Here is a 72,089-nt window from a genome sequence, read left to right as displayed (position 1 = left end):
AAAATTAATCATACCAGCAATCCCATTATTTTGACTTGCGGTCTAATGAATAACACGTTGTGCATGATCTGTTGTAGACAGATAAGAAACGAACATACAAATGAGCATTTAACCAATAATCCTCATTAAATCAACTCAAAGCCTTGATAGGTCAGAAAACATTTTCAAATATGTCAGAGCATGCTCAAGAATGCGGCACCTGGTTGCAATTCTACGCGGGAGCAGTATTATTATTCACAGTCCGGTTCTGGGGAACAGCTTACCTGCCTACAAAGAGGAGATGTAGGGAGAATAGGGAGCAATAGACAAGAGCTACATGGATAACAGAACATTGCTTTAGATTTGTTTGCTCTTATATTTGAAGATAATACCCAGTTTCTATCAGCTATTTCTAAAAGAAGCCAATGTAGGCCATATCTAGCTACTTTAAGAAAGGAAAATGTGTTTATTTTATACATTTTAGATTTTAGATATACACATTTTAAGAAAGGAAAATGTGTTTATTTATACCTTTATTGCACACCCCTGTAGGAAGCAGTGGTCAAGTGTCCTTTGTGATATAGGTTTCATTTTCATTCATGTGTATTAGAAACAACTTACAGACTCACATCCAGAGAAAACGATGACTATAGAATAGCTACGGTTCTGGCCTTTTTTTTTTTTTTTTTTTTTTTTTAGCTCTAATTTTGGTATTAAGATAATCAAATCTGCACATTAGACACACTTTTTTTTAAAGGGCTATTTGACAAAAAAATATCCAGAAACTTCTAAATTAATAAAGACCTCTTTATACATGCATCATATGGTAGAGATATTGGGTTTCGCAGTAAGTGACTTTTACCAGACATCATAATTCTTAAGGCCTTTCAAGTGTTTAATTTGAGTAGTGCTTACTTTTATGAGTTTAAAATTAACTCATAATTGAACATTTCAATACTTTAACAATAACTATGAAGCTTTGGAGAGAATCTATTTCCATTTTATCCACAGAAGAGTTGAATAAACCAGGCTTTGTATAACTTTAGACTTTGCCTTACAATTCACATATCATGTCAAAATGTTGCAAGTAAAAACTTTAGTTTCAAAAATAGTATATTCAAACTACACTACAGCTTTAACTTAAGAAAAAGCTATAAATATTGATGACATATGGATAGGAAGCAACTGTAAAGCAGATAATTTTATTTAAGCAGTAACACGGGTCAAAATGATTTATACAGATAATATATAGCAGATAACACTAAGCATAACTTTTGTATAAAACAAATGCTTACTGTTGTCACAGCTGGGAAAGTGACCTTTTCAACTTTTTGAGGCTCCACCTTTGTGAATTATTGGCAATTTCCTCACTATTGGGAAGGCATCCCCTTCCTCAGCACCACGCTCTTTCTACCTCTTTCTAGATCTGTGTGCACTGTGACTAAATAAAAACAAGACTATTGGCAAGCTGGATGCTTTTTCTCTGCCAACCACAGTTTTTTCGGCAACTCCTTTTTAACCAAAATCTAGAATCTTTGAGTGACAATTGTAACACCAGAACACCATCTGGGAAGTGCCCTGGAAATGCTCTTGTTACATGGCGCTGGTTGGAGGACCATCTTGGATGGTCCTGAGAAAGGAATCAAGAACAAAGGACATTAAAATGAAACTATTCTGTTTGTGTAATAAATAGCAATCATTACTTTGTTCTTATCATTTTTAGAAATTAACTCTTAAGTGTACTTGGGTGATTTAGTTGAACATTCAATCCTTGATTTCAGCTCAGGTCAACAATCTCAAGGTCGTGAGATCAAGCCCCATATGGGCTCCATGTTCAGCGGGGAGTCTGCTGGAGGTTCTTTCCCTCTGGCCCCCCGCTGCTCTATCTTGTTCTCATGCTCTCTCTCTTTCCCAAAAAGAAAAAAGAAGGAAAAGAAAAGAAAGAAAAGAAAGAAAAGAAAAGAAAAGAAAAGGAAAGAAAAGAAAAGAAAGAAAAGAAAAGAAAAGAAAGAAAAGAAAAGAAAAGAAAAGAAAAGAAAAGAAAAGGAAAGAAGAAAAGAAAGGAAAAGAAAAGAAAAGAAAAGAAAGAAAAAAGAAAAGAAAAAAAGAAAAGAAAAGAAAGAAAAGAAAAGGAAAGGAAAGGAAAGGAAAGGAAAGGAAAGGAAAGGAAAGGAAAGGAAAGGAAAGAAAAGAAAAGAAAGAAAAGAAAAGAAAAGAAAAGAAAAGAAAGAAAAGAAAGGAAAAGAAAAGAAAGAAAAAAGAAAAGAAAGAAAAGAAAAAAAGAAAAGAAAAGAAAAGAAAAAAGAAAAGAAAAAAGAAAAAAGAAAAGAAAAGAAAAGAAAAGAAAAAGAAGAAAAGAAAAGAAAAGAGAAAAAAAAAGAAAAGAAAAGAAAGAGGCGCCCGGATAGCTCACTTGGTTATGTGTCTGCCTTCAACTCAGGTCGTGATCCCACAGTCCTGGGATCGAGCCCCGGGTCAAGCCCTTGCTCAGCGGGGAGCCTGCTTCTCCCTCTCCCTCTGCCTGCGCCTCCCCATGCTTGTGTTCTCTCTTTTTCTATTCTCTCTCTGTCAAATAAATAAATAAAATCTTTTTTTAAAAAAAAAAGAAAGAAAAGAAATTAATTCATAAATCTTAAAAGAAGTTAAAACTTAAACCTCTTAAAACACTCCCAGTTCACCAGAAAGGGCAACCGGACAGCAAGGAGGATTTGAAGCCCTTCAGGCCCCTGGCGAGGAGCCGCTGCGGGGGTGAGTGCCCGAGGTCACCCTGGTGCTGTTCGAAATCCTCAGGCACCAGCACTGGTTTAGTCACGAGAACAATAAAACCAAGGGGAGAAAATAGTCTCGAGGGACCCCCTGAACATTTCTAACAGGTTTGGTATTATTTTACATGTCTGTGGCGCTTTTTTCCTTTCCAAAGTCCTTTAAATCTGTTCTTCTGTTTGCTCCTCGTAGCAAGTGTCTGCTGCAGGTGAAGAAGTCGGGGTGAGCTAAGCTCCACTTGCCTCAATGAGGCGACCCCCGAAAAGGCCCAGCTGGTCTCTGCTTCCCAGCCCACTGTTTGCCATTTGACAGTTTTAAGTCCTAGGGGCTCCCAACTGGTTTCAGGGCATTTTTGCTTCTAATGGGAAGGGAACTTCAGAAAAATAATGGGGCTCCCATACGACTAGACTTATTGAGGGCCTTCCTGATCCTAACGAATTGCCAAGTAACTATCACGTTAAACTCTGAGTCAGTGTTTTCAGGAATTACGTCTCCATTATTTGCCAACCTTGAGGTTCCTCATAAATGTGTCAAGGTGTTCATCCACACCACATGTGAGGGAATCAATTCGTTGAAGAGGTGAATACTATTACTGGGAGGAAAACTTGGTGGGGACCTCCAATTCTAGCAGTACAGAGAATCAGGGTTCCTGAAAACCTTGTCACGAAAAGAACTAAAATTGATAGAATCTTTTAAAATTATTAACAACAAATATGATCCATTTATTTATTAAAAATTATACACCCCATATAAACAAAACTGAAAAATAGGCGGGGAATATAAATTGGGACAAATACCTCTGTATTCATTTCCTATTTCAGCATAGATAATTGTAACTACAAAAATTATAGGATTTCATAGGGAAACAGAAAGAAAAATGTGTTCGTTTTTAAAAACAGCATATATGAGAGGCACTGGCTCTCAGTTGGTAGAGCATCCTACTCTTGATCTCAGGGTCATGAAGTTCCCTGAAGTTCAAGCCCTTCATTGGGTATAGAAATTACTTTTTTTTTTTTATAATGTGATTTTTATTTTTATTTTTTGCAATGTGATTTTTTTTAAGATTTTAATTTATTCATGAGAGACACAGACAGAGAGAGAGGCAGAGAGACACAGGCAGATGGAGAAGCAGGCTCCATGCAGGGAGCCTGAAGTGGGACTCGATCCCGGGTCTCCAGGATCACACCCTGGTCCGAAGGCAGGCACTAAACTGCTGAGCCACCCGGGCTGCCCTAGAAATTACTTTTAAAAGAAATTTTTAAAATGTAAAAACAGCATGTGTTCCTCTGGCTGGATGAGAACTGCTAAAATGAACTTCAGTTGAGATTTAGACAAGAGGGTAATCCCTGAAGCCAGAGGTCAGAGAGAATATGGGGTGAATCTGGGGGTGACGGGTAGGAAGGAACATTATGGTCGAATAATAAATACAGCACAGAGATTTAAAACTTCCAGAGGACTTGTTTTCTGTTCTCTGTTAGCATCTCCACCTCCACCCCCAGCCCACCATCCTTCTTCTACCTTGGTAGACCCAACAGTACAGGACTGACAGGAAAAAAGAAAACATGGTAGAGCGGAGAAGGACCACAAGCTTTGTGGGCTCTCAGAGGTGTGTCCTGGGCACAAGATAGGAGGGCACTGATGGACAAACTATGTGAGTCCTTTGGGGAGAAAACACAATGCTCCCAGGAGCAGGTGAATGCCACTCATGAGGAGCCATACCCAGACTCATCACGGCAAACCACAAAGCACCAAAGACAAAGAGTCTTAAGAGCAAAGGCCAATTACCTACAGAGAAATGATATTTATAGCGGTACCTGTCTCCTCAACAACTACTGAAACCAGAAGGACTGAGAGAAATCAGCTGTCAATCACGTAGTTAAATTACCTTTCAAGGGACCCCTGGGTGGCTCACGGTTGAGCGTTTGCCTTCAGCTAAAGACATGATCCTGGGGTCCCGGGATCAAGTCCCACATCTGGCTCCCTGCATGGAGCCTGCTTCTCCCTCTGCCTGTGTCTCTGCCTCTGTGTGTGTGTGTGTGTGTGTGTGTGTGTGTCTCATGAGTAAATAAATAAAGTCTTTAAAAGAAAAAAAAATTGGATTTCATATCTCTGTAGTCTCCCACTGGCCCTCTCTGATGTTTATGTGAGTCCAGGCCAGGTGTTCTACAGAACATGTCTTGAGCCATCAATAAACCCTAATATCAAGGATTGGTGTATTTCACATTTTGTTATTTGCCACAATCCAATTAAAATCAATTACATGTAAAAATTATTTGTAACAGAAAGAAAGAATAAAGGTTAGCCAATGATCAGATTAAATGATGAAATTTTCATAATTGATCAAAGATATCAGTCTTAAGAGTTGGGATAAACAAGACTTAGAAAAAAGAGGGAAAAGAATTCTGAACACCTTGTGGGCAAAGAAAAATGATAGAAGAATATACATAACATACATTAAAAATAAACAAAAAAATACCAAAACTGAGAAATAATTTCTAATGAAATTGTTGAACCCTTATAGCCTTAAACACTTCCATTAGAAAAGGAGAAAAGTCAAAAATTACTAAAACAATCAATTTATGAGAAAAGGACAGTAGATAAGCCTCAAAACATAAAAGTGAGGAAATAATAAAGATATAAGCAGTAATATAGACCATTAACATACAATGGTGGATCAAGGAAGCCCCAAGTTGGCTCTATTACAAACTTCTAGCAGGATTAATGAAGGAAAAGAAGATAAGACACAAAACAAACAACAAAAGAAATTTTAAAAAGCATGTAACTATAGATACTAAGAGATTAAAGAGAAAACAAGAGGCATATTATGAATACTTTTACACCAATAAATTTAAAACAGTAAATGAAATAGCAAAAAAACTAAAAATTATAAAATCCTAAAGATATTTGATTAACTTAAAAAGAATTAGAAAACCCAAATAAAAAACTCTATAACCAAAAACTGAAGTAATTCCATATACACAAAAAAGCATAAATCCAACTAGTTTTCCAGGTATACACTATCACTCAAAGAAATAATTATCTAAAATTACAGAAAATATTCAAAAACATAGAAAAAATGACAACTAATTCCAAATTCGGTTTTTAAAAGTCTGACCCAAGTTTGTATAAAAGCAAACAAGGACTTTATAATAAAAGTATAGACCATTCTCAGTCATAAAACGTCTATGCAAAAACCTAAACCAAATATTAGCAAACCCAAACTAGGTAGACAAATTGGAAACTTTCCCAGGAATGAAGGTTTTTTTAATATTAGAAAATTGATAACCACATTAACATAGAAGAAGAAGACTCTATAATCATCTCAACAGTTCAGAAAGTGTCCATTAAATTCAAATCTATTCATGGTAAAAAAAAAAAAACATGTTTAGAGATCTCAGACAGAAGGCAACTTTCTGAGCCTTCTGAAGTGTATCAGTGACAAATCTAGCAACCATCGTACTTAATGCAAATCATTAAAATAATTCCTTTGAAAGTCAGAACTCAGTTTAAGAATATCTACCATCACTACTTTAGCCAAATAAAATCATTAAGAAAGAAAAAGAAACAAAGATTTTAAAATACAAAAAAGGAAAACACCAAAGTGATGGGGACTATTTACAAAGAAAATCAAAGAAATATACAGAAAAATAATTAGAATTATTAACAAAGTTTAGCAAGTTTGCATAGGACAAACTTACTATGAAAAATCAATTGTATTTCAATTAACCAACAAACATTAAAAAAAAAAACTTACAAAAGGTACAAAAATTTACTATGAAACACATAATATCTAAGATTAATTTTAATAAAAGATATGCAAATAATTATGAAACTTCTCGAAAGCCTTTAACAACAGATCTAAGTAAATGGAAATATTTGGCATTGAATATGAACATTATTTATGTTATTATTGAGGATTATTAAATATTGCAAATTTCTCAACCCTCTTCAAATTGATCTATAGATTCTATGTAATTATAAGCAGACTTCTGATAAGTTACATTTGAAAATTGATTCCAAAATTCTATGGAAGTAATAGTGAAAGGGATTATGGGGGAAAGGAGAGAAAATGAGTGGGAAAAATCAGAGAGGGAGACAAAACATGAGAGACACCTAACTCTTGGAAACAAACAAGGTTAGTAGAAGGAGAGGTGGGCGGGGGATTGGGGTGACTGGGTGATGGGCACTGAGGGGGGCACTGGATGGGATGAGCACTGGGGGTTATGGTGTATGTTGACAAATCGAACTCCAATAAAAAAATATACAAACAAAATTAAAATAAAATTTTATGGAAGAATAAAACCTCAGTAATCAAGAAACCCCTAAATATGAAGAACAAGCTGAGGAGATTCACCAGATATCAAAACATAATATGCATATTATAAAACTAATTAAGCTAATTAATATTTTTGGTATTGAGACAGGTTAACTCATAAATCTAGTATAAGAAAAACTGTCATGCAGGTAGGTCACTGGGGAAAGGGACAACTTTTTAATAAATGGTGAAGACAAATGATCATACTAATGGGAAAAAAATGAATCACTGCCTTTCATACACAAGATCAATCTCAAGTGGTTTCAAGACCTAACTTAAGAAAATAAATCTATGAAATTTTTTGAAGTGATATAAGAAAATGTTATTATAACATTGGAATAAGAAAGGATTCTTTAAACACAAAAAGCACAAAACTGTTCTTAACAAAATACACCAAAATTAAAGGAAAGGCAACCCATAAATCGGGAAAACATAGTTTTAACGTGTAACTGTAGATGCATTGGTATCTGGATTGTAAAATGAACTCCAAACTAGTTTATAAAGACAACACTATAAAAAAATTGACAGAAACCACAGGAGGATAATAAGAAAGCAGAAGATCTAATCAAAATGGGAACGAAACTGGTGGGAACGCAAGCTGGTACAGCCACTCTGGAAAACAACACGGAGGTTCCTCGAAAAGTTGAAATACAGCTACCTTGCGATCTAACAATTGCACTACTAGATATTTACCTAAAGAACACAAATATAGTGATCCAAAGGGGCACCTGCACCCCAATATTTATAGCGGCAATGTCCACACAGCCAAACCATGGAAAGGGCAGAGATGTCCAGCCACAGATGATGGATAAAGAAGATGTGGTCTATACGTATATATAAAATGAAATACTCCTCAGCCATCAAAAAACGAAATCTTACCATGTGCAACGATGTGGATGGAACTAGAGGGTATTATGTTAAGGAAATAAGTCAATCAGAGAAAGATAATTATCATATGATCTCATTCACATGTGGAATTTAAGAAACGAAACAGGGGATCATAGGGGAAGGGAAGGAAAAATAAAATAAGACGAAATCAGAGAGGAAGACAAACCGTAAGAGACTGAACTATGGGAGACAAACTGAGGGTTGCCAGAGGGGAAGGGTTGGGGGGACAGGGTCACTGGGTGATGGGCACTAAGGAGGGCACTTCATGGACTGAGCATTGGGTGTTGTATGCAACTGATGAGTCACTAGACTCTACCTCTGAAACTAATAATACATTCTATGTTAATTAATTTGTATTAAATGTTTTAAATGTCTAAAAAATGAAAACAAAACAGCCCACGATTTCTAAGTGCAGGCTCCCAAGGTAAGGGGGTGTCTGCATCCCTCATGGACGTTATCCGGTGCTGCTAGTAGCCAATACCAGTGTCCTCTGTGTGTGTTTGTTGTTCACAAAACTTTAAAAGAGATACAGGAGAAATGACTATGTCTCCTGGGATAATCAAAGCGATCAAAATATGGAAAGCAGAGCTTACGAGGAAACATTTTAAAAAATCAAATATTTGAACCTAACACGTAGTGGCGATAAGATTCAGTGTGAATGGTCAGGCTGAAATAGAATCCAGCCTGCCTGCCTCTCTCTCTGCCTTCCTGGCCCTTTCCTCCGGGAGTCTGGTCTTGCTAATCCTCTGTTCTCCTTCCCTCGCGCAGTCCGATGGGAAAACTAGGGCTTATCATCTTTTAGAGATACTTCCCCATCACTGGACTTGAAGCCTGAAAACCAAACAGGTTTGGGATTTCCTTGTTCCTCTGCCTCACCTGGGCACTTTTCTATCTGAGGGAAAATGAAATAGAAAATTAAGTTGCAAAGAAATGAAATTGTCAGAATTCTGTATTTAAACTCCTCAAAAAAATAAAAAAAATAAAAAAAAGGAGAAAATATACTTTTCTATGATCAGCTCAAGTCCTAGATGAGATACCTCCCGTATAGAAAACTACTGGGTTTTTGTGATTTTACAAGGTGGCCTGTGTAATCGGACTATTTAAAAAGTGTTTGCTAGATATTTGATGGAAAAACAAAATAAAAGGTGCCTTTGGAACCACATCATAATTTTGACGGTTTTCTTTTTATTACCATTTTGTGTTGCCATAACGAGTTATATTGAAAAGGATGAAAGAGGATTAACTAAGATTCTGTACTCACTGAGAATAGAGCAGTTTCTGGTGACTCTTTCTGAATCAGTGATTAGTAACCCTGAACCCAAAGTTGCCCTAACAGTGTTCTAGACACGATTGGGTAGTAGATTATTTTCACATTTGGAATTAAGGATTGGGCCTTTGTCATTTGGTCTCATGTTATTCTAGAACATATTCCTGGTGGCATCTAAATTTACTACGTAAAGTCTGTATCTTTAATACCCCTCCGTAGAGCCCTGGTTAAAGGTAGGCTTTCAAGACCAGATGATTTGGGTTTCGGAGGTAGAGTTTAGGTCTGTTTCTTCCGGGCTGGGCAGTGTTGGGCACGTTACTAATTCAAGGCTACTGTGACTCAGCTTTTCAGTGTGAGGTGAGGACACCATGGGAATGATATGTGTAAAGGCCTCAGCACATGGAAATACTAGTTAAACAATTACACTCTGGCGTTCCGCATCAGCCAGGTGCTAGGCCCAAGGAGGAGCTGAGAGGCGGAGAGGATTTACCTTAGAGGAAAGATGCAGACTCTATTTTCTTAGGTCGATTTTTTTATTATTGTCAACTTTTATTAGGATATTAATAATAAAGAAAAACACTGATCACTTATGGTTTTAAAGACCTCGGCAGGGATCAGCAAACTACAACCGGTGACCCAGTCAGCTGTTTTTGTGAATAAAGTCTTACTGGAACACGGTCACGGCCATCTATTTACGTATTGTCTTGGCGGCCTTTGAGCTATACAACACAGTTGAGTAGTTGGACAGAAATGGTATATCCTGTAAGCCTAAAATATATACTATTTTTTCCATTTCAGAAGTTTCTCAACCTGTTTCTTCCCAACTCCCATAATAGCAATTCCTCTTCCTTTGCCTCTGAGATCCACTCAGTCTTCCAGATCAAGCTCAAGGGTCTTCTTAGGAAGCCTACCCAGAGCTAAAACCTCTTCTCTTTTTTGACATTCAGGCTTTCCTGGAAAGGAGGAGGTCTTCTGATCTTTTGGGTAAATAGGTATCACTCACTTCCCTAACATGCTCCCCACCAAAAAGGCTAGATAAAGGGAGAGAATTTTAATAGGATCCCCTGGGCAGAAGGAAGGAGTTTAGAGGCTGTAACATGACTGCAGTGATGAGCAATCGTGGAGGCCAGTGATGACTCACATAGAGCAAGTAGAGGAAAGGGAAATGGAAGCCCTCAAAGAAAAACCCTGCACCACAATTTGCTAATCCTGTGCCTTTACCACATGTCTAACTCATGATGAATTGTGTTAATTCTTTTGTGTTCTCCATGTTGTTGTGTGTTTGTTTGTGGAAGGACTGTATACGAAGATTAGCGACATCTCTAAATACGCATCTGCTGTCATTCTCGTGTATTTCCCATAAGGTCAATGACACTGAAGGAGACGCACTTCCAGGAATTCAAGGGGCATAGAAGGTGATGCGAATGGGGCCCCTGGAATCGTGCCGCAAGGCACTCTTGGTAGTGTGCACACGGAAGGGAACACTAAATACTTGAAATAAATGGAGTGAATCAAAGCTGTAAAGTGGGGGCGCCTGGGTGGTGCAGTAGGTTAAGCATCGGATTCTTGGTTTCTGCTCAGGTCATGATCTCAGGATCATGTCAGGCCTTGGCACTCAGTGTGGAGTCCGCATGAGATTCTCTCTCCCTCTCCCTTGCCCTCCTGCTTGTTTCCTCTCCTCTCTCTCTATCATAAATACATCTTTTTTTAAAAAAGCTGTAAAGTGATAAATGTCGTCTAGATTCAATTCTCGATCTGGTCAGCCCTATTACTTTTGAACATATTCCCACGTGCTTAAAACATGGTGCCTTTCAGGGCTGAATTGTCTGTCATTATAGTAAGTCTTTTAGGGGCATGGATTTTAGTGTCAAACCGATCCACACCGGAAGTGTAGTTACTTTACATAATGTCTACCACGATCATGGATGAACGGTCTCTACTCTCTGAACCCCAGTTCCCTTACCTACCAAATGTTAACCACGGAAGGCTTTCCCCCTCCTCCACCACTGTGGAAAGCTGATTTATGACAATAAACAACAGGTCTTACTTCTCATTACTATTACAATTGTAAAGTATATTATTTAACAGCGCCAAATGTGTATGATAGGATAAAATGTTTCGTGCCATTTCCGTATAGGATATATTCTCAAATGATCGTAACTCTTAGAGCCCTCATCTAAAGTAACATTAAATACTTGAGACTAATCTTACACAAAGGTAATTCCGTTTTGAGAATGTGAAAAAGCCCAAGCATCTTTGAACTATAAAAAATGTTTTCCATCACAATCCTACATTATTTGCTTCAAATAATAGTTTATCTGTGAAATGTCAAGTCGAATATTTCAGTTGTGTGGGATGCTAACAGTTTGCCAAGTCCAAAAAGAATAGGCCTGCGATGTAAATAAGCTAAAAATAAAATTGCCTTTCCCACAATGTTCTGCTATCAACAGTGAGCAAAAAATGGTGACAATGATACACATGTGTACATATGTTTTAAATCCAGACTGTTAGGGAATACAACTGAATCCCTCCCTCAGTGCAGCCTTATGTGCACAGCGATGAATACATTGCACAGTGATTTGTTAGCTGTGCTCTCACAAGCCTAGATGATGATAACACCTAGATTTTTATCTCTATAGTAGCAGCAACTATGAGGAATACATTGTTTACATATGGGCCGCATTTTAGATGCAAGAAGTCACTGTGGGAAAAAATTAATCAAAAGGTTTTCTTATTATTTGTTCCATTTTATTGCAGCGCACAAAACTCTTGGCTAAGCCTAATATTTTCCGAAAGAGTACTATGACCCCAAGCAGATAATTCTCTCCAGAAAAGATACTTTATGAATGCTCCGTCAGGGAAGTAATTACAAAGAGAAAGCTGTGTAATAAGATTATCACAATAGTCTGTACTCCCTCTTTTGCATTTATTTGTATTATCAAATTAAAAGAAGGCAATCAACGGGGATGCCTGGGTGGCTCAGCGGTAGAGCGTCTGCCTTCAGCCCAGGGCATGACACTGGGGTCTGGAATCAAGTCCCACGTCGGGCTCCCCACAGGGAGCCTACTTCTCCCTCCCTCTGCCTGTGTGTCTCTGCCTCTTTCTCTCTGTGTCTCTCATGAATAAATAAATAAAATATTTTAGACAAATAAATAAAGTCCTTAAGAGACAACTGAAATTAAAATTAAATGTACTTAGGAATATTCACTCTGATGGAAATCAAGCTGATGTTTAACATGGTAGCAAATCCAGATTTTTTAAGTAAATCTTACGACGTAAAAAAAAAAAAAAAAGGTGAGTAGGGAAATCCATCGACATTTGAATGCCAGCCTCTTTTTAAAATCTTTTTAAAATAAATAAATAAAAATAAAAGAATCCAATCAAATAGCAAGTTGTGAAAAATAAAAAAGAGCTCAACAAGATAAGAATTGTAATTTTTTTATTCAGAGTATTAAATACACTGAATCCTTCAAAGCTCTTGTGTCTATAATGGGCAATCTTTTCTCTTATGTCTGTCAAACTGCAATTCTGCTCGTTGCTTGTGTAACACAGAACTCTCTACATTTTATTTATTTATTTTTTTAAACTAAAGGAATTAAATATCTTTTTCCCCAAGATTGCTCCAGATCCTTCAGTTGCTCCAAAGGATAGTACTTTTTTTTTCTTTAAAGGTTTATTTTTATTTGTTTTAGAGAGAGAGACAGAGAGACAGAGAGCAAGTAGAGGGGAGTCAGAGAGAGAATTTCCAAGTAGACTCTGCACTGAATACAGAGCCCCACCTGGGGCTAGATCCCAGAATCCATGAGATCATGAGCTGAGCTGAAATCAAGAATCAGATGTTCAACCGACTGAGCCACCCACGTGCCCTCAAAGGACAGTACTTCTAAGTAACAAACGCTAAAGGCCATTTTGGCCAATCATTTTCCAAAGGATGCATCTTCTCAGTAGGATGTGATAAATATCTGACCCTTATATCAAGCAAATCGCCAAAAAACTGACGCATTAAGGAGAATAGATTTTGTGTATTTGAGTTAGAAAGTTGAGTTTTTAACAGTGACCAAAAAAACCAGACCATGTACTGCCAGTCAGAGAAATTGAGGAGATCTTGAACAAGATTAAAGACAGCTGTGGGAACACTTTGTTATTATATAAAAAAAAAAAAAAGACAAAAATTGGAAAGTATAAGAAAGCAGTGTGTGTGTATGTTTGATTTTATGGCCTAACTATGTGCTAAGATCTCAATGCATCAAAGTATTTTAATGAAACCTCGAATATGCTAGCTAAAACTTAGCTAGAAATTTGTTAGATCATTTAGCTTATCTCTAACCTAACGTCCTGGGAAACAAGCACCATCCTGGTAGTCTCACAACACTTTCCCTTCAGAGCTCAGACCATTGTTCAGGAAATATTTGCTGGAAAATCAAATATTAATATATGGATTTGGATTTTATCTTTATCTGCAAGTAAAACATACATTTACTCAGATGAAGTGATCATCAGATGCTTTGTAGCCTAAGCCTTATATGTTTTTGGAGAATATATTTCTATAATAAAAATAATAACTAATAAAAACTCAGCAATTTTTACTAAATATTATATTTTGTCATATGGAAACCTTGTCAGGATCACTCAAACCCTTTCATTTAAGTATTCTTTCACTTGTATTTAGTTCTTTATTTCTATTGGAATCATTATCATGGCTATGGTTTTTGTTCTTGTTGTTATTATTATTACTGAGGGTTTGAGGAAAATATTAAAAAAATATGTAACTTTGAGAAGCTGCTGGTTTTTATACTGGCAAAAATTTCTTTCTGTTGCTGAATGTGGTAAGTGGAGGTTAAACACCGTGGAAGACAGAAAACCATCATTAGGGGCATGACCAATTGTTTCTTCTTAGTTTGAAAGATAGACGTGGTATTGGGGGCATCATCACCCCTGGTTCGAGAAAAGGTTAGACACGAAGATGTCAGGTTGGCTCCTTCCGACTGTCTCAGTACTAAAGAAATCTAAGTGTAGAGGATTCTGACTGAAATGTTAAGTAACCCATTCTTTAGAGACACAATTAGATCTTTGTAGAGATTATTATGAAAGCAGTATTTTCTCCTAACAAAGTGGGAGAGTCTACAACACTGCAACAGGACACAGTGGAGAAGAAAACAACCAACTGTGAACGGCCCTCTTTGGAGCATGGCCCTCAGTGGACTCCGTATACGGTGTCACAGAATCTTTAGTGTTAAGGCTTATCACCTTTTGGGGCTCCTGGGGGGCTCAGTCAGTCAAACATCAGACTCAACGATGGCACAGGTTATGATCTCAGGGTCGTGAGATCCAGCCCCCCAAAGGGTTCCGTGCCAGGTGTGGAGCTTGCCTCAGATTCTCTCTCTCCACCTCTGCTCCTCTACCACCACCCCCATTCCCCCATTCCCTTGCTCTCTCTCTCTCTCAAAAAAAAAGAGAGAACATTGTCTTTGCATTTCAATTCCCCCTCTGTTTTCACCCAAGCATTCAACAACATTTTGTCAAACTCCGTGCCTGTCGTTAGGTGGGATTGGGAAAAAAGGAGAGAGTACTTGTACGCACTTGAAATGATGTGGATCAAGGAGACACACTAAAAAAATGCAAAAGTCAACTTACAAAAAGGCCAAAGGCAGCAGCCGGAAGGCAGAGATAGTAAGAGATAACCCTAGTAATTTGTGGAACATGTGGATCAAAAAAAGTACTGTGAATTGTTTTATAACCTATTTTTTTTTCAACTAACTGGTTTTGTAGAGTTTACGCATCATTAAACATTTTCTGTTGCTTGAAAAAAAAATTGTTTTACCAAGTTAACCCTTATCCAAAAAAGTTTACTGAGGAAAAAAACCGTAGACACTTACATGAAAGCGTAGTTTTTAAATAAAGGTGAAACTGTTAACTCATACATATGTAAAACGAACATATTGATGATTTTGTTTTACTCAATAAGTAATGATGGAACCAGTAAGGTGACGTAATACAGGCATATCCTGTAGACATTGTGGGTTTGGGTCCAGACCTCCACGATAAAGCAAATACTGAGATAGTCAAAGGAACTTTTTGGTTTCCCAGTGCATATAAAAGTTATGTTTATACTCTACTGTAGTCTATTAAGTGTGTAACAGCAAAACAAACAATTTATTTATCTTCATTTATTTTTCATTTATTTAATTTTTTTTTGCTAAAAATTGCAAACCGTTTGCTCTTGCAGTAAATTGTAATCTTTTTGTTAGTGGAAGGTCTCGCACCATGTTGAGGGCTGCTGACTCATCAGGATGGTGCTTGCTAAAAGCTGGGCTGGCTATGGCAACCTCTTCAAATAATACAATGAAATTTGCTACGTTGATTGACACTTTGGTGAACAATTTCTCTGTAGCATGCGATGCGATGCGATGCGATGTGCGATGCTGTAGGATAGCATTTAACTTACAGTAGAACTTCTTTCCAAATTGGAGTCAAACTTCCCAAACCCCACCACTGCGTTGTCAACTGTTTATGTCATATTCTAAATCCCTTGTTGTCATTTCAACAACCTTCACAGCATCTTCACCAGCTGTAGATTCCATCTCAAGAAACCACTTTCTTTGCTCAGCCGTAAGGGGCAATTCTTCACTCAGTCAAGTTTGACCATGAGATTGCGGCAATGCAGTTACACCCCCAAGCTCCCTCCAGTTGTCTTGCTACTCCCACCACAGCGGCAGTGACCTCCTCCACTGGGGCCGTAAATCCCTCAAAGGCATCTGTGAGGGTTGGAATCAACTTCTTCCAAACTCCTGTTATGTCGATATTCTGACTTCTTGTGAATCACAAATGCTCTTAATGGCATCTAGAATGGGGAGTCCCTTCCTGAAGGTTTTCAATGGACTTTGCCCAGATCCATCACAGGAATCCCTTTCTATGGCAGCTACAGCATTAAACAATGCATTTCTTAAGACTTGAGAATATTTTCATACACTTAAAAGCCACTTGTTTTTTCCCTTGTGACCTGGTGGTTTAACATTTCTAGTGTCCTTTATAAAAAATAGAATGATTGGTCTTTTTCCATTCTATTTCCTTAGAAACTTTATACCATAAGGACATCAACCCTATGCTTCCAATGTAATTTGCAAGTATTATTTTTCAGTGTGTCTTTTGTTACTTTATTTTATTTATTTTTTATCATGCACAGATTTTAAAAATAGATATTTCTACATTATTGAACTAATGATGCTTTGGCTCTATTTATTTTATTTATAGCTTTTTATAGCTTTTTTTTTTTTAAGTATGCCCAATGTGGGGCTTGAACGCATGACCCTAAGATCAATAGTTGCATGCTCCTACTGACTGAACAAGCCTGAGCTCATCGCTCATCAAGTTTTATTGCTTTTACATTTTGAGTCGTAGTTGGGAAAGTTTGTCCTAGTCTGACATTATTGACAAATATAACTATGCCTTCTAGTACTTGTGTGTTTTTATTTTTCTATTTGCTTCTCTGATCCACTTGGTGTTTATCCTGATGTATGCCTTAAGGAATTTTGTCATTTTCCACGTGGCTATCCATTTAGTTTAATACTCTCACGTATCGTATTTTATAGATTATTTTATGTGTGCCCCCTTTAAGTTACTAGAGTTTCCTGAAATATCAATTCTTCTTTTTACTGCTTATCTCGTAGGTTGTAATTTGCTTTTACATTCTATTCTCCTTACAACTGTTTGTCATCTATTCGTCTTCATTTCCTTTTCATCCTATTATCTTTCTTTTTCTTTTCCAACTCAGCCTTTCTCATTGTGCAGCATACTCCTATTTCTTTAAGACTGTCTTCTCTTATTTTCTGAGAATGCCTAACACTTGACTGAATATTTTTCTTGATATGTAAAAAATCACATTCAGATAGATGATCTTTCTTTGAGCTTTAGAATGTAATCCGTTTCCCTTTTATTGCCATTTCTCAGACTATAGGTTCTAAGCTGGTTTACTTTTTCCTGTGTGTATCAAGGTTAATTTTAGCCAGGCTAATTGTTCGTCAGTTGTTAGAGAGTGTGAATTATGACTAGATTGTTTGATATCCACGTCTTCAAAGTTTTCGCTAGAGAAATTACCACTATGCGTAGTCCTCAATATAGACATTCATTATTTGGTAATGTGCTATATTTTGCTGCTACAAATCACCCTACAACATGCTTCTCTGACAGTTCAAAGTTGTATATAAAGTGCTGGGGCCCCCAGCTTGCACTCCCAGATTCTTTCAGTCTCCTATGCAACCAAAAATATGCTCCTACTAAAACTAGACTTTTCAAAATACAGGGTGCCCTGGATGGACTTCTCTTCTACTCCTGCCATTTGGTGTTTAGATGCGTTATTGGAGTTGTTGACATTGTATAGATGTGCAAAGCTCCTGGCAGTGGTGTAGGGTGGGAATAGAGTGGGTGGGGTTTGGGTAGACTTTTTTAACTGCCTCAAAATTTAGCACTTCTATGGAGTGAAATGCATAGTAGTTAAAGTGCATCTAAAAACTAAATTACACCATGAATTAAAATTTGGCTATTCTGTGAGGTAAAATCCAGGAAATATTTTGTTAATTAAGCTCTATTTATTGTTCCAGATTATCAATCTAGTTTTTAATGTTGTCCTAAATTCTTCACATTTTTTTTTCTGCTTTACTGGCATTTATGGTTTTGATATTTTCAAGTTGATACAATTTAAAATCAGCATCTCTTTTCTATGGAAAGATCATGTATAATGATGTTTACTTTTTCCACCTAAAAGTGATCAAAACTACAACAAAAACATGACTCCTTTTCCCAATGACAAATGTGTATATCAGGTGAAATGAGAGGTTTTGTACTGTCCTATTGCCAACTGTCTTTTTAGCCAGCACATATGAGAAAATTCCTACTTGGTGCTACTGGTAATGCATTCATGTCAATTTGTACCACAAAAATACTGGTAACTATTCAGAAATGGAATAAACTATATCTCTGTAAGTCTCTACATAGACTCATTTAAACAGTAATGATTGAATTGTAGGTGTAATGTTGAAAAGAAGAATCCTTAGACTTTTTTCAACTTCCTTATTATGTATAGCTTTCAGTTGTACATTAAATGAAAAAGAAAAGGAAGTTCTATTTCTGTGAGTTAATAATGGCTTTTAACCTAATAAATATCCATTTACTCCTAAATATTCATTTCACTATTATGCACTTTTGTGGTTGATGCTGATATTACTACTTCCTATACTGAATCCTCCATGTGGAGAAAAACTCCAGTAATCAAATGACTAAGAAATGTGTTTGGCCTTATTTGAGAAGCTATTAAAACTTCCTTTCCTGAAGGTGAGAAACTATGAAAAGGACAACTAAAAGAGTCGAGTTTCGTAGTAGAGAGGGCAGTGTCTATTTCCAACTCTGGTGCCAGCCTTATGATGTAAGCCTCGTGTTCCTCATCTGCAGAGCAACTCTAACGATGTTGACGGTTGTCGGGGAAAATTCATAGCAAGTGAGTAGCATTTTCTTCAAAACATAGGGCGGACTCAACAAAAAATCGCTCTTTGTGTTATTGGGATGCTGGAGACAGTTTAGAATTAGTATTACCTGAAAATACACTGACAAAAGTAGTCAAATATTGTCTCTTCAATGGACCATTGTTTTCTGAAGCTTGTATGAAGAGTAATGTAGGTTTTCTCTGTTCGTTTACCAGCCATTCTGGTATAATTTGCCGGTTAATTCTGGAGCTGAGGTGGAGAACTGATAAAAAGGCTGAAATAACATGAGAGGAAAAGCATGCAGGGTAGATTATCTAGCATAGTATGAATCACAGTGATGATGCGGATTCAGAAAGCAGCATCTCAGCTTTGTGAGATCACCAGACACACGGCGCCCAGCGCGACAACTGACAAATTATTGCCTGAGTCATTTCAAGGTAACAAAGCTATGTGGCATCTGATGTGATTTGGGTGTTCCCAAATATTTTTCTTTTTCTTGTCATGTAACTATAGAGAGTACCATTCTTGAGCTGCACTTAATTATATCCCCCTGTATTTCCTCAATTAGTCTACTGTAGACTTTGCCATGAATTAAGCACCAAGGTGATTTGTCTGGAGTACCAAACAGCAGCCATCTAGTACTTTCTTTTAAAGTGTTTGGATCATGTCAGTCTTTCGATGGTACAGAGTCCAGTAAGTTAAGCCACACAGCAAAGAATTTGAACTTTGATTTCTAACTTCAACAAGTACTTACCTGGACCTTAAGTTCTTTTGACATTTAAGAACGCAATAGTAAGATCAACAATGTTCAAAGTGTCCCTAAATAGCTGTATAAGTTTAAAGTGTTTGTTGGGAAGGAAAAATTTTGCTCTACTCTTGAGGGTTTATCTGATGGGTCTAAGAATTAAACTAAAACAGGAGACAGATTAACAGGAGAAAATCAAATTTAATTATGTACATATGGGGAATCCACATAAACCTGAGAGACTCCAAAGACAGGCAGGCAACGTGAGGTACAAATGTCATTTTAGACCAAGGAGAAGCAGTAGAGGTCTGGGGCTTCCCAGGGTAGGAAGGCAGTTTATAGAAAGAATGGAAAGAGTCAATGTTTGGTAAACACAAGTGTTTGCTGGGCCATCCAGAAACAATGGGACGTGGGGAGGAATTTTAACAAACAGACTTTGCCAAGTTCCTCTCTGTCTATCACCCCTAATTCATATTATACTGTAGTTACCTGTGCTGGTAGCTAGCTCCTTCCTGGAGCAGATCCTGTGTCTAAGTTTGAGGCACATGGTGGGGGAGGTCAAAGTTTCTTTCTGATCATTCTGTTTCTTAAAAATAAGCAGCCTAAAATGATCCATATGCCAAAAAGACACATTTTGGGGGTGGCAAATTTGCTTCCCCTACATGGCCAATTAATCAGAAGATCAAAGAGATAAAAACAAATTTATGGGGATAAAGAACATGAATGGAATCTGAAGATGAGAGCTTTCTTATTATCTCAACGCCATCACACTCATTTCTGAGATATAAGATACTCAGTACATGAGTTACTGAAATCAAAATGATAAAATATCAAATTATTACTGATACCATTCTTTAAATATTGCTAGCAACTTGATGGTGAGGTGTAAATATTCATGAAACGTAGAACAACAGAATTTTAGAAAGTATTTAAAGCAGCGGTTCCCAAAGTATGTGTCCCAGCATTTTAATAGTACAATGGTTAACGGCCAAATAAGATTCAGAAGCACGGAGTCAAACAACAATGTTGTGTGGTTTCTTGACTGCTGGAATTCTCAGTTTTTCAAATGCAAATTTCTTTTATTCCTAAATTTGTCAAGGAGAGAATACAGTATCTAAATATCTTGAACTTAAAACTAAATAAATAAATAAATAAATAAATAAATAAATATCTTAAACTTACTTGATCATGAAACTCTTTTGATGGTGGATGGTGAGGAGCTAGATCCAAGAAGTTTATTTTAGAAGTGCCGGTAGAAATGGAATCCTTATTTTATGTGATAGAATTAAAGGCTGGAGGAATTAAGTGGCAAAGACATGACTAGAAATTGTAGATCTTATTTTTATCCAGTGACTCTTTTTATTTCTCCTTTTCTAATACTTTATATAATAGCTAACATGTTTTCTTATGATACAATTTTGTGACCACATCTTCCTATTTCACAAATTATTGTTAGTGGTAAAGCTGGAAGCTCATTAAAACTTTTCTACTAGACTAAAATCCACCACCACCACCCCACACATCACATACACACAAAGCACAAAATATTATTTTATAACTCGATTTCACCTCCTTAACTTTTGTTAGCTCTTAAAGGAAAAAAAGAGTTTGTCTGCCTAATGCAAACACTTAGAGCACAATCCATTGCATCATTTTCTATTTTAAAATACATTTGAAATTGCTTCTGAAAAGTCCAAAATGCCCACTGACATGGAAACGGATTGCACACGGCCATGCACATCACCATCTGCGCGGGCACAGTTGCCCTTTCGGTGGAGTTGAGTGGAAAGGTTAGTTTCAACTTAGCTCTGTGTGTGCTTGGGCGGCTCTTAACTGAAAACCCAAAGAGCACAATGGAACATTTATTTTAAAAAGAAAAGCTACATAATTAGTGTGTGTGGCCAATGCGCGCTAGATTAACTTCCTATATGGGTGGGTTCTTCACATGGATAGGTTCAGGTGGCTGGAAGAAAGGTGGGACTCCCTCTTCAGGCTACAGAGGGACCCTTAACAAGACACAACTCATTGCGAATACTCTAGCAAATGTTGGCAAAGGAATAGCCGACAGTTTGTAGTACAAAACCAAGAGACATTACACCTGCTATGGAGGTTCATCCAAACTGGAATCCCAAACTGAAGTAACTGAGAAGAGTCAGTCTACTTATCTTGAGCGTATAGGCTGGAGAAAATTAGCAGGATCTCAGTCTTAAAAAGAGATGTCAGATGGAACAGCGTTGCATATTATGCTATGTATACAGAAAGCCAATCTGCACGCTGTCAGTATCAGAAATTGATCGTGGCTTTGAATAGTTGATTTTCCGACAGCAGAACCACAGCCCGTGCTCCACGTGTGTACATAAAATTCATATGGCATGTGCAAGCCTGCCAGTAAAATATCACTTAAAATGAGAACTGAAGTTCTAACAGTTCTCAGAAAGAGATGAGGATTTCACAGTCTGGCGATAGATATAGAATATAGAATTTCGGCATCTGTTCTCTTGACGGAATTCACTCTTTATTTATTTATCTTTTAGCTCAAGAAAAGGCATGCAATGCATATGTCTCTGGGCACGTTGTCAACAACAAAAAAATATGTGTTGTAATGAAACAAGACAAGATCGGAGCTTTTGATGAATCGACGTGAGAGCTTGATTAAGATAAATTGGGTCTTCCAATGCACCCAGAGTGCATAACCCACAGACTCCAGAGGAAAATGAGGGAGGCTTTTCTAGGAATATCTAACCTCCATGTTCTCCAACTTGTAAAACACATCAGGCAGCACAAGTGTCTGTGATGTAGTCACTCTTCTGGGAAATCAGTGACTAGCTAGCCTTGGGTGCAAAGATATATAGAATACCAAAAATCGCTTATTTCAGGCTACTGGACACGGACAAAGCAAATTAGATGCACATGTCCTGGAATTTATTTACATATAACCTTACAGGGTTTTTTAAATTATGTTATTTATTTCAAGTGTAAAGTGATTGAAAGAGAGATAAACCTATTATAACAGACGACAATAACTTCTTGTGAATTAAGAAACACCAGAGAGAGCTGGGAAAGGACAAGGAAGATCTGAGGTAGCTCAGCGGTGGGGAAAATACCCGACCTTAGTGGTTTCAAGAATTTGGCCTGGCGAGATGTCAAATCTTACATGACTTCCATTACTCTGTCCCTTGTGTGTAGTGAATCTTGTCAATGTATAATTCTGCTGGAAAATCTAGAACATGGCTAGAGACTATATATTTTTGGATGTAGCCAAGGCACACAAGAAAGTCAGTGCAATAGTAATACCTCATCTTGGAAATCACTTCAAAGCAAGACTTGAGATTTTCCAGATATATTTCAATTATTTACAAGGCAGCCTCTTCCTTCTGTATTTTTTTCTGGAAAATTATGTATAATTTTGTATGATTCTAATATGTATATGTTATATACTGTATGTACACACATATATATTTTGCTTACATAGTATAACATGGATATATGTCATATATTTATAACATATATGATATATATGTTTATATATTATGCATAATATGCGCACATAAGACATGTAGCTCATTCAAGATATAGAGCAATTTGAATGTATGTCTTTTATTTTGCATAAATATATTTTGTTTAAACATTTGAACGATTTTAAAAAATTACCAACATGAGATTATTACATCATTTTGACTATGTAGCAGTCCTATTAAATGGAATCTAAAATCCATAAAGCAAAAAGTCCAGGATATTTTCCAGTTGAGTTTAATATACTCAGTTTTTCATTTATCATCTTTTCATTCATCCATTTGAAAATATTTCTTAAGTACCTACTTTCTGCCTGACTTTGTGATAGCCATTGCCTACTCTGTATAAACTAAGAGCGGTATACTAAATAGTCACTTAGCAAATATGCAATCCAGGCTTAACGTTGCCAGTGAAGGGAGTATTACACAATGTCCGAAGTTTTTTATCGCTAGGCTTTTTAATTTTTTTAAACTAATGATAACTCAGCTTTCCAAAAAGTCTTTACAATAATAAAGGAGGACTTCATGTTGGACGCAGATAAAAACAACCAGAACATTGTAGATTTTGTTTTATGACAATTGGTTTAAAATGATGTTTGTCTCACAAAGGTGACATTCTGTTAGAGAATGGGGGAAAAACATGAAGGGACAAATAAACATCCTTAAATGTCCTACCCAGCTTCTTGAACATCGTACAATTCTTATTTAGTGAAAACGTTGATGAGTTAATTATAAATGAATCAGAAACATATGGATTAAATTCCTTCTGAAGCGTACGTGGGTTTAAAATTAAATGGAAAAAGTCCTTGGCAAAATGCATTTTATATTTTATTTTACCGAAAATGTTTGAATAATAGTTCAAGATGTTCAATGAAACCAAAACACAGCTGGGTTCCTCCATCCTTAGTAATTATATAATTATTGGGCATGAGATGAAGCCGTATCTTTAGCAGGCATTCATCAAATAACCAATGAGAATACAAATAGTCAGATAATAACTAGATTAAGCAGTTTTTAGTGAAAATTGCATTCCTTTCATGCTTGAAGTACCATGAAATCAAATTAATTTCAAAATATCAATGACACAAAATATTCAGGGAACTTATTAGCTGAAGTGTTTCATATTTATGCAATCACATATTTAAAAGGACTCACTGTTTATAAAATTTTATAGCAACTGATGCTTTTGTGAAATTCTACTAATTTCCATGAGGTCTTGAGAAAATGAAGTCCTTGTAGCCTCCCTTCCATGAAATCCTGCTGAAAGTTTTAAAACAAACATTTCAAAGTCCTGAAAGGAGGCTTTTCCATCGTTGCTTCAAATATCTTCCTTATTCTGAAGGTTTTCATTTACCATCATTAATTACGCATAAATCAATATGATAGAGTCACAGCAAAGAAGATTTTATTTATTTATTTTTTATTTTTTTTTAGCAAAGAAGATTTTAGGTAAGATTGCTTACCTACCAAGTGTCTATACTCCTAGTGGATAGGACCTGGTCCTTTCTTTTTGTATCCCTCACACCTCAACCCCTTGGGCATAGAGAGGTTGTTTAGATGACATAATTGCTTAGACAAGCACCGTCCAACAGGAACAGAATGTGAGCCACTATGTAATTTTAAATATTCTAGCGTCTGCATTTCAAATAACACTCGAGCAGATGAAATTATTTTTAATAATATATTTTAATCTAATACATCCAAAATATTATCATTTCAACTTGTAATCAAGATGAAAACTAATGAGGCATTTTTACCTTTTCTTTGGTGAAAATCTTTGAAATCCAATATCCATCTTAGACTTAGAGCACATCGCAGCACTAATCACATTTCAAGGTCTCAACAGGTACCGTGACTGTACTACTCAGTTCAGAGTAGGATTCAAGTCTCTACCCCACTTACCCGTCAGATACTGATCCGTTTCCCTTTGAGCTGGAAGGTTTCTTACAATGGAATTTTTTCTCTCAGGTTTGCTGTCAGTTTGAGATAATTTTCTCACCAATTGCTATTTCCACTTACTCTCCACCGCTTCAATTTAATCCAATTAGTCATTTACTTCTATTGTTCAACCAAAGCTGCTTGGGTCAAGGTCACCAGTAGTTTCACCAACATTGTCAAATCAATGGTCACGTCTCTGTTTTCCACATATTTGTCTTCTCTGTAGCATGAAACACAAATAGTGAAATCTTTCTCCTTTACATACTCTCTTCACTTGGATTGAAGGATGCTCTCTCTCCTGCCTCACTGGATCCACATTTTCTATCTCCTTGCCTGATTCCTCCACTTTTTTCTTACCTCTCAACATAAGTCTCCAAAGACTTAGGTCTTCACTTTTCCTGTGTACTCACTCCTTTGGTGCTCTTGTCCATAAAAACCATCTATATATAGAAGACTGGAAAATAGAGAGCTTTCTCCTGAACTCCAGGCTCATATATTTAAAATTTCCCTTGAGTTTCTAGTACGCATGACACGAACATAGTCCAAACCGAAATTCTGATCATTTTCCCAAATGTTACTCACCTGCAGTCCCTCATCTTAGTTAATAGCAAATCCATCTTTTCAGTTTCTCAAGTCCTCCTGACTCCTTCTCAGATGTGACTCTTCTCTTTCTATCACCAGCTGCATCCAATCAGGAAATGTTGGCTAGACCTTGAGAATGCATCCATGGCAAACACACTTCTCACCAGCTCCTCCCCTATCAACCTATTCAGTCTATTGTCCTCCCTGGCCTGGATGATGACATGAGCCTCTAGCTGATTTCCTGCTAGATGCCAGCCTTGTCCTTTTATAATCTATTTTCAACAGAACCCTCAGGGTCCAGTCAAATAAAAACTGGAATAAGTTACCCTCAAGGGAGCTGCACTAAAGAAGCTTCTTTAAAAAAAAAATGCATTTAAAGTAAAAAAGAAAAAAAAAAAGAAAGAAAGAAATCCTAACAATATTTTCTGTGTCAAAAAAAGATGGTGTTTAATTTGTGGGGTTACAAAAAAAAAAAAAAGAGCACACTGAGGGGTGCCTGGATGGCTCAACTGCTTAAGTCTCTGACTCATGATTTTGGCTCTGGTCATGGTTTCAGGGTCGTAACATAGAGGCCCATGTCAGGCTGTGCCTGGGCAGGAACCCTGCTCAAAATTCTCCCTCCCTCTGCCGCTCGCCTCTCACTCAAAAAAAAAAAAAAAAAAAAAAAAGCACACTGAGACACTTAACCTAAAAATCTCTGAAATATCTTGTTGTTTATGCAATTGAGTCTTTCTCATTTTATTTATTTTGGATTTTAGATTTTGCCCAATTAAAGTTCTTGGTAAAATTTCAAAAGTAACCACACACACAAAGAAGGAATAGAAACGGAGTTATACACTTCCAAGCAAGTACAATAACAACAACAGTGACAATGAGAAAGAGGACAACAACAAAAAAATCAATCATTCTTTATAATGGAAGAAAAAGAGAAACACAATAATCTGGAGAAATGGAAATCAGAAACAAGCATATAGAAAAAAGTTCAAATGCACTCATGAAGTAAGACAGAATTTTTCAGATTTGATTCTTAAAAGTCCAATTCTATGTTGGATTTCTCATCCATTTCAAGAAGTAAACATTATGTATATGCATAAAAAATTGAAAAAAACAAAACAAAAAAAATATGTATCTGGCAACTACCAGGGGAAAAAAATCAGAGCGTATTTATTTTACTTCTGAGCAAAATTGAACTTAAGTCAAAAAAAAATCCTTCAGAAACTCTTTAAGTATGTTTACTGTATAATGCTAGAAATGCAATTGACTAAGAAAATGCAATTCTAAAGGCTCCTGGGTGGCTCAGGGGTTGAGTGTCTGCCTTTGGTTCAGGGCATGACCCCAGGGTCCCGGGATCGAGTCCCACGTCAGGCTCCCCGCATGGAGCCTGCTTCTCCCTCTGCCTGTGTCTCTGCCTCTCTCTCTCTCTGTGTCTCTCATGAATAAATAAATAACATCTTTAAAATAAACAAATAAATTTGCACCAAAAGAGTGGGGGTGTGGTAAGCTCCCCAGGGGCCTTAGATAAGGGGCGCAGAAACATCAGGTGCTGGGAGGCAGGGGAGACTGTTGACGGATAGCAAGGGCTGTTGAGGAAGTCATATTAGGAATTTACATTTGCTTTGTGGCTCTGTGGCTTCCAGAACCTAGTGGCAATTCAAGGCCCCTGCAAGACACGTAGCTAAACAAAATGGGTGGATGCCCCAGCAATGCCATGGAGTAGCTTAGTTAAACTCTGGACCGAAGATATAAATAAATAAGATTGTGGTTAAAAGAAAAATATGAAGATACAGGAGATTTAAAAGGTAATGTTAAAATATAATCAATGACTTGTTAAATAAATTTGAAAGCTTAGATGAAATAAATTTATAGAAAAATATGACATTAAAATCTGATTGAAAAATAAATAGAAAACTTGCATAGTTATATAATTATTAATAAATTTGAGACACTAATTAAAATCCTTCTATAAAGAAAATGCCAGGATCAAACCATTTCATAGGATACATTTACTACTTTCAAGTAATAGATTATTCTAGTCTTGGGCAAACTCTCTAAAAAACAAACTGGGAATATATCTGCATGTATTCAATGAAGTGAGAACTAAAAAAGAAACCTGAAAGCATATTTTATTCATGACAATTATTGAAGAAAAGCTTAACAAAATAATAGCAATCTGAAACCATCAAGGTGGGTGGACAAAGATAATAAACCAAGACACAGTTAGGTTGTAGCCAGAATGTAAAGTGAGTTTAATTTTTAAAAATCTATGAATGTTTTCAACCCGATTAACAGATTACAGGAGAAAAGTACAGAAAATTATTTTATTAAATGAAGGCAAAAAAATGTTACTATTTACTATCCATTTGTTATATATTTTCATATATCTACAAAGTGTTTAAAAATAATTACATGTAATAATATAGGTCAGCAAGATAGCCAGATATAAAATCGATACACGAAGATCAATTACATTTTTATACAACAGAAAAAAAATACAAAATATAATTTAAAATAGCACCATTTCTGTTGGCAACAAAAAATACAGAGTACCAAAGAACATACCTCACAGAAGAGTTACAGGATCTTGAGGAAGAATAAAAGTTTACTTAAAGAAATTCCAGAACACTCAAAAATATGGAAAGATGGCTCATGTTCATGACTAGAAAAGTGATATATAAAAGGTGTCAATTCTCTCAGTGGGCTCATAGATTTATAGTAACTCCAACCAAAATTTCAATAGTATTTTTCATGGAATTTGCCATGTTTTTTCTAAGGTTTATACAGAGAAGCAAACAGTTAAGCGTTGCCAGAATGTACCTAAAACAGGGGGAGGAAATGAAATAGAGACTTCTTACCCGATAGCAAGTCCCATTATAAACTATAGGAACGAAGTAAGTGTAGAAGAAGCACAGAAACAAATAAACTAACCAGTGGAAGATACGAGAGAGCCCCTTCCAGACCTAAGACTATAAGGAGTGTTAATATTGTCAGAGATGCCACTGCGAAGATCGGGGAAGAAAGGAGAGACTATTGAAAAAAAACTGAGCTGAGGGAAAATAGTTAAAGTGAGGGGAAAAGTAAAACTGTGCCATTGGATCTTACACAGATGTTAACTCTAACTAGATTTTGACTTAACTATCAAAAGCAAAACTTTTTTAAAAAAAACTAGAGAATAGCTATCCAATCTTACATAAGCTCTAAAATTGCTAAACATAAAATAATGGCAGATTAGACTGCATGAAAACTAACAACCATTCTTAGGAAAAGATGTTTAAAGGGGCAAAACAACAACCGGGAAGACTTTGAGACACCAATAACCAATGTAAAATAACTGCCATAGACTGCATGCTGGATTCCTACGAATGAATCAGAAAAAAGGCAAGCAACCTAGTGGGAGAATGGGGAGAGGTAGGAGCATTTGCCTTCAAAGCAAACACATAGAGCCAGTTAAAATACTTAGTTTACAAAAAAAAAAAAAATTTAGTTTTCAGCTTCTTAGTAATTAACAAAACTCAAATCGAGACCATAGTGAGCTACCACGTGACTACCATAAGAAGTTTAACAACAAAAAATGCTCAAGAAAAAAATAGTAATTCAATGGTATTGCTTGTAAATTACAAGTGGGAGTATAAATGGGTACAAGTCCTTTAAAAAACAATTTGGCATTTTCTTGTAAAGTTTAATATTTACATATCCTATAACCCAGCATTCCCCCTCCTAGATTTATAACTTAGAAGACATATGTACACCAGGAGACATGGAAGAATATCTATACACCATGGCATTAAAAAACAAAACCTGGAAACCTTTCCAATATCTACCAGGGAGAAGAATGGATAAATAAATTTAAGTAAATTTAGAATTAAAAAAGAGAAAAATCCTAGTTCTTGAGTAGTGGGTCCCCAGATAATCATAAAACTTTAATTAAACAGGAATAGAGCCTTAGATGGACAAGTTATTATAATGCATTATAAATGAAGGATCACAATTAATTTATTTGCCTAAATTCCATTGAATCACAAAGTGGTGCTTTACTTAGTTAGAAATATAAAGGCAACATCAAGGAAAACTGCTTTCCATATTATGAGAGATGTTAAAACCTAAAAGCTACTAATCAGCATCACTTAGAACAGGGCTGGCCTTTGATGCCCCCAAATTCTGGAGAGAAGAGACAAGGGGCAGAGAAATAGTTGAAAAGCTTAGACCCAGCAGCTGAGTTTCCTGGGTCAACGTCGGACTCCCATGTCTGTTTGCTGTATGATGTTGGACAATTTACTCAGTTTTCCTGTGAAAAAGGATGGTAAGAGTCATGGGTTATTGTATGGCTTAAAATGTGCAAAATACCCAACACGTTTCATTGTCAAATTAGTGAAAAGTGATTTGGAAACCCGTGTGTGCCCCGCCGACAGCGCTCCTCCTCCTCCTTCCACACTTGGACTGGGAGGGAGGGTGCTCAGCAGGCCCTCCTGGTTTCCAAAATGAGGATGGGAAGGGGAGCCCTGACAGCACTGCCGGGGGCCTTCCTGAGGGGGGGTCTGAGACTCTTTCTGGGTCTTCAGAGGAACAAAATAGTCTCCCCTTAGAAACTAACCCCTGCTCAAAAGCTGCAGTCTCTGGATGTGCGGGAGGCACCAGGGCCCTCCTCAATTTTTTCAATTATCAGTCTCAAAACACAAGGCGAGGTAGACACAAACCAATGCAAATATCCACAAATTATCATGACTCTTTGTCCACGTGGAAGTTAAATAACCTGCTTAGGGGGCAGGAAGCCGAGGGGTGCAATGGCAAGGACCCTAGATCAGACCACCAGGGTCTGACTCAACTTCACTCAGAATCTGTGTCTTTTCCTGCAAGTCTGCTCAGCATTGTTCTCCCAGCATATTTCTGAGCTCCAAAATGCTGAGTCTTTCGGAAAAACAGAATGTCATTCCTCAGTGGATTGTCTTCTCACCAGAGACCTAGTCATGCATTCACTTACCCTTGCACATTTGCCCTTGTCTTCACCACCGGACTCCGGAGGAGCAATAGCTGGTGGCACAAGAAAGAGAGTGGAGTGAGTTTTTAAGGATAGCCGGTTGGAAAAAAAAAAAAAAAAAAAATCTTCGTTTCACCAGCCTGCAGCTGGTTTAACCCACAGGATTTGCTGTCCAGGAGTACGGATGAAATTATTTATTTTTGCATTAGCTGTCTGAACAGAGCTAAAGTTCACATGGTGGATAAAACCCCACGGTGTTAGCAAAGATATGACATTTTAAAAGAAACCTAGGTGCTTCCTTAATGAACACCATGAAAATAAATAGAACAGACTGGAGGAACTCTCCCTAATACATTTTTAAATGTGTGGTATCTCTCGTTGTTAGGGCGAAGAATAAATTCTGTATCTGCTTCGCACAGAGCCAAATGTGCTATGAAATATTATTTATGTACTTGACAAATTCCCAAGTATAGCATCAGCCTTGCTAAAATACCCGCTGGCACGACATCGCACTTCCAAATTTAGCATTATGGTTGACAGCGTTCTTCTTGGTCTCTCAAAAAATGACCAGCCAAAATTTCACTGCCTTCATTTCCAAAGGATCAGATATTATTTTCCTCTTTATTATTATTATTATTATTTTCCTCTTTTCAGAAAGTAAATTCCCTGAGTGTGAAACCAATAAACTCAGATACAACTTTTAACCTTATCAGGTTTGAGCAGAAGAAAAAAAATCCGTTTTTGGAAAAGGGAAAAACAACGGGAATATCATTGGGTTATGGGTTAAATAATGATGTCACTGAAAGGCTTTAGAGGGAGATGAAGTTTAGCTTCAGAAACATCAAATAGAGCTATTTCGGCTGCAACAGCAACTTAGAAAGTAAAATATCTTCATTAGGGTTATGTAATAAGAGCCACCACACCCTTACGGAGCACAGGGTTTTACAGTGTCTCTTGCTCTTCAGTTTTTTATGGGGAGGGAGGTTGACTGGAGAGAAGTTATTTGAATAGCATGATTTTTAAGGATATGTTAAAAAAATAAAGTCGCTGGGACGCCTGGGTGGCTCAGCAGTTTAGCGCCTGCCTTCAGTCCAGGGCATGACCCCGGGTCTGGGGATCGAGTCCCGCATCGGGCTCCCTGCATGGAGCCTGCTCCTCCCTCTGCCTGTGTCTCTGCCTCTCTCTCTGCGTCTCTCATAAATAAATAAACACAATGTCAAAAAAATAAATAAAGTCATTAAGAGACAACTGAAAGTAAAATCAAATGCACTTAGGAATTTTCACTGTGATGGAAATCAAGCTGACATTGTTTAATGTGATAGCAAATCCAGACTTTCCAAGTAAATCTTACCATGTTAAAAAAAAAAAAAGTGAGTAGGGGAATCCATTGACATTTGAATGTCAGCCCCTTGGTTCTTCCAATTGAATGCGAACTTTGTTTTGGCTCAAAGTTTCCATTTCGGTATCTACACCGTCATGCTCATTTTTAAAAATAGTGACATAAAGCTGTGCCAAGAAGCAAGGGCAGTGCCAAACCTAGAAAAATCTATAAAACTGTGTTTAGGAAAGAACCGGATTGCTTATAAATGTCACAAGCTGCGTGAAAAGTAGTAATTAAAAATATAATCACGTCAAGTCTTCCATTGCTTTGCTCATAAGATCTAGAATACACTGGAGCAAGGTGGCCAGAAATAGAAGGTTTATAGCCGAAAATCCAAACATCCATCTTCACTTACATTTATTATTATTATTATTATTATTATTATTATTATTATTATTTAAAGATCGTATTTACTTAACTCCTGAGAGACCCAGAGAGAGGCAGAGACTCGGGGGGTGGGGGGGAGAAGCAGGCGGGGAGGCTGCGGCCTGGATCCCCTGACCCAGGGTCACGGCCTGGGCCCGAGGCGGCCGCCCCTCTGCTGCCCCCCTTAACCCCCCTTCCTCTTGGGCCCCCAGCCCCAGGGCAGCAGGTGGCGGCTGCAGCCTGGACCCCCTGACCCGGGGTCACCTCCTGGGCCCGAGGCTGCCCCCCTTCGCCCCTCCTCGTGGACCCCCAGGCCCTGGGGCAGCAGGTGGCGGCTCCCGGCGCCTCCCGACTGTGGTCCCCACGCCGACGGGTCGGGCTCGCAGCGCAGGCCCAAGGAGGTCCGGGCGCCCGGGGAGTCCAGCCCTGGGCCTTGACGCACCTGCTGACGTACCTGCTGACGCAACTGTGGATGCACCTGCGGATGCACCTGCCGACGCACCTGTGGATGCACCTGCGGATGCACCTGCCGACGTACCTGCGGACGCACCTGTGGATGCACCTGCGGATGCACCTGCCGACGCACCTGCGGATGCACCTGCGGATGCACCTGCCGAGCGCCGGGGCCCTGCAGTGGGCCTGAGGTGCCACTGCACCCTCCTGGCAGCTCCGATGGGCGCGTCCCGGGGGCCAGTCCACACCGACGCCCCGACCCGCTCGGCCTCAGGGCCCCCCAGGAGGTCCCTCCTGCTCCCCCGGAGCGGAGCCCTTCGCACCAAGGGCCTGGGCCCGGCCTCTGAGGCAGAGGAATAGGGGGAACTGGGGTCCTGGCCAGCGGGTGCAGGGACCCCCCAAGCCGTCCTGCTGGGCTGCGGCGCGGGGACATCTCATGGCAGGTGCTTCCCGCCCCGCCCTGAGATACAGTGGACGTGCGACGTGACAGTAAGCTGAACAACGTGGTCTGACATTTGAGAAGTCGCAAAATGACCACACGGTGAATTCAGTTGCGATCCATCAGCCCCCGTAGCCCCCGTAATTACACACCTCTTTTCTTCTGATAAGAACTTTTAAGGCCTACACTCTTGGGGCGCTCGGGGGGCTCAGGGGTCCAGCACCTGCCTCCGGCCCAGGGCCTGACCCCAGGGTCCCGGGATCGAGTCCCCCGTCGGGCTCCCTGCACGGAGCCTGCTTCTCCCTCGGCCTGGGTCTCTGCCTCTCTCTCTCTCTCTCTCTCTCTCTCTCTCTCTCTGTGTGTGTCTCATGAATAAATGAATAACTTCTTTAAAAAAAAAAAAAAAGAAAAAAGATCTATGCTCTTAGCAACTTTCCAACATGCAACAGGTCTTATTGGCCGTAGCCACCGTGCTGCACCTCCCAGCCCCAGAACTTGTCTTCCAACTGGGGTTTTGTCCCCATTGACCACTTTCACCCATTGTCCCGATCCCAGCCCCTGCCTCGGGCCGTCACCAATCTGCTCTCTTTTTTGCTTTTTTTAAAATCCCTCACATAAGCGGGGTCACACAGCGTTCGTCTTTCTCCATCCGGCTTATTTTACTTAGCACGAGGCTTTCAACTGGCTTTGAGTCTAAGCTACACAACCATTACCCGGTAGTGACGACTTAGGTGGACAGTGCCCGTGCCCTGTGACTGCATTGTGTCTCCCCCAAATCCATATGTTGAAACTCAAACCCCAGGGTGACTGCAGGTGGAGATGGGACCCACAAGGGGACAATCGAGGGTAAATAAGACGGTATGACTGGGCCCTGGTCCCAAAGGACTGGTATCCTCAGCTGAAGAGGACAAGTCACCAAAGACCTCCTGCCCTCGGGTCTGTCCTCCAGAGGGGGCGTGAAGGCAGGTCGGGGGGCGCACCCGGAGAAGGAAGCCTTCCCCACGCCTCGGGAAGCTTCGCCAGCCACCAGGCCTGCGCGCACCTGAGTTTGACCTGCACAGTGGGAGGACGCGTGTGCGCTGTTCGAGCCACGCACTCCGTGGCACTCTGCTGTGACAGCGCAGGCTGAGGCGCCTGGCCTCGTCCCTGCTGGGCGCTGGACGACGTCGGAGGACAGTGATGCCGCACACGCCAGATCATGGAAGGGAGGGTGTGCGTCCAGAGTGCGGACCTAGAGCCTCGGGTTACTGACCCTGCGTGCACCCCCGAGAACTGGCCGAGAAGACTGGCCTGCCTTTGGGGTCAATTCAGATCTACTGCTTCATAATTCGTCCCTCGCCTGCTTGGTCCCGAGGCTGTCGTGGCGAGCTGGCTGCGATAAATGTGTATATTTGGGTGGTCTCATGCTTAAAATGGGGAACTGAGTCATTAAATGAACCTGGCTGCGGGGCAGCGGAGACCCTCACAGCAAGTACCCGCTTCCCCTCTGTGCTCCTACCTCTACGCTCTCTTCCGTCCTCAACTCCAACTAAGGGGTCATTTCATGAAGCACTTGCAAGACCCAGGGACTCGGCAGCGGCAGGCGGGCCTGGGGGTCGGGGTGGCGGGCGCCGTGGCTCAGCTTCGTGGGCCAACAGCTGTAACGAGTGGAGCTTTTATGAGCTTCCCTTCGAGTTTCACTACTAGCATTTGTCTTCCTTGTATCGTTCGGTGACACTAAGATTTTTAAAAAGAGTCTAAGCTGGGGAGGCCTGAGGAGGCTCAGCTGTGACCCCAGGCCCGGGAGCCGAGCCCCACTTCGGGCTCCCTGCTCAGTGCGGAGTCTGCTTCTCCACTGCCCCGCTGTCCCCTGCCCCACGTGTGCCCTCTCCCTCTCCCTCTCCCCCCCCCAATTAAATAAATACAATTTAAAAAAAAAAAAGTCTCAGCTGGGTGATTTTGGTTTGAAAATACTGAGATATTTTGTAGCTTTGGGATCTCTGGAGTGACCACTCATTGTTTCCAAAGCTTGCCAAGGTGTGCAGGAGCCTCTCTCTTGCCACACGTACCATTCCCAGACATCTGTACTTTCAACGACTTTAACTTCTGGAACGTCACTTTCTCTCCCTCTGCCGACTGTAGAAGCCAAGGGTGCTACACTCAGCCGTGGCTGCCAGGGGTTTCTCCCGTTGAGGTGTTTTGCCACCTGGACCACTCGCAGACGACCACGGTGCCCAGGAGCTGTCACCCACTCTAGAGGGCACTGCTCATCACACACCGCCACAATTCCGACTGTGCAAATATATGGTCCGAAGGACAGCAACCTTTTTCTGGCTCTGTTCTTCTAACAACACTAAAAAAATAATAATTATTATTATTTTTGCATGGTACCGTTATGATTCTTTGTGAGGGGAACTTTTGGGCTTTTTTGGGTCACTGATGGTCATCTTTTTAAAATTAATTTTGGGGATCCCTAGGTGGCGCAGCGGTTTGGCGCCTGCCTTTGGCCCAGGGCGCGATCTTGGAGACCCGGGATCGAATCCCACGTCAGGCTCTCAGTGCATGGAGCCTGCTTCTCCCTCTGCCTATGTCTCTGCCTCTCTCTCTCTCTCTCTCTCTCTGTGACTATCATAAATAAATAAAAAAAAAATTAAAATTAATTTTGTGTAGCATAGACCACACCTAACGGCTACAACAGGACTAATTTAATTTTTGGAAACCTTAGATTTACATAAATGTACATTCTGGATTTTTTTTAAGCTTTTTATTTATTTATTCATTAGAGACACAGAGAGAGAGAGAAAGAGAGGCAGAGACACAGGCAGAGGGAGAAGCAGGCTCCGTGCATGGAGCCTGATGTGGAACTCGATTCCGGGGCTCCAGGATCACGCCCTGGGCGGAAGGGAGGTGCTAAACTGCTGAGCCACCCTGGATTCCCCTACATTCTGTATTTTTACATCAATTTACATAAATCCTTTTAACAACAAAACGAGCTTTACAAAACAACGTACAAAATAATCCTTTTATAATGACAAACCTGGTTTTGAGCAGCGTATTATTGTAAACCCACGCATGCTACTTGCCTTTCAACCCATTTATGACACATTAGTAGAAGACACCCAATGGGTATCTGTCGGTGACAGGATAGTGCTGTACGCGCGGCGTGCCCCCCAAATAACAGTAAGTGTGGCTATTTCCCAAGGCACCGCATATGCGGCTCCAGTTTTAAACGAGCAGTGGTTGGCTTTATTGAGGGGTCACGGGAGAAGTCAGCCGGAATTTGGAAGTGGAACACTGCTGGCCTTCAGCCTTGTTTCTAGGAACTACCCCACCCTGTTGTTCCCAAGAGAACAAATGTACACTTGATAGCCAAGCAGGTGGCATGGGTTGTGGCAATAAACATGTCCTTTCCTGTAAGGGAGCAGTGGACGAGGTTTATGGATCCATGAGCTTTCCTGTGGGCAAGCCATTGTGTCCAGTTAAAATTGTAACTGAAAACATGCGTCTCTCCCAAGTTCTCGATGATTCCACCCATGCATAGCCCAAAGTCCCTGAGCACTGCTCCCACCGTCGATTCGTCTGACCACGAGCACGACCAGCTTCTAGGATGAAAAATAGCATAGGGACCACTAAAAGTCGGTCAGTCTGTCTGTATGGGATGAGACGCGGCTCCAGAGTTAGTCCACCTGCCAATGAAAGTTAGGGAAAGGAAGCCAGTTGGGAGGCACTGGGTCCCTCCTTGTTTTCCATGTGTTTACTTCCTCTGTTTCCCTAATGAACTCCATCGCTTTGGAATTCTAAACCTTTAAAGGGAATTAAGAAACAGACTCATTATTTAGAGTCAAAGGTTATAATCAACTCCTCTTCAACAATCAACCGATATCCCTTTGTTTACTTGAAATATAACAGGAAAACACTACCTCGTGCCTAAACGACTTGGAGCATTATTTTCATAATTGCTTGTTGAATTTTCCTAATTAATCAGAAAGGCTTTGGCACAAAGAGTCCAACTACTGAGACCTGAGATACACGGCTGGCAGCAAATTTGTCAGCAGAAATGGTCTTTGGTGCAATCTATGTGCTACCTGGCACAGAAAGTGCTCTGTAAATCTTGATTATGATTAGAACACAATGGTTAATTAGCAAGGCTTTTCTTTGTCCTTACAAACTTCTGTAGACTCTTTGACATTCACAAATTGAGGAGTAAGAGTTTCCCTACAGTTGTATGCAACAAAAAAAAAAAAAAAAGGAGAGAGAGAGCGAGAGAGCAAGTTTGCGTTGTTTTCCAAAGGATATCCCTTGTGCTGACAGTATTCCATGGCGTGAGCCCCACGGTCCCACAGCCAAAGATTCAAGCTGGCCAAAGAAAACGCTGACCCCACTGGACTTGAGTAGGTCAAGGAGTTTTATGGTGAATGGAGAGTGACTGTAAAGTTAATCTCCTATTTATGTTACACTGTGATAATCCTGCCGAGGAGTTACAGCAGCCACAAAAGTCAGGAAGTTAAAAAAAAATAATGAACAGAAAAAAATTTTTTTTTTCTTAGACCATCTTTTTGTTTTTGACAATTTTTGGTGTGAACTTGATGGAGGGTTTGTTTGTTCAAAAAGCATGTTTTTGGTAAGCCTAACTAAAAGCACTCATTTTATAGTAATGTGTATTTAAATGGACGTAACATAAAAAAGAATACATGGACATAATATAGGATGATCTGAATTAGAGATAGAACCATAAATTAAGAAAACAAACGTATATAGTACATAACTTAGAAATTGGAGATTCAATGAGAACCTTAATAGGAAAGCATGCAGAGTATCTCAGAAATGACTTAGGATTTATTGTTTTTAAAAATGACTTGAGTTAGGTTTTAAAAGTTGGCAAGGAGTAATTTAAACACTGGTTTTTCAGTTCGGAGAGGTTCCTTTACAGGCATTTTCAGTGACGACATAGCAAAGGAAAACATTTAAGCATATTGTGAAATACTCAGGTTAGATGAGAAATAATTTCCTGAGGGGATTTAGTCATTGGAATAAGTCACCAAAAGTAAGTTCTAAAATCTTTTTCTCTAGGGGTCCTTAAAACATGATACATTTCATATCTTCAGGACAGCTTTGTGTGTGAAGATGGATGATCACGATACATGATTCAAGGCAAATATGAATTTTTCTGACTACAAGAAAGATTTTTATTTCTTCAAAAATACTTACGATGGGAAAATCCATTAATTAGATTCCAATAGAGCAACTGGGAAAACAAGCAAAGTTTTACAGAAGCTTTCATTGCTTCACAGAAAATAAACATCTCTTAGCATACTGCAGGCTCCATAAAATTGTTAGCTTAGATTTTGGCTCTTTTTCTACATGAACGTAACGGTCCATGAACTCATATTTGGAATCCCGAACAATTACATAACTTATTAAATCTTGCCAAGATCAGTACTATTTCTTGTTGTTGAGTGTGGTTTATGAAAAATAGAGATCATATATCATACCAGGAAAGGCCCCAGAAAGTGAGGTTAGATATCCAAATTGCCATGGGAGAGTTTTTAGAATAATTTCAACAATGAGCAGATTTTTTTTTACTAATGAATGAAGACAGGCTCAACTCCTGTAGTGTAATTTTATACTCATCTCAGAGATGTAATACAATCTTCCAAAGGATTTCTGCACCCATAGCCATGCCACTGTTTCCTGATGAAATAGATCAAAGCAAGTCACAGATATATTGCCCCTTCCTGTGTGCATCTCCGAGGCCAAAGGATCCGTGCGACAAAGGAGACACTGTCGGATAAAGAGAAAAGGAGCATAAAGACAGAGCTTAAGGTGCACATTCATACTAGAGAAGGCAAAATAAAGAAAAGCCAACTGGATAAACAGGCGTGATCCCAGTAGGGCGAGGAGTGACGGGACATCACGGTATCTCGTGAACCAAGTGAGGAAAAGTTTCAGGGACAGGGACCTGAGTCAAAGGCCAGGGCGACAAAAAACAACATGAGCACTGCATAGACCATTAGCTTCCTGGTCAGAGACTGACATGGGTAGGAGAGGATGGGCGATGGCAAATGAAGAAAAAGCGGCAATCTAGATATTTTGCTGGATTATTTATACTTGGGGACAGTGGAAGCATTCATAAGGAAGCATAGAACCAAAAAATTAAGAAGGCTCGTATCAAACAGGAAGGAAAACTTCAACGTCGCACAGTGGAAGTGTGCAAAAGGACTTCGAACAAGCCCTCTTTGTCTTCTCCTCCCGGAGGGCCGCAATGCCATAGCATACTCATGTTCTTCTTCCTGAAAGTGTTTCTCATGTAATTTTAAATAACATACATATTTTATAGCGTGACTTTATTTATATTTATTATTTTTCTGAGTTGAAACACGAAGCCCATGACCTTTATATTAGGTAGCATTTGCTAGGGTATTCTAACGTATAAGATAGCCCCAAAATGTCAATGGCTTCTAGTGACAGAGGTTTTTGTCTTTTCTACATTACATGCAAGCTCCATGTGTGTTCTTAATTCACGGATGCAGAATGGCAAACGGCCCCTCTCTGGTCATATTGTGCTCAAGCAGGAAGATGAGAGCAGTAACAGGCTCACGGTAGCCCCGAAGCCTCCGCTCTACACACACATTTAATGGATCAAAGCAAGTCATCCAAGAGCTGGGTGCAAAAGTACAATTCTTTGATGAGGAGGGCAGAGAATACTCAGTACCAGTATACAGTCTATCACAATCTCAAAATTTTCAAAGGCATAAAATACATAGAGAAAACCAGAAAAAACGTCTACATCTTTCCAATTATTTTATTAATGGGGTCGTGACATGAATAGTTTGTAGCCTGATTTTTAATTAATATTGCATTATATCTTTTCCTCCATGTCACTTAGTATTCTTTAAAATGTGATTTTAGAGGCTGCACATTAATTATTCCATTGCCCGGACATGTTTTTCTCAGCCATCCCCTTGACTTTTGTGCTTTTCTTTGTTTATATGCTGTCATTCCGTAGTTTAAGACACATTTTCTAAGTGACTTTCTAGTGCACACTGTGAGGGATGTTAATGACCTGAAACAAACACCACCATCCCTTTGAAAGGCTGCCTTGTTCTCTCCTCCCAAAGAATTAACACTGTGTTTTGAAAATAAGGTTGTTTTTACTTCCACTTGCATCTGAACATTTGCCTGGATAATGACAGCAATGCTCAGGAGTGCTGACATACTTTGGGTGTTTTGTTCCCATGATTTCATTCACTGTGAAATTGTTTGGTTGACCAATTAATCCTCTTTTTCAGCCATAAGAATTTATTTCAGTCATAGAGCAAAAGAGTTAGCAGTTCATGTACTGGCCATTTAAAAATCTGTATCAAGAATATAAATAGGAGGTTTTAATTTAACAATTAAGTGACTTTCTCATAACAATCCGAAATCCAAAGACATAAATCAAATATTTTGGTGATGTCGTTGACACCTGTTCACCTACTCATTAATGTTCTCTCCCTTTTTCTTTCCTAATTGAACCTTCCCAGTCGTGCAAGTGCTTCAGTGGAAACTGACCCCACCCTCTGATTTCAGAGTGAGCCCGATTGTTCCAGGGTTAACACTAAACTCCTTGCCAATGACCAGTTCAGGAATGAGCAGTTTGCTTCATCTTGCCAATCAGACATGAAGGATGTCTGCCTTCTAAGAATGCACCCCCCTGCCCCCATTGCAGAAGAAAAATCACAGGAAAACTCGTTCCTCTTCTTCCTCCTGAAGTTTTCATATTAAAAGGGATATCTGGAATAGCTGTAGGCAGTTTCCCAGCACTTTAGGAGGAAGCTTAAAAGTAAGGGTGTCAGACACAAGGGGTGAAAGAACCTCAGTCTTTAATGACCTTGGTGAGCACTGAGTCAGCCATCCTGGAAGTTTGCCTGACCTTTTGAAGTCCTGTTAGAAAAAGTTAGTAAGTTTTTTTATTGTTCAGTCAGACTAGGTGAGACTTCAGGATATTTGTAGGAGAAGGCATTCTAAGTCATGCAAGACAGGCAGAGATACAAGACTATGTTTCAAAATGTCAACTAAAGAGGCCAAAATCATCATTGCATTTCTAAAGATAATTCTGTATGATATTTAGACATGCACATAACATACATCTATATATACTTTCTGCCTCGGACTTTGACCCAGTTGCTGGAAGGTTTATATGCCATGCTCACGTGTGCTATGACTAATAAAAGGGAGGGCAAGTTAAATATCATACTTAAATCTTGAAATGAAGAGGAATAAACAGGGTGATTTCATTCTTTTTTTTTTTTTAAGATTTTTATTTGTTTATTCATGAGAGACACAGAGAGAGGCAGAGACACAGGCAGAGGGAGAAGCAGGCTCCCTGCAGGGACCCCTATATGAGACTCAATCTCAGGATCCTGGGATCATGCCCTGAGCCGTAGGCAGACGCTCAACCACTGAGCCACCCAGGTGTCCCGGATGATTTCATTCTTAAAGTGAATTTATATACTTTAAAATAAATGAAATAAACTCTAGCTCTTACACTTATAAATTATTTCCCACAGATGCCCATATTTGCATTTGGGATAGATCATAGTGTAAGTAAAAAGAGATGGTGCTGAGAATTTTAATGTGTTTCCCATAGGACAACTAAATAGAGCTAGAGAATTACACTTAAGAATTAGTCATGCAATCATTTGATATGAAATATAAGTAATCCTACCTTATTTGTGAAGAAAAGATACGTGAAGAGCTTGAGTTGATAAAAGTCGTCATCAATAGCAAATAATAATAAGTAAAAGTAATAAGTAAAAGTAATAAAATCTAATTTCCATCATTGGCTTTAAATACCTTCCTTCCAGGTTTTTCATCCAAGTTGGTGATGGCAAAATTCATTGATTCATATCGCCTTTCATGTTTTTGCTTTCCATTATCTAAATCTCATGAAGGTATAATTGAAAACAACTAGCTAAAATTGAACATAGGTATCTATAATTTAGATAACCAAGTCCTGTAGGATTAAGTCCTAACTAAAAAAGATTCATAAGCAAACACAAGATCTCTCAGTAATTATGCACATGGTCAACATTTTCTGATTTTCTAACTCATTCAGGCCTTCCCTTTGGCATATGTAAACATGTTATATGCAAAGTTCACAATCCATAATCCTGTTTGTATGAACATCTCAACTGAAGAGAAAAAAAACACTTTTTTTTGTTTGTTTGTTTTTACCTCTGACCATTACAGTGTGAAAACTGGAACAAGGAGTTAAGGAATTTTTTTTCAAATGATATATATGAATATTATTTTTCCCTTAAATTTTTAAGAAGTAATATGATAGCTGTATCTTCATACAAAAATAATTCCAGAGAATTAAATTAATTTCCAGATTTTTATTACCCCTAAACCCCTGGTAGAAGCAAAGGAAAACATACACAATGAGACCTGCAGGATCTTTCTACAAATTAAGATCAAGAAAATACAAGTTAAAAATAAAAGGATCACCAAGAATAAAAAGGAATAAATCAGTGTGCCTGGGGGGCTCATTGGTTAAGTGCATGACTTTTTCTTAAGATTTTATTTATTTATTCATGAGAGATGCAGAGAGAGAGGCAGAGACACAGTCAGAGGGAGAAGCAGGCTCCATGCAGGGAGCCCGATGTGGGACTCGATTCCAGGACCTCAGGGCCATGACCTGAGCCAGAGGCAGATGCTCAACCACTGAGTCATGCGGGCATCCCTAAATGTCTGACTCTTGATTTGGGCACAGGTTATGATCTCACAGTTGTGGGATCAAGCTCCTAGATCAGCATGGAGCGTGCTTGAGATTCCCTCTTTCCCTCTCCTTCTGCTCTTCCGCTTGCTCCCTCTCTCTCTCTCAAAATAAATAGATAAAATTTTAAAAAGAAGAAGAACTAAACCACAAAAGTAATGGATGACCAGCAGAGGTGGGAAACAATTGTCTTCAAATCTTAAGGACTTCAGATATTGAAGTAGTTAGATACAGAACATATAATAGCATAAGTTTTCTACTGCTGTTGTAACAAGTTATGACTAACTTAGTAGTCTGAAAGAACACAAATTTATATTATAGTTTTGGGGGTCAGTTGTCTTAGAATTGGTGGGTGGTGGGACTGTATTGCTTTTTCAAATTTCTAGCAATAAATCTGTTTCCTTGCTTTTTCAGCTTATTGAGACCACTTATAATCCTTGGATCATAACCCTCTTTGTTTATCCTGAAAGCCAACCATGTTGTATTTCTCCGACATTTCTGGTTCTGTTGCTGTATCTCATCCTTTGCATCCAATTCTTCTGCATCCTTTACCCACTTTTAGTGATCCCTAAAATCATGTTGGGCTCACATAGATAATCCATGATAATCTCCCTATCTGCTGATTGATGATCTTAATTCCATCTCCAACTTTAATTCCCCTTTGTCATGTATCCTAACATATTCATACATTCTAGTGATTAAAATATGGGGGCTTTTGTGAGCATTATTCACCCTACTACAAGCTGTATCATAAATGCTTAAGAAAATAAAATATGGAACCATGAGGAGTATGAGTAAGCAATACACAATCATCAGTAATGGTTAGAAGACTTGACAAAACAAAATGGAATTTTTTTTAAATGAACAATACAATTTTTGAAATAAAAGAAAAAATCTCCATAAACTAAGCAAACAGCTTTTTAGATAAAGCTAAAGAAATAATTAGTGAACTGGATGTATACCTGATGAAATTACCCAGAATGTATGGCAGAGGGGGGAAAAATAGAAAATATAAAAAAAGAAACTAAGATATATAGAAAAGATAAAAGCTGAGAAGCTCCAAGATATGTGTAGTTAGAAGCCAGAAAAGGAGAGAATATAGTTATTGGGAGGAAGGAAATATGTAAGTAGGGAGTAGGTAATGGCTGCAAAGTTGCAAAATAAATGAAAAACTGGAATTTGTAGATATAGGAAGCATAATGAATTGCTAGTGGTATAAATAAAATGAAATCTACACTTAGACGTTTCTTAGTAAAACCGCAGAGCACCCCAAAGAGAAGCTCTTAAAGCCTAAAGAGAATAGGACCAACTCAGTGGCTCAGTCGGTTAAGCATCTGCCTCTTGATTTTGGCTCAGGTCATAATCTCAGGGTCATGAGATGGAGCTTCACATCCAGCTCTAGGCTGGGCACGGAGCCTGCTTAAGATTCTCTCTCTCCCTCTCCCTCTGACCCCCACTGCACTTGTAAGCATGCTCTCTCTCCTCGCTCTCTCTCTCTCTCTCTCTCTGTCTAAAAAAATAAAAGGCATTAAGAGAATAAGAACCTATCACCTAATAAAGACTGAAAATAACAGTCTTTAAAAAATTAAATAGCTAAAGAAATAATTAGTGAACTGGATGTATACCTGATGAGAATTCTCAACAGTAGGTGCTAAACTAATCAAATATTTTCTACCCTGAAAAATAATTTTTACAATTATTTTAGATAAAGATAGATAAAGATTTAGATAATTAAATTTTTACAATATATTTTGCAAAAATAAATTGTATTGTTCATTTAAAAAAAATTCCATTTTGTTTTGTCAAGTCTTCTAACCATTACTGATGATTGTGTATTACTTACTCATACTCCTCATGGTTCCATATTTTATTTTCTTAAGCATTTATGATACAGCTTGTAGTAGGGTGAATAATGCTCACAAAAGCCCCCATATTTTAATCACTAGAATGTATGAATAAATAAAAGGCATTAAGAGAATAAGAACCTATCACCTAATAAAGACTGAAAATAACAGTCTTTAAAAAATTAACTAGCTAAAGAAATAATTAGTGAACTGGATGTATACCTGTTGAGAATTCTCAACAGTAGGTGCTAAACTAATCAAATATTTTCTACCCTGAAAAATATTTTTTTAAAACTAAGAGTGAAATAAAATAAAGTCTTTGTCAGATAAACAAAAACAGACTATTTACCACTAACATTTTTTTTATTGAAGAAGCTTCTAAAAGATGTAGTTCAGCAAAAGAGAGAATTATTACAGAAGGACAACCTGAGATGCAAGAAAAACATCAAGTAAAACATACCGATAAGATGGCAGACATGTATCTTAACCTAAACAATAGAATAAAGTAATAAAAATAGTGTCCAATTATTTGTAGTTTTATTTAAAAGGACAATTCTAAAATACTGGATGAAAACAGGATATAAATCAGAAGGTGAATAGTCATTGTTACTGTGTTCTTATAGCTGGATAATATTTAGACAGGACTGTGGATATCTTTGGACATTATAAGTTAAATATGAAAGGCAAACATTTCTGTAATAATGATGAGGTAAAAAGTAACATGAAAATGCTAACACCCAAGAGGGAATAATGATATAAAGAAGAACTCAACCAATTAATTACATAGGGAAAAAAGAAAAAGAGCAGGGGATCCCTGGATGGCTCAGCGGTTTAGTGCCCGCCTTTGGCCCAGGGCATGATCCTGAAGTCCCGGGATCAAGTCCCACATTGGGCTCCCTGCATGGAGCCTGCTTCTCTCTCTGCCTATGTCTCTGCCTCTCTCTATCTCTGTGTCTTTCATGAATAAATAAATAAAATATTTTTAAAAAAGAAAAAGCATAAAAATATATAGAAAAAATAGATGGTAAGAATAAGTGAAAAATATATCAATAACAGTAAATCAATAAAGTCACTGATTAAAAGATGGATTGTTGGGTTGAATTTTCTTCGCCTCTCTCAAGTAAATAAATAAAATCTTTTAAAAAATGGTTTAAAACAAACATGCATTATTTCACATTTTCTGAGGGTCAGGAATTCAGAAGTGGCTCAACTGCATGATTCTCATGGTCTTGGGAGACTCAGGGTCTCCCAAGAAATTCCAGGCAAGATGTCGATTAGGCCTGCAGTTATCCCAAGGCCTGTCTGGGGCTGAAAGACCTCTTATAGGTCCAGTACCCTCACGACACGGCACCTGGCTTCCCTCAGAGGAGGCGATCCAGAAAACCATGGTATCTTTTGTAACCTGAACCTGAAGCTACACATTGCCATTTATGCAGCATCCTAGTAATTATGCAGGTCAATTCTATTCATTGTGGCAGGGTAGTATTCAAGAATGTGATTACCAGAAGTTGGAGGCAGTAGAGGGCCATCTTGAAGTCTGGCTACAATAAAAATACACCAAAATAATAATATCAAAAGAAAGATAGGGTAGCTTTCTATTAGACAAAATTAACTATAAAATCAAACCATTATGAAAGATTTTAAAAGATTTTAAATAATGATGAACTTTGAATTTATCAAGAATATCTAACAATTCTAAATAAACTCAGAACCCTGTGGAAAGAATTAATCTTAAAATATAGGAAGTAAGAATATATTGAAAAGGGAAGAATTGTCAAATCCACCATCAGGGGGAGAAATTTCAACACACTTCACTCAATTATTGACAATTCAAACCGTCAAAAATTAATGACAGAGAAGATCTGAACAACAGGATTAACAAATTTGATTTCTACATGCAATAATTAGAGAATATACATTATCTAATGTATATATAAAGCATTTATAAGAATCAATCATACATTAGGCCCAAATCTGGTCTAAAGTAATTGAAAAGTCACTTTATGAGTCCATGTGATCTGGACACTGTGCAGTGAAGATATCATAACAAGGAAATGATAATAACAACAAATATTTGTAATCTAAAAACACATTTCAAAATGCCTTACTGGCTAAAAAGACCATAATAGGAACTTCAAGATACTTAGAACTCAACAATTATACAAATATTACATATCAAATCCTGTGAATTACTGTGAAAGCAGTCCTTTGAAGTACAGATGTTTACAGCTGTGTTATAGTCAAAGGAAAATGAAAACTAATTTCATTCAGTGATGAAAACAGAAGAACAACAAAATGTACAAGTTAGAAGACATTCTTTTTAAATGTCAGAAGTGACCTAAGAGGATCAACTAAATCAAAAGAAAAACCTCTAGAGAGATTGTGTAAGGAAGAAGAGAGAACACACAACCAACTAACAAAACATAGGAATAAGACAACAAAATAATAGTTATAGCAGAGATTCAAAGAAAGTCAGAAAATACCAAGAAAAACTGCAAATTATCGAAAATATGTAAAATGAACAAGTTCTGAGAAAAATAGCACCTACAAAACTGATTTGAAAAAGAATAGTTTAAATATATATTAGTAATTGAATCAGTACTTAGAATATGCACATAATTAACACTAGGCCAAAATAATTTTACAGATAAATGGAAGAAAAATTTTAAAGCACCAGTTGTTTGGTCTTATATACAATATTTATATTATTACATATATCTGTGTTATATACATACACTCTAAAAGGTCAGTGAGGAAGAAATTCTCCCCACTCCTTCTTTGACATTATTATAACCTTAACACTGAAATCAGGCTAAAATTATATGAGAAAGGAAGATTATAGGCTTATTTCAATCACTAATAAAACTATAAGAGGCCCAAAATGAATATAGCAGTGAATAAAAAACATAATTCCCAAATGATCAAGTTGTATTTATCATAGGAATCCAAAATAATTTAACATTTTAACATCTATAAATATATTTTACCATATTGGAGACCAAATATATACGGACTAAAAATTCGTTAAAAGTCAGCATTGCAAATGATAAAAAATTTTAGCAAACTAGAAATGAAAGGAGACTTCTTTAATAGGATAAGAGGTCACTAAAAGGCTGAAGAAAACATCTCTGCTAGTGATTACACATCAGGAAAATTCCTTTTATAATCACGCACAAGTTAAGGGCACATAGTCTTAATACACCATTAAATACGGTACTGGAAGTCTTAGCCAGCATAGCAATACAAGAAGAAATAAATGTTCTAGGAAGAAACAAAATTGCCGTTATTCTCAAATGATATAACTATTTGTAGGAAAGCAAAACAAAACAAAATTCCCCACAAATTTATAGACTATTAGAAACACAAACTGAGCGAGCTGGCTAGTCATATGATCAATAGTAAAATACCCATAGTGTTTCTAAGCACTAAGTAAATCCAATTTTGAGACTATTACATTTACTATAGGAAGAAAACATATTGTATATCTAAGAATAATTCTGACAAAAGTTCAAAAATATTTTATTGAGAGAATTATAAGATTTTTCTGAAAGTCAGTCTAATTCCTCCCCCCCGTGTTTGTTGCAGCATTATTTACGGTAGCCAAGATATGGAAGCAACCTAAATGCCATCAACAGATGAAAGGGCAAAGAGGATGTGGTGTGTACGCACAATATTACTCAGCCATGAAAAGGAGATCTCGTTTTTTGCAACAACATGGATAGACCTAGAGGGTATTACACTAAGTGAAATAAGTCAGACAAATACCATACAATTTCACTAATATGTGGAATCTAAAAAAACAAACTAATGAACAAACAAACAAACAGAAGCAGAAACAGACCCATAAATACAGAAGACAAACCGATGATTGCCACAGGGGAGGGGGCCAGGGGGATTGGCAAAATGAGCAAAGAAGAGTGGGAAGAGATACAGGCCTCCATTTATGCAATGAATAAGTCACAGGGATGGAAGATGCAGCATAGGGCGCATCGTCAATGGTATTGGCAATCGCGTTGGATTGGCAGCTACACCTAGGGTGAGCATAACACAGTGTATAGACATGTCCAATCACTACGTCGTAACACCTGAAACCAATGTAACACTGTGGGTCAAATACACTTCAGTAAAAAAAAAAGTAGATCTAAGCAAACGGAAATAAACAGCATTCATTGCTAGGGTGACTCAGAATCACAAAGTTTTAATTTTCACTTGAATTTATCTATGGAATTAATATAACTCTCATCAAAATCCCTTAGAGTCTTTTTTTTTTTTTTTTTGTAGAGTTTGACACGATGACTTTATTAAATGCAGATGAGCAAACAGCAAACAGGGACTCCTTCAGCAGAAAAATAAGGTGGGAAAACCTGCCTCGTACTCATTCACATTAACTCTTAAACTGTACTAATTTGAAAGTGTGGTGTGGCCAATAGTAGATGAACTGACCAGTGAAACAGTAGATAACCCAGAATCAAACCCACGCTTATTTGGACATTTGCTGTATGATACAGGAAATATAGTTAATGACTGTGGAAAGGATATTCAATAAAATGGTGCTAGGACAGTTAGGTATCCATGTGGGAAAAATGAAATTGGAACCCAATCTCATAATACATATGAAAATAATTATCAGATAGATTAAGGATTTAACTGTGAAAGACAAACAAAACTTTTAGGGCAAAAAACAGGAAAATATTATCATGGGAAAATCCAATCTTCTCAGAGTAGTGAAGAATTTCTTAAAGAAGTCAGAAAAAGCACTACTACAAAAGTAAAGACTGATAATTTACACTACATTAAAAATTAAGAATTTGTATTCATCATCAAAAATTAAGACCACGAATTAAAAAAACCAAGCCAGCCTCCAGAAGAATGTATTTGCAGCATATAACCAATAAATAGTTAGTATGCATAATACTAAGTCCTACAAATCAGTAAAAGACTGATATGCTAGAAAGAATAGGAAGAAAATATTTACAGGCATTTCTCAGGAGAGGAAACAAAAATAGTAAATAGATGCATGAGAAAGTATCCAATCTCATCATAAATGATAAGGGAAATGTAAACTAAGAATATCATGTGATTCTGCTTTACTCTCCTAAATTGGGAAAAAGAAGTTTGATAATATCAATTATTGGAGAGGATGTGAAGGCAGCAAAAGGTTTAGAAAAAAAATCATCAATATTTCGTAGCAAAATTAAGGACATTCACACACTACAGTTCAGCCAGACTTCTAGGTAATTGCACCTTATAGAAGGTCTTACGCACACCAGGCGTAAAGAATGTTCGTAGCATCAGTTTACAGTATCACGTAGCTGGGAGATGCTCAGTGCTCATCAGCGGGAGAATGGGTAAATAACTTAGGTTTTATGTATACAACAAAACTCTGTAAATCGGTTAGATATAGCAGAGATGACTTTTGGAGATAGTATGTTGGGTAAAAAAAAAAGCAAATCCCAGAAGACTGTGTGATCACATTCTTAAAGAGGTGAAGATTAACACTATGGGGTTTGGGGCTACATCCATATGCAATAAGGCCAGAAAGGGTGGGCAGGATGGCAAACAAAATTCAGGAGCGTGGTTGTGCCTAGAGGGTGAGGCGGGAGACGGGATAGGAAAGAGCGCGTGGTCATTGATTTTACTAGGACGCTTTATACATTCATCCTGTGTCACGAGCATTCTTTGGAATAACTAATATTGCAGGAAAAAAAAGAAAAATTAAAATACCGTAATGTCAAGAGCCGCTTAAATGAACCAAAAAGCAGGATTTAAAATTGAAAGACTAAAAATAATTTTGAGTCTTTGTTTCTCTCTTTTGGGCTTTCATGACCTTTTTGTGGAAGGACAGGACAACAAATCTGATGTCAATGTCCAACATTAGAACCTGGATTTGTAAGTATTAGGCATGTTTCACATAACTTGCAGGTCTCTTGTACTTATTGTTCATACTTGTGAACTTTTTTCTGCATTTTTGATATATATACATGAAGCCCTTTGTAATCTTTATGAATAAAATGCAAATAGAAGTATCTTCCAATTCAAAAAAATTCACGAATATGTACACACAGACACAAACAAATGGATTTTTCACATGTAAAATATTCTAGGAAACTTACCTCTTAAAATAATATGTCATAAATTATTTAAAAATTGTGTATTTTACAGGTATTCTTAGTTTTCAACCAGAAAATTTGAATAGTTGAAGTCTAAAACCTTAGGTCATTTAGTCCAAGCAGTGATTCTGTAGCTGATGGCTGTTGAATCAGTAAATCTTAGAAATGCTTGGTAGGGTGTTTGGGAAGCCCTGCCATAGGACATCTCTCTATCAGAAAATTGGTCAGGTTTCCAGAGTCTGGTAGTTGAACAGACGTACACCAGCAAATCCATTTCTCATTCTCGCTTCTTCTGTAATCTCTTCCTTCTATTTTTCTACACAACCACCCACTAAAGGTCTTGAGGCATACATGTGGGCCACTTGCAGGGGTTTCTTGGTTTGTTTGTTTGTTTCTTTACTTTGGGGGCACAGAGAGGATCTGTTATCTGATCTTCATACATTGTGCCTGTTGTAAAAGATATTTGTTTGTTTTTACATCTATTTAACCTTGCCACCAGCTGAATGCTTCCTCAAGTATCTGTTCACAGGGTCTGACCGAAGCAGGGGGCTATGGTAGGACAGCTTAAAATATTGCCCCGAGAAATATCATCACTGGCAACATTTTCTTGTGGATCCAAGGATACTCTGTTTATAAAATCCTATAATAAAATATATTACCGCAAGTGATAGGATTTAAGTTACCAGCCAATACTTTTTCCAGGCTATTTAATAACCAGCTCAGAGTGAGGTCCTTTGGCTCATAAGAGTCCTTGAGGGCTGAGGCCAAACAGATGGGATAGACAGAGGGATGGGACCAAGGTCAAGTTTTACCTATAATTGTGGAAGTTCTTAAAGTCATTCCAAGATACATTATTTCATCTCCTCTTTGTTATAACCTGGAAACAAAAAAGAGTGTGTACAGAAACCATCTCAGGAAATCAGATTTGCAGATTAAAACAAAAAGTAGAAAGTTTCTTTTTTTTTTTTTTTTTTTTTTTTTTTTTTTTTTTTTTTTATTTTTTTTTTAAAGTAGAAAGTTTCTAAAAGAAAAATATTCCAAGCATTCCATAGGATAGTCATGGGAACCTCAAATGGGATAATACCAGACTCGGAGAATTTCATAATAGCGCCCTTTTGAGAGCTCTCCAGATCAGTTGATTCATTCTAATTGCTTCTAAACAAGAGGGGAAAATCCTGTACTGCTTTATCTGATGAAGATAGTAAAAACTTTTAAAGGGCACATTAATATAAAACGTTATCTTTCTGATAATAGAAAATAAATACGATGATAACAGACCCAAGTTATAAACTCAAAGGTTAAAGACATTTTTTTCCCAGTCTTATGGCTAAGTCATTAACATACGTCACCGTGTAAGTTCAAGGCACACAGCATGATGGTTCGATTTACTTATACTGGGAAGCGATTACCACAACAGGTTCAGTTAACATCTGTCATCATATACAGATACAATAAAAAGAAAAGAAAAAAGAAATTTCTCCTTGTGATGAGAACTCTTAGGATCTACTCTCTTAACCACCTCCCTGTACATCCTGCAAAAGTGTTAGCTATAGACATCACGTTGGATATTACATCCCAAGGGCATTTAAGAATATATTTATTATTTTCATTTGCAGTTTAAAAATAGATACCGAAATATATTCCTAACTGTATTACATGATTGTGGTTAGACTGCTTTTTCCTTCATATTTATCTCTAGGTAAGTCAAATTGTAATTTGAAATCCCCATTCAGCTGCCTTTAAAAAAAATTCTAACTATAATTTTAATTTGATGGGCAGAAGGAGAGAAAAAAAAAAAAAAAAAAAAAAAACACATCCTAAGGAGTGTCTGTATATTTTGCTCTGATTTTAATGAGGCGATCATGAATCAGAATGCTGGGAACTTGCTGTAACAAACCAAGGTTAAGAAGCTTCTGAGTAGTCAAATCAACCTTGTGACATAGGAAGTCGGGATTTCCCAGCATGAGGCCTTAAAATAGAGAACCCGAACATGAATCAGAGGAGAAATGGATGTATTCTGAAAAACAGCAACTCCTCTCAAGGAGAAAAAGAAAAGGTGTTGGTAGTAAGAGACAATGCCAAGCCGTTTGTTCATCCACCTAACAGATACTGAGGAACACAGGTCGTGTGCCAAGTGGGATATAGAAAAATGACTAAAGCGTGGCATTAATTCCTAATCTAGTGTGTGTGATGAAGATGGAGTGAATCATGTGCTGAGATAGAACTCATGGATTGTGGGGGGAGCCTGCGAGCCTCTCGTATGAATTCAGGCGCCCAAGCAGCCGGGAGCTAAAGCTGGCCTTGCAGAAAAGGCCGCAGACAAGAGGGGTTTGGGGGCTTTTTGTTGTTGGGGGCAGGGGGTTGTTTTTTTGTTTTTTTTGCTTTTTTTTTTTTTTTTTTGTCCTCTGAGTTTAAAGTGTAAAATAATCAAAACCGTATGCTATGACTGTCACAAAGGATAATATTACTTGACCAGAAAATATAAGCTGGTCCTGCTGACCAAAACAATGTGAGGCGTTTGGTCCAAGTCCATCCTCTGATGGGGCGATTGGGAGGTGGGAATGGGGTAGGGGCTGGTGGCATATGTCCTGGCTCCAAGGATTTAGAAGCATCACTAGACCCCATCCAGAGGTCTCTGAATCTGCCCTTATTTTTTGACCATCTGCCTATAAGGTAGAGAAAACCAACAGTAAAAAGATGGTTTTCGCGTGACCTGTAGCAGGACATATCATCGAGAGCAGCAAGCTTTTTCCACTCCGCCCTTCTTGTCCTTCACGGCAACCTCCATCTCAGCTGACAACCCAGTTCATGACTTTAGACAATTCTTTCATCTGTCCATTAAACAAATATTTGGGAAGCGCTTTATATATGTCAGGAACTGTATGTTAAGCATTAGAGACACAAAGGTGAAGGAAGAGGTTTCGATTTTGTCCTCCTGAAAACGATAGTCTGGGGTTGAATATAATTTATCAAATATCCGTTCAATTCTCTTACGTTCCTTGTCATTTGGAGGCCATAGAAGCAGCCTGACACCTCCGTTCTCTGGAAGTTCACAGTTTTCAGAAACATATACACCAAGTTTAAAAATATAAGGGAGCACATAATTAACAGCAAAATGAAATATGACTAAGGGCTTGAATGTACAATTATATAACAATTGATACTTCCTCGGCGACAGCTACTGCTTCTCAGTGGGACCTGCAGGGCACCACCCAGGTAGTGTCTTTTGTCAGACAGGTGGCATCTTCCTCTGCCATCTGTCCCTGGAGTGCACAGAGCAGAGAGGCAGAGACCCTGGAACTTGCAAAAAGAAAGAAAAAAAATCACACTAGTGTGGATAATGGCAAAAAAAAAAAAAAAAAAAAAAATTCAAAAATTTCCATTTGGAAGCCCAAAGTGGTTCAACTGGCATTCAGTCGGTGAGGAAAGTGAGCTATTGGCTTCATTTAAAATATCAACCGACCCCAGATCAGCACACAAACAAAAACACAAAACAATAATAGCAAACATCGATTTGAAAACAAGCGTACAACTGATTTATTTTCCCCATCTCTCCGTCCTGCTCGGGAGCCTGCCAAAACCAAAGCAAAAAATAGGAGGTTTTTTTCTTCAGGCCTTCATTTGCTGTCGCTTACTACCTTCTTCACCGTGTCCTTGGGGGGCACCTGCCCAGGGACCCACCCAGGCCCTCTGCCCAGAGGAGAGCCCTCCCCTGTCCCTGTCCCAGTCGGTCCCATGTGGACCTACTGGTGGGCACCCAGCGTCACCCAGGCCTATTGCCGATGATATTGGGGTTGTTGACGAGCATCCTTCGCCATGACCTGCACACGCTTGATGGATCATTCTACCTCTCAAGTCAAGTGATTGTTTTTTTTTTTTTTCACTTTACACAACTATCAGCTTGTTTTATTGTTCACGAAGACAGCTCCCTCCCCAGCGTGTTCCGAAGCTGACAGGAAAGGAACTCACGTAGATAGTAGGAATGACAACACAATAAGCAGGCCTTTCAGAAATCAGCAGTTAACTACAGACTCTTCCATCCCGCTTCCTCCCACATGTAAGTAGCTTCCATCGCCTTTGGTCCTTCCAATAAAAACAGGTTGTAAACCACTCATTACTGAGAGCCCAGAATCCTAATCCTTCACACCTTGGTCATTAGCCAGTCTAATCATAATGTGAGAAATCCAAAGGGTGAGGATGATTGTCACACTTTCAAGCAGCTGCGCTAACTGTCCTCGGTCGCCAGGCATGCCTACGGTCTTCCCGTTGTGATATTTCTATGTAGGGTTTTGTTGACTTCCCATTATGTATTGATAGCTCATCTTCCACCAACGTGGTCAAGGTAATGACTCAACTACATTTTCAAAGATAAAATGATGAAGAAATAAGATGACCTACGAAATGTATCCTGAAAGAACACAGGTTTGCGAACGCGACTTTGTAGGTGGATATCCGAAAGATATTGCAGTATACTTCTAATTAATATGCTGGAGGCTTCTTTAAAAACTCATTTTCCATGAGCAAATCATCCTACGGTGTTTACCGTGTTTCCGTAAGTGCCCCCCATCACCAGGGTCCTATCCCAGTACGTGTTGCTCCTGTTCCGTGGAGTCCCAAAGACTATGCTGGACAGAGACAGCAGTTGTTGAATGAGGCACACGCACCCAGTAAGAAATTAATTCATTTAGCAGTGAGCCAACCTTTGGGCAACACTCTACCCCGTTTGAAATGCATCTTGCTGATTCTTAACAAGAAACAAATCACAGAAAAATCTAATGTTGGTTTTTTTTTTTTTTCAAAAAGAGAAAAAAAAAACATAATATTTTGAAACAAAACAAAATAAAAACTGCTTTATCTTTCAAAGCCAGAAGTGTAGTGTGAGCGGCATAGTGGCTGACCCCAGCTTTCAGTATATTCTCCGTTCTAAGGACGTTGACAGGAAATGGTCAGCCTGGAGATACAATGAAAGGAAACTCCACAGTGAAGGTTTCACTGATAACATGTGATTTGAAGTCAGTGAACGGACCTGACGGTCATTCACTGCTCAGGCCAAAGTGTCTAATGACCCAAAGGCTCCATTAAAATCTTGTCCTAAAATCACAGGGAGGACAGTACTTGACATAGGAGGCCGCGCTGAACGTCTTCCCCCTAATAGGTGGGCAGCAATAACCGATACCGATGTTGGGATCTCACTTCACAGCCTTCTACTTATCTAACCTATGCTTGTCCTAAAATTTCTTAGGTTATACAATCAAAGCGGCCCCTGTTTAAAGTCAGCTCCTTTATAACTCAACTTTCTCCAACAGAGCACGACCTTTATCCTTTCTTATCTCCTACGATCTCTCTCCACCTGCCACTGTTTCCCTCTTTTTTTCTCAGGTGAATAGCTGTTCTTCGTAGACAAAATCCTCCAAATTCAATGCTTCATTTTTATAATTTCGGGTAGAGCTCATCCTGTTTTCTTAAACGGAGGACGCCCTTTGATCAATCACTTAGCTCTTACTTCCATGAGTAACTGCACTGACCATGTTGCTCCCTCCACAGTGTCGGTTTATCGTCCTATCTTCTCTTCAGTGTGTTTTCTCGTAGTATTTTTTTTTTTATTACCTTCCTCGGCGCCAGGTTGTCAGCATAACAAGACACGAGGGGGGAAGAGCTTGGATTCTCACATACGTGTGCTTGTGCTTGGCTACCTGGGTCAACAGTTGTAGGTTATTTCTTGGACCTTACAAAGTGAACAGGGAAATTGGCTAAACGGTGGATAAAGTAAGAGAAAACAACACTGGGTGGCAACCTGAAGACTCCTATTGAGTAAGCTTTGGCACTTTGATTTTTATAGCACGCTTTTATTACTCAAACTTCTTTTTTTGCAGAATTCTGAGTTTCCAATTCTTTTAAATAGGTAGGAGTTAGGTATGAAACTGATCTTAGTTAGGTGAAGTCTTTTGTGTCTGTAAGTCAGAGTCAGGAGCCGCGCCGTCCAATGGAAACATATATTTAATTGCAAATTTTCTAGCAGACCCAATAAAAAAGTAAAAAGAAACAGGTGGAATTAATTTTAGTCATATATTCGACTTAACCCAATAGACCCAAAATAGCATTTCAACATCTAAAAATTATCGAGGGTTTTTTTTTTCACTCTTTTTTTCATACTAAGTCTTTGAAATCCCATGCACCGTTTACATATACGGCATATCTCAATTTTGACTAAGCCTCTTTCAACTGTTCAACAGTCACACGTGGCTGGTGGCCATCATTTCGGACTGCATAGGACGGAGGATTTTCTTTCCTCTAATCTCTAGGTCTCTGTGGGTCTAATCAATCAGTAGCCTTTGTAAAAGCCTTTGGGGGAGGGGGTGGTTTCATGGAAAGTCATTCTATTTAAACAGGCCTTTTTCCCTATATCTCCCAAGTTTAGATTTTTCTATTTAATAATATCTGAGGAGGCTCTTAAAGTCAGCACTTGATAAAAACGCTTCAAGTATTAATGAACGAACGGCCGAACTCACTCCCCAGGAATGTCAACTATAATTCATGCTGCATATGTATCTGCGATCCATTCGCCCACCGAATCTTAGTCCTGCGTGTCCTAGGTGACAGGCTGCCGTGCAGGGACAGGAACACTTGCCAAACCAGACAGCTTCTGCCGTCAGGGGGTCTCCATCCCAGGGAGTGAGAAGGAACTGGGAATCAGATGAGCAGGTAAGTAGATGTGAAGTCACAGCGGGAGGACCACGCGAAGGAGCACACAGGCTGATGGACACACACGCACACACAAGAGGTTTGACCTGGGAGCGAGGTCAGGGAGCACTTCCCCAACGGAAGTGGGGCTGGAGCAGAGATCTAAGGGATGAGTGACCCTGAGCAGCCAGGGAGGAACCGGGGAAGGATACACTGTGGGGTTTGATATCAATCTCTAGTTTTGTCTCATGAAGAAACTGATGAAGAGAAACTTTGTCCCTGTGGCCAAAGGAACGGTTCTCAACCAGACTGAATTCTTGGCTTTTCTTCCTGAGAGTCTGTCATGAGCCCAGCAGTCTTTTCCTGTAACTTCGGTGCCAAGTGAAGGGAGTCTCTGGGGTTTCAGGGATTTTCATGCTCTTGTTTCTACTTAGGGTTTCAGTACATCTCAGGACTCCTTGGGAAATGCATCTTATCCTTATTTTACAATGTAGTGTACGGCATGAGTGAGAATGAGAATTTCTGCATAATTAATTCACCGAGCTTTGAGGAAAAGGTGGTAAAAAGCTTTTGCAACATATTAAAAACAATCTGATAAAGAACTCTTATAAGTCAGTAAAAAAAAAAAAAAAGAAAAAGTTTCAACAAGTAAAATGGACAAAGGACAAAAACAGGCAATTCAGAGAAGAAGAAATACAGATAACAGGAGCTCATGAAGCTCAACAGTGATCAAAGAAATAAAAAAAAATAATGTCTGTTGATTCTATTTAGCTTCTCTCATTGAGAAAGATGATAAAGAGCAAGATGCGTCTCTAAGAACAGAGACCTTCTGGTACACCCCTCGGTAGAAGAGTAGTTTGCGGTCATCTTTCTGGAAGACATTATTCAAGATGCGCTAAAAGCCGTAGAGCATATGCCCACTGACCCACTATTTTAATTCTTGGAATTTATCCTGAGAAACTCACCAGGGAAGTGGTGAAACAGACATATGAATTTTGGGCTATGATACTTATAAAATGCCTACCAAAATATCCAACAACACAAGACTGTTTAAAAAATGATGTTAATATACATAAATATATTGTGAGGCATGAAACATGTGTGCACTTATTCCTAGAGAAAGATATTCACGATATTCTGATAAATGAAAAGAAAAATAGTATGAAGCAGTATGAAAAATATGACCTGATACTTTTGGTAAAGATTTCTGCACGCATAGGCAGTATATGAGTGTCCTTACACTGGAAAAAGTCTGGAAGATATATAAAAAAAAAAACTTCTAATACATAATGGTGTGATTATGTATAATTCCGTTCTTTTTATTGATCTAAATTTTCCACTTTTAATATCAATTTCCTCTCATACTTAAGAAATAAACATTCTTTTTTAAAAACACTTATTCTCTCTTAGAAAAATGTTTTTTTAAAAGGAAAAGACAGTGCAAAACATTACCCATTACATTACCATCCAACATCAACTACATTAACATTGTGAAGTGGTTACCTTCAATTTTTTCAAGTATAACTTTTTTGAAATACTGTTTTGATCATATTTAATTGAGCTTCTAAGACCAGTGTTAAACCTTGCCTGAGGGGCAAGCTTTTACAGAAGATTTTCTAATATTCAATTACAGGGTTTTTCCATAATAGGGGGATAACAGTTTATAATAAGGTTGACTGAATTTAAGCTTTACCCAGATACCACCTGGTATCTTGTGAGACACCACCTCTCCTCATTCTTAGTGTATCCAATTCACTTAGATGTGGGTTACTGGTTCTTTAAAACCAGTAATTCCCCTTACAAATTTTGGCTGAACTGGGTGAAATGCCTATAAACAATCACACAAGATAGTCCTGCAAATACCCAGAATCAGCATGAAGAGTAAGATTATTAGGGGCGTCTGGGGGGCTCAGTCGGTTAAGTGTCTGCCTTCAGCTGGGTCATGATCTCAGGATCCTGGGAGTTGGGCTCCCTGCTCAGTGGGGAGCCTGCTTCTCCCTCTCCCTCTGCCACTCTCCCTGCTGTTCTCTCTCTTTCTGTGTCAAATAAATAAATAAAATCTTAAAAAAAAAAGAGTAAGATTATTACACATCACTTATTAAGGAGGGTACTTGGGATGAACCCTGGTTGTTGTATGTGAGTGATGAACCACCAACTTCTACTCCTAAAACTAATACTACACTGTATGCTAAGTCATTGGCATTTAAATAAAAACTTGGGTAAAAAAAATAAGTAAATAAAACCTAAAAAAAAAATAGTAAGATTACTAGTTGTCTTATTAAAGAAACAAGCGCCATGTCTAAGAGGATGGATGGACCCTTGAGCCAGATTCTCAGGGTTCAAATCCTGGCTCTGCCACTTTCTAGCTCTGTAACCTGGGAATAGTTACCTTGCTTTCTGTGCCTTGATTTTCTCTTCAGAAAAATTGGAAAAATAAAAGCATCAACCTCATAAATTGTTGGAAGCATTAAATGAGCTCTTATAGGTAAAACACTTAAAATAATGTGTGGCACAAATAAATGTTAAGTTTCTATGATTATTTAGAAACCATATCTACTTGGAAATGATGCCAAATGCCTGAGGGCTGAAGAGTGTAGGGTAAGTACTGTGGTTCCAACAGCATGTGCCCTGCGGGGGAAGGTGTTCTGCATACACCATGGTACCAGCCCTTACGGTGATATTTTACAGTGTTGTTTCTCTTTTTAGGATGAAACTGGAGTTCCAAAAGTCAAGTGACTTCCCAAAGTCACGGTGCAAAAGAGATGGGACAAGGATGACTGCGTGGACAGGTGACCCCTTGGCTTATGCCTTTTATCTGTTAATTTCTTGACTAGGAAAATCTAAAGATGCCATCATTTTTCCCCTATTTTCCCCTCTTCCTTCGACAACAGAGAGTTTCCCTTCGTTAATCTACACCACCTGCGGAGCACGCGCCACATGCCAGGCACTGTTTTAAGAACAGGAGCTCCCCTGTCCTGTAAGCGTTTGTTTCCTGGACAGAGAGACAGGCAGTAACTGAAGAGCGTGCTGGTTATCAAGCTACTGTCTCACGTCCAAAGCACCCTTCTACCCCCAGCTTGATGGCGGGGCGCACGCTCACCCCTCCTTAGCCGCCCCGGGCACCTGTCGTGCTCCCCGCAGCCGGGCACCGGCTCCCGCTCGGCTCTGAAGACCCAGGGAGCCCCCAGCCCGGCCCGGCCCGCCCAGCACACCTCCCTCTGGGTTTCCCCGAAGCAGGAGCCGGAAAGCAGAGGAGCTGATGAGGGAGAGGATGAGCACGCAGATGGGATGATGTTCCCAAAGGCGGGTGTGCGGGTGGGTGTGCGGGTGGGTGTGCGGGTGGGTGTACAAGCGGGCGTGCAGGTAGGTGTGCGGGTGGGTGGGCGGGTGTGCAGGTAGGTGTGCGGGAGGGATGTGCGGACAGGTGTGCGTGGGTGGGTGTGCAGATAGGTGTTCAAGCAGGTGTACAGGTAGGTGTTCAAGTGGGTGTGCAGATAGGTATGCAGGTAGTTGTGCAGGCGGGTGTACAAGCGGGTGTGCAGGTAGGCGTGCGGCCGGGTGTGCATGTAGGCATGGGCGTGGGCGTGCAGGTAAGCGTGCGGCCGGGCGTGCATGTAGGCATGGGGGTGGGCGTGCAGGTAGGCGTGCAGGGCCCGCGGGTTCCCGCAGGGGCGCCAGGGGCGAGCAGAGTCAGCTTTCCGGGAGCTGCGGAGCCGCGCGTTGCCCTCCAGGCCTTGCCACCCCACAGCGGCAGGTGCATCCAGGTGGCAGGTTAGAGACCCCGCTGCCTCCCGGGAAACGTCAGCACCCACTTGCTGGGGGGCGTTTTCAGGGCCCCTCTCGGTAGGGCCCTATGAAGGTACCACGGTCGTGAGTCCAGTTTCCTTCGGTCGCGCCTACACCCGCGCCCCCGCAGGTGACAGGTGCCCCCCGCGGTTAGGGCCTCGGGGATCCCGCGGGGCCCTTCTTACCCTTTTAGTTGCTAGGTTGACTATGCCGAGTTCCGATGAGTGAGGAACCCTGAGTTACCCAGTGACTGTCCCGTGTGGAACGACTGCTGTTGCTCGTCTTTTCTTCCCAACACGCCTGGCATGAAGATTCACTAATAAGCTATTTATTTTTTAATTTTTAGGATTATTTCTTTAAGAGGGATTTCCAGAAATGGGATTACTATGTTAAAGATTACAGCTGTTTCAATGCTCTCCAAGTGTATTTATGCGCTCGTGTGTAAGGTTGAAAATGCACGTGTGTGTATGTATCTTTTCCAAAGCAGTTTGCCAGTCATTCTTCTCCAAGAAATGAAGGCAATGTTTATGTTTCCTGACCAGTTCTCGATAAAACTATATATTAAATTCTATCTTGTTTCTGTTTAATATACTTGTGCTGTATTACTTGTGTGGTCTAGCGTGCTTCCTATGTTGTTACCTCCATTTTGAGATGTGAGTGAATGTTATTTTTAATAATTTACTGTTCTTCTGAATGCTGGATGTCACTGGTCTGATGGATTTTACATTTTAAGTCATGCCCATGATAGGAGTGAGTAAGACTCTGGAAAGATGATTTGATTCCTTTTAGTTCTCAGAATTCCAGAAAACAATAGTCATAATTTAAACAGTTCCTTAATGGCCTTGGGATACTCTCAGCAAGTGATCCCCAGAGAGGAATAGTACAGGTTTTTAATAAATGAGATAGAAATTACAGCCATTTATTTTCTCCTGAAAATAATATAAGATTTTTTATTGGGTAACAAACAGTACTGCAAACTCCTTAATAGAGAAAACTACATTTAACCAAACTTTCTACTCTCTACCAGACTTCTTAAATCACCACGCACTCAGTGATTATTAATAATTTCACGTTTTCGAGTTCTACTTCATTGTTTTAGTGCCGTCATACAGTCTTTGGAAAAGGGTAGATGATTTTCCATTTTCAACAGTCATCCCCACTTACTAAACTCATTTTGTTTTCTTTTAATCAGAGGATTACATTAATCGATTATCCCTTTTCATCCCTTAGTGGGGCACCGTTGACCTGTGGGGTGATAGTTTGGAGGATTAAATAGACACTGTTCTTAATTGCAGGAAAATCCTATGGGCCTTTTTGGATGAGTGGCAAAAACAGCAAATTGTGCACCCCAATCCATTCTCCCTTTCTCTTTTAACAACTAGTCTCTAATTTTACCCCTGGAGTGATGAGCTAGCCAAGAGCTTACCTTTCCCAAGCCTCTGGCAACTGGGATGACCTGTCAGATACAGGGGGAAGGGGTTGGGTGGCACCTCTGGAAAAACCTGTTGGTCTTTCTTTCTTTTTCCCCTGTATCCTAACAGAAAGGGTGATATGATGGTTGGAGTCTCAGAAACCACCCTGTGCCCTTGAAAATGGAAAAGGTGCTGAGTACAGCAGAACAGAATGGAAGAGCATGGTTCCCTGCTATGTAGTGTGGACACAGGGTGTATAATATGCATACTGTGCTGCTTCAACTACACGGAGCTTCCTAGCTTCAGATTCCTTTAGCATGAAAAAATAAATAAATAAATAAATAAATAAATAAATAAATAAATAAATAAATCCTTTAGCATGAGACAGACCTATATGTCTTTTGTTTAGACTATTGTCACTAGTATTAAGATATATATATAAATATATATAAAATATATATTAGAGAGAGAGTGCTTGCAACCAAGTAGGGGTGGGGGCAGAGGGAGAGGACGGGAATCCTAAGCAGACTCCATACTGAGTGTGAAGACTGACGCAGAACTGGATCTCATGACCATGAGATCATGACCTGAGCCAAACCAAGAGTCAGACACAACTGACTGAGTCACCCAAGTACCCCAATAAAATATAATATTTAACAACATCTCTTTAATGATGAAATACTGGAATCACATGTAAACAGTTAAACTAGTTTTATTATTGTTTCTCCTCCTACTTTAACTTGTTTATAATAATAAATCTGAAGACATTTATTTTATTATACAAGTATTTGATAGTTTATCAAAAATATAACTCTTAAATAGATTCTAAGTTATTTGTATCTTTGGATTTTATCTTAACATCATTGGATGACAGCTGCAAAATCAATCTTCAAACATTTGTGAAGTGCAGATAAGAGGAATATCTACTTGTAAGACAATATGTATATATGTAAGGACTCAGTAAACATTAAAAGAACCTAAATATCGGCTGCTATCCAACCAGATAGGTCCCACGAAGCCAAGGGTAAATCATAATAGAAGAACTAATTACATTAAAGGTAAACCAGTGAAAATAATTTCGGGATAAAAAGTAAATATTTCTCATGCTCATATATTTGGAAATACAGTATTTCAAATAAATGCCCTTATGTTATTTTTTTTCACAACTCTACCATTAGATGGAGGATTTACTTTTTTCATCAGAGGTGTAAGTATTTTGTAAAGATTAGACAATCAGTACAGGCTCATTTTAAGAAAATTCTCTGTGAAAATATAGCTTATGCAGTCTCATAGGGCTACATGCTGCTCTGTGAAAACAGTAGAGAAGTTTTATAAAAAGTAAATTCACTCATATTTTCCAATATTAAAAAAAAAAGTTTGGTTTCACTAACGTCAACCTGTACTACAGCTGTTTGTGCATATTTTTGTGTGACTCTGCATTTTCCTTGGAGATTACGATGGTCTCATAAAGAAATCAGCCTTTCCAAAATAGGCAATTTGCCTTTCAATACGTTGCATAACATATGCTCTATAGGAAGTAAGGGAGCATGAGCTGGTGGAAAAGAGAGCCCTGCAAAGTCCTAGGACCCATGATCTGCAGGGAAGAAACTAAAGGTGAGAAATAAATATGCATGCATTTATATTCAGAATTATTTAAGGCAGTTTGTAGTTTTTACCAAAAAAAAAAAAGCAAGTATTGTTTTGAGAATTATCAAACCCCCCCCCTTTCAATTAGGCTTGAATCATTAAACTCACACACACATACATACCAACTCACTCACAAAGATCTATGAGCCTAGTTCATTGCCTAGGAGATCATATTTTGCATAATCAATAAATCTGGGCATTCATTCTTTGCGTTGAACCTAAAGATTTTGCAGTGCTTACTAAGTTCTATTGATGTGTCAGTAGAGTTGCTTCATTTATTTCTCTCTGTCCAATATTTAAATTAATTGTATCAACCAACTTTAATATCTACCCTGCAAAAAGCATGTGTGTACAAAAAGTGAATGACCTCCAGGTCACTACGGCCCACGAAGAGAAGGTACACACATCCAGGCACCGGCTTGCCATAAGCAAGGCTCAAAGGATACGGTGATTCAGAATCAGGAGAAACAACCAGGCAGACGTGCTGAATGGTTGCCTGGACCCTTTTTTCTGGCCCTCCCATCACACCATCAACCTGTCCGTTTCTAAAAAAATACAGCTTTTATAGAGGTCACAGAAGTACAGTTTGGACAACAAAAAAGGGGACATGTTACTGTATTTTAGAAACAAGAGAAAAGTTGATCGACGTTTTGTTAAATAATTATTCTCTTTAGACCTTTAAACAGCTATGCTAAATACAAAATACACATTCATATTTTGTGACTTGAGGACCTTTGATTTTTACACAAGTGCTTATCTTACGTGAGATTTTATGCTGTCTCATTCCCAAAGAATTTTCCCGAGGAATGCATATTTAATTTATTATAAACTCTTTTGAAATAAAAACCTAGAATTGACCATATCTGTTGGTCCACAGGCAAGATTTCAAGATCATAACTTTTGTCTTGCATAAAACATATACATTCCCATCATGTGTCTCTATAACAAACACCAGAATAAGAATGGTCCACTTGTTTTCTGCGGCGTGAAAAACCAAATTAGGTAATGAGAGATTTTGCAGATTTATAGACAAGAGAATTAGAGCCACGAGTCAAGTGAAAACTGTTGATAAAGTTGTCATGTGTAGAGATTTTCATTATCTAAGTGACTCAAGGAACTCTGAATGAGTCAAGTTATCTTAGTCAACTTTAGATTTAGGGCCATGATTGGATCAAAGAAATAGGGATATAATTATAAATAATGCAGGACTTCTGTCCTCTAGCTGCCTGTAATATACTGTAATATGTAATTAATTCTTAAAAATCTCTATAGCAAAAAATAAAATAAAATAATAAAAAATAAAATAAAATAAAATAAAATAAAATAATCTCTATAGCACCAGTGTCGGTAAGGATGGATGAAGAGATAGCAGATAGACTATTGGATGTTTTCAGATGAGAGTTGGCCAGGGTTAGGGTTATGTTAGTGGGTATTCACTACTTCAAAAAAGATTTATTGAATGCCAAATATGTGCCGGGCACTGTTCTTTCCCTGGGGATTTATCCAGGAACAAAAAAGTGAAAGTTTCTGTGCCCTGAAACTAAAATTCCACTGGAGAAGATATACAATGAGATAAATATGGAAAATATGTAGTACTTTACAGAATGGTAAGTGCATAGGGGAGAAAAGAAACCAAGGGAGGGAAATTGGAAGTGCCATGGTGAGCTGAAATTTTAGGTGGAGCATCCAAGGAAAGCCTCCCCGAGAAAGTAGCTTTTGAGAGGATGGAAATGAGAGAGCTAGCCCTGGAGGTTTCAGGGAGACGGTGTCACGCAGAGCGAGGCCCAGATGTGAGGGCTGTGAGATGAGAGCGTTCCCAGTGTGGTCGAGACTGAGCCGGGAGTCTGTGTGGGGAGAAGAGAGGAAGTGGGGGGCGATGGGCAGGAGATGAAATTGGGAGGTTCACAAGGAACTAGGCCACGCAGAACCCAGAAATCATTGCAGGTCTTTGGCATTTACTCTGGGTGAGATGGGAAGCCGGTGTTAGCTATTTACCTATTTTCTCTTGTTTTTTTTTTTGTTTTGTTTTGTTTTGTTTTGTTTTTGTTGTTGTTGTTGCTGTTGTTGTTGTTTTTGTTTTTCCCCTAAAGATTTTATTTATTTATTTATTGATGAGAGACACAGAGAGAGAGGCAGGCTCCATGCGGGAAGCCTGATGTGGGCCTCCATCCCAGACCCCGGGGCCACGCCCTGAGCCTAAGTCAGACGCTCAACCTCTGAGCCCCCCGGGTGTCCCTTTTCTCCTGGTTCTAAAGGCAGCCTTCAACATTCTTCTCTACGATGCTGGAGCTGGGACTCTAAACATTTCCCAATTACTTAAATGGCTTCCTGCTAACTTTTGCCAATGGATAGTGATAGGAGGAGACTAGAAGAGGAGAAGAGAAGAGACACACTCTTCCGTTTGGTTTTCCTGTCTCTGTATTGGGGGACAGCAGCCGCTGGCTTCAACCTTCACTTCTGTGAGCACGTCCAGGACCAGCCCTGTGGCTCCTCCTCAAAGCTTCCAGCAGCAGCCACTTGGGACTCCTCTCTCTGAGGCCTGGGGACCAAGGCAGTAGGGCTCCTCCTTTAAATTTCTAAGTCCTAGTCATGTTCTCACCTACCCCCGATTCTAGGACCTAGAGATGGAAGCTCCCTCCTGAGTTACTAATATCTGGGCTACTGCAGTGTGTCTTGTTTGTTCCTTCCCCTTCAAACACCTCTGTCACCAATTCTCTGTTTAAAAGCTTTCTGTTTAAAAAAAATGCTTAATGTGGTTTCTGTTTTCTTGATGATTACTGTGTCAGGTAACAGGAATAATCCTAGGAAAGCCTCATAGATGGGATTACAGAACTGTTGTAGATATGTCCTTGACTTTGAATTTAATTAATGCTAAGTTCCTTGTCAGTAGAAAATGGGATGCTGATATTGCCATGGCATGCACTATTTAATTAAATTACCACCTGCAGTTACTTGGGATAAAGTGCTTATTGAAATAAATATCTTGGGGGACCAGTGGCTGCTGCAGTTGACTGATACAGTGGCAGTGATAACTCTGATGATTGTGAAGTAGGAAGGCTATTTCTGACTGCACTGGGAACCATACGGAAGGAAAACAACTTGCTTAGGGGTTTAACAATCTCAGAGCTTCCCCCGTGATCCTAAAAGGATCTCGTATTTTTATATGAATGCGTATATCTTCATTTGCACACAGCAGGGCAGGTATGGCTGAAAATGAAACTCAACATTTAAGTATTCGGGTTAGCGATAGAATTACAATGGAAGGTCTATTTGCAGACTTTCCAAGTGTCCTACGTGAAATTTAGGACACTGATCGGCAAGAAATAGAGGTATTCTAGGCAGACACAACTAAAGCTGAAAATCTAGAATCTCCTCTGAGTCCTCCTTTCAGTGACGTGCTTGTTCTTCTCAAGGTCTACCATTCCCATTCTGTCTAGTTCTACAGTTAGAGAAACCTGAGCACCCTATGATAGAGACAAGTAAAATATCCAGCCCAGGAAGAAACAGGTTATACCCCAGAAGAATTAAAATATTTTCCTAAATTTCATTGGCATGAACCTAGGGGTTATATGTGAGAATATGTTTTAAGGGCATTAGAACAAGGTGGATCGAATGTGACACTGAATCAGCACAAAGCAATCAACGAGGTGTTCTTATTCCAGACTTAATATGGTAGGTTGACCAGCTGAAAATCGTCCTAAAAGTTTTCTTGGTTTATTGGATTCAATGATGACCTGCTTTCAATAAAGTTGGGTGAGACTATGCCATAATATAAAGGAAAGGCTTAGGGATATAGGAATATAAGAATGGACTTGTGAAACTTCCATATGTACCACCTCACTACATCTCTTCGGAGGGCCCGGAGGATATTCCCTTCACTGAGGCATGCACCAGTACCCTTGGAAAGCTCTATAGCAACTGGCCTCTAAAGGTTAAAAATGGCGGTGGGACATGCTACCACTGGAAAGGAACCCCTGGGGCACCTAGGTGGCTCAGTCAGTTGAGCATCTGCCTTTGGCTCAGGTCATGATCCCACAGTCCTGGGATGGAGCCCCACGTGGCACTCCCTGCTCAGCAGGGAATCTGCTTCTCCCTCTGCCCCTCCCCCAGCTTGCGCCCTCTCTCTCAAATAAATAAAGAAAATCTTCAAAGAAAAGAAGAGGAAGCCCTAATCTCAGTAGATATCATGGGATCATAGAGTAGCAGAGGTAGCAACACTTACTTCAAGAATCAAGATTTTTTTTAATTACTGTAATAGACCCTAAAGAAGGATTGGTAATCAGAATATCTTGCTTTACAAGGATCTTTTACTATGGCTACTTGATCCTAGGGGTGAAATATCCCAGGAGTAAAATATATGGGTAGATTCCTAAAGTGTTAGTTAGTCAACATAACACGTAAATTTTAGGTAGAAATCTGGCTTGAGTTTTCACTCAAGTCTCTCATCTACTTCCCAAACCTAAGCCAACTCATTGACCTGGAGTCTATTGATTAAGAAGGAAGCTAAAGGGGCACCGGGGTGGCTCAGTCGGTTGAGCACCTGACTCTTGATTTTAGCTCAAGATCATGATCTCAGGGTCTTGAGATCCAGCCCCACATTGGGCTCAGACCTGGAAGTGGAGCCTGCTTAAGAATCTTTCTCTCCCTCTCCCTCTGCCACCCTTCTCCACCTCCACATGGGCACATGGGCACACACTCTCTCTCCAATAAATAAATAAATAAATAAATAAACAAACAAACAAACAGTAGCTAGATACCTTTGAGAAAGGATCCTACAAAATCGCCACAAATGTAAACTGTAAAATCTTTCTAAGCCTTCTCAAAGCGTAATTGCACACATTTAATGGGTGACTTCACACTAGATGTGAACGGAGACTAATCCTAGGAACTCAAACATTGTTTTGGGCCACTGCTCAAAGTGGATGGCTAGGCAGTGGGTTAAAAGCTTGATCTCATACTGGGCCAATTGAGGGGAACCGAGAAGTCGTGGACAAAGAAGTATGTATGTTTTCTTCCTCACTTATGTAGCGTTTTGCAAAATAGAAATTTCCGCAGCCCCTCCCTTCGAGGCAGGATCTGTTTTTCCATGTCTTGAGATGGGGCTGCCCTTGTGACTTCTTTTGGTCAATAGAACACAGCAGAAGTGACTGTATGATTCTAAACTTGGGTCTCAAGGGGTTTGTATCCTTCTGTTCTCTCTCTTGGAACCCTGCAACTACCACATGAAAGAGCCTGTCCTTGCCATCTGGAAGTTGGAAAACCACATGGAAGAGGGACAAACCATTACAGCCAAGGCCCCAGACACACAAGAGAGTCTAAAGACCGGCCATCCCAGCAGCTGACCACAGACAGATAAGTGGATCCATCTGAGCCCAGAGGAATCACTAATTTGTTTCGTCTTTTGTTTTATCCCTATTACTTTGTGTAAGGAGTTTTAGTGAGTTTGTGACTGAACAAGATGATTTAACATCCCCCAGAGATGGGACACAGTCAGTGTTAAGACGTTGAGTCTCCTCTTTGTGGGGGAAAGTTTAAGAGTGACTTCATTTTGGATAAAAGAGAGTTGGATCCTGCCGGGTGGAAGCATGAGGTTGTGACTGTTGCAGGGAAGTGAAAAATATGTGCAGAGGACGGACGTTTTTGAGTGCTGAGTCGCCAAAGCAGGTGGTTTTATGATGCTGAGGCTGGGGCTGGAATTCTGCAAATTACATTTCCCAGTTACGTTTGCCAGCTGACCTCATTTAGATCCTACCTTTAGGATACACAAAGAGAAGACAGAGGGAGGGACTTCCTTCCTGTTTTCCGTGTCTTCGCCAACATTGCCCAGGAGCAGCAGTTGTTTCCAGCCTCCAGTATCTTATGACATGTCTAGTGCAGCCCTGGGTTTTGTTCTCAGAGAAACCTGCAGCCCCTGGCAGTGGTTCCTGCCTTCGATGTATGAGAACCAGTTCTGCAGAGCCCTTCTTCTGAGTTTGTAGCTTGTAACCTATTTCTTCCCTTTGTGTCCCCTGGCCCAATGATGGAACTTGTTGCCCACAGTTATTAGTTGTTATGTTATTACCATTCCTTTTTTTAAGTTGCCCAACACCTACTTGAGTAAGGGTCCCCTCAGTTCAAAATATTCAGTGTTGTTTCTAGTTTTTTGACTACACTCTAACTGATAGAAAGCCTTTGCAGGGTTCTGAGATCTGGAATAATTTGTCTTGCAATTTAGCGGGATCACCCTTGCAGCTGTGTTGGAAAAGACTGAAAGGAGAGACCAAATAGGAGACTATTTCAGCAGAAATATTTAGACCTGGCAACGGGTTTGCTGCCAGAACACAGGTGTTGTGAAAACCATCGCTAAACCTAAATCAAAATGGGAAAGGAGAAGACTCACATCAACATCGTCGTCATTGGACACGTAGATTCTGGCAAGTCTCCACTACTGGCCATCTGATCTACAAATGTGGTGGGATCGACAAAAGAACTATCGAAAAATTTGAGAAGGAGGCTGCTGAGATGGGAAAAGGCTCCTTCAAGTATGCCTGGGTCTTGGATAAACTGAAAGCTGAACGTGAACGTGAACGTGGTATCACCATTGATATCTCCCTGTGGAAATTCGAGACCAGCAAGTATTATGTGACCATCATTGATGCCCCAGGACACAGAGACTTTATCAAAAACATGATTACAGGCACATCTCAGGCTGACTGTGCTGTCCTGATTGTTGCTGCTGGTGTTGGTGAATTTGAAGCAGAGTCTCCAAGAATGGGCAGACCTGTGGGCATGCCCTTCTGGCTTACACACTGGGTGTAAAACAACTAATTGTTGGTGTTAACAAAATGGATTCCACTGAACCACCCTATAGCCAGAAGAGATACGAGGAAATCGTTAAGGAAGTCAGCACCTACATTAAGAAAATTGGCTACAACCCTGACACAGTAGCATTTGTACCAATTTCTGGTTAGAATGGGGACAACATGCTGGTGCCAAGTGCTAACATGCCTTGGGTCAAGGGGTGGAAAGTCACCCTTAAAGATGGGAATGCCAGTGGAACCACACTGCTTGAAGCTCTGGATTGCATCCTGCCACCAACTCGTCCAACTGATAAGCCCTTGCGTCTTCCTCTCCAAGACGTCTACAAAATCGGTGGTATTGGTACTGTCCCAGTGGGTCGAGTGGAGACTGGTGTTCTTAAGCCTGGCATGATGGTCACCTTTGCTCCAGTCAATGTTACAACTGAAGTAAAGTCTGTTGAAATGCACCATGAAGCTTTGAGTGAGGCTCTTCCTGGGGACAATGTGGGCTTCAATGTCAAGAATGTATCTGTCAAAGACGTTTGTCGTGGCAAGGCGGCTGGTGACAGCAAAAATGACCCACCAATGGAAGCAGCTGGCTTCACGGCTCAGGTAAGATTATCCTGAACCATCCAGGCCAAATCAGTGCTGGATACGCACCTGTGCTGGATTGTCACACAGCTCACATTGCTTGCAAGTTTGCTGAGCTGAAGGAAAAACTAGATTGTTCTGGAAAGAAGCTGGAAGATGGTCCCAAGTTTTTGAAATCTGGGGATGCTCCCATTGTTAATATGGTTCCTGGCAAACCTATGTGTGTTGAGAGCTTCTCTGACTATCCTCCTCTGGGCCGTTTTGCTGTTCGTGACATGAGACAGACGGTTGCTGTGGTTGTCATCAAAGCAGTGGACAAGAAGGCCGCTGGAGCTGGCAAAGTCACCAAGTCTGCCCAGAAAGCTCAGAAGGCTAAATGAATATTATCCCCAATACCTGCCACCCCAGTCTTAATCAGTGGTGGAAG

General features: G+C 39.2%; 2 long non-coding RNA genes across 3 annotated transcripts in view; both read left to right on the top strand.

Moving 5' to 3' along the window:
- The window catches only part of LOC144281703 (uncharacterized), a 15,549-nt gene extending 13,762 nt beyond the window's left edge, over positions 1-1,787 (top strand). For both annotated transcript variants that reach the window (XR_013350126.1, XR_013350125.1), the window contains one exon: positions 1,404-1,787. This is a non-coding gene — a long non-coding RNA (uncharacterized LOC144281703). The remainder of the gene's footprint in view (positions 1-1,403) is intronic.
- A 34,576-nt stretch (positions 1,788-36,363) lies between these two features.
- LOC144282670 (uncharacterized) lies at positions 36,364-38,497 on the top strand. The gene is made up of 2 exons (XR_013351177.1): positions 36,364-36,694; positions 38,126-38,497. It is a non-coding gene; the product is annotated as an uncharacterized LOC144282670 (long non-coding RNA).
- The last annotated feature ends 33,592 nt before the right edge of the window (positions 38,498-72,089 follow it).

Source organism: Canis aureus, chromosome 13, assembly GCF_053574225.1.
Source record: "Canis aureus isolate CA01 chromosome 13, VMU_Caureus_v.1.0, whole genome shotgun sequence".
NCBI lineage: Eukaryota > Metazoa > Chordata > Mammalia > Carnivora > Canidae > Canis > Canis aureus.
Note: the sequence above shows the minus strand (reverse complement) of the source record. Positions and strands in the feature narration are given on the sequence as shown.